The sequence below is a fragment of the Musca domestica genome, unplaced genomic scaffold (genome assembly GCF_030504385.1).
Source record: "Musca domestica strain aabys unplaced genomic scaffold, Musca_domestica.polishedcontigs.V.1.1 872, whole genome shotgun sequence".
Taxonomy (NCBI): Eukaryota; Metazoa; Arthropoda; class Insecta; order Diptera; family Muscidae; genus Musca; species Musca domestica.
In genome coordinates, this window is record NW_026712425.1 from 2,382 (window position 1) to 74,470 (window position 72,089).

Below are 72,089 nucleotides of genomic sequence, written 5' to 3' on the forward strand. Positions count from 1 at the left end.
CGTCTATTATTATAGGCGTGGATTTTTTAAAAAGTATTTTTTCGTCTATTATTATAGGCGTGGATTTTTTAAAATATTTTTTCGTCTATTATTATAGGCGTGGATTTTTTAAAAAATATTTTTTCGTCTATTCTTATAGGCGTGGATTTTTAAAAAAATATTTTTTGTCTATTATTATTGGCGTGGATTTTTTAAAAATATTTTTTTCGTCTATTATTATAGGCGTGGATTTTTTAAAAAATATTTTTTCATATATTATTATAGGCGTGGATTTTTTAAAAAATATTTTTTTCGTCTATTATTATAGGCGTGGATTTTTTAAAAATATTTTTTTAAAGAATTATTATAGGCGTGGATTTTTTAAAAAATATTTTTTCGTCTATTATTATAGGCGTGGATTTTTTAAAAAATATTTTTTCGTCTATTATTATAGGCGTGGATTTTTTAAAAATATTTTTTCGTCTATTATTATAGGCTTGGATTTTTTAAAAAATATTTTTTCGTCTATTATTATAGGCGTGGATTTTTTAAAAAATATTTTTTCGTCTATTATTATAGGCGTGGATTTTTTAAAAATATTTTTTTATTATTATAGGCGTGGATTTTTTAAAAATATTTTTTTAAAGAATTATTATAGGCGTGGATTTTTTAAAAATATTTTTTTAAAGAATTATTATAGGCGTGGATTTTTTAAAAATATTTTTTTAAAGAATTATTATAGGCGTGGATTTTTTAAAAAGTATTTTTTCGTCTATTATTATAGGCGTGGATTTTTTAAAAAATATTTTTTCGTCTATTATTATAGGCGTGGATTTTTTAAAAAGTATTTTTTCGTCTATTATTGTAGGCGTGGATTTTTTAAAAAATATTTTTTCGTCTATTATTGTAGGCGTGGATTTTTTAAAAAATATTTTTTCGTCTATTATTATAGGCGTGGATTTTTAAAAAAATATTTTTTCGTCTATTATTATAGGCAAGGATTTTTTAAAAATATTTTTCCATCTATTATTATAGGCGTGGATTTTTTAAAAAATATTTTTCCATCTATTATTATAGGCGTGGATTTTTTAAAAAATATTTTCCCATCTATTATTATAGGCGTGGATTTTTTATAAAATATTTTTTTTAAAATGTGACTTAGGTAATTTTCCTTGGGAACCACTTGCAACATGTTATCCTTAAACGAGTTATGTAAAGAAGGAGGTAAGAAAGTATACTCACTGTAAAGTTTTATGGTCCCATCCATTTCACCACGAGGATTTTTGGCTACACACTTGTAGCTGCCATAATCACTTTTCTGTACATTCGTTATGTGTAAACGCATTGTTGCCTTGTATGACGGATTACCGGGTATGGTTTCGGTTCTGCATGGAAATTCCCAAAATTGGCAGGCAAGATGGGAAAAACAAATAAGAAATAAGAAAAATTTTATTAATATTAAAAAAAAAATTAATTGGAATTTTTTGGTCATGAAAATGGATCTTAATTGGAAAATAAAATTATTTCAAAAAATTTTTTTTTTTTTTAATTTTTGTTAATGTTTATTAAATTTCCGTTGATGAAATCTAGGGCCATCACAGAGGTCTCCAATTTCCTGAATTATTTTCAATTATTTATTTTTTTATTATTTACACCTTTTTTGTTAATATTTTCCTCCTCAAGTTCCTTCATTCAAAAGTCATTAGACTCATAAATAAAAAAATGAAAAATGTAAAAAATATTTTTTTTATTTCTTTTTGCCTTATTCTGATAAGCAAGATCATGAAAATTATGCAAATTTTCTTGACATTTGTTATTACATTTAATTTGCTTTTCATTTACATTGAAATGGGAAAAGAAAGCAATGATGGAAAGACCAAGAGAGAAACAACGACATAAATATTGGATTAGACATTAGGGTGGGACGGAAAATAAAAATTTCCAAAGTTACAGAAATACCTTCCCAGGGACATTTATAGAGGAAAATAGTTCGGAGAGTCCACTATCGAAAAAAGGACTTCGAAGGAGCGTCCTTCAATTGAAAGTCTACAAAAAGTCCTTTATTGAGCCCCCTTCTAGCCGTACTAACCTATGGGAGCCTTTTATAGATTTTCATTTGTTTAAATCCTATCCATGTGGCCTCTATCAGCTGAAATTTTTCTTAGGTCCTTTATAACCCGAATTCCTCCTCATTTGACCTCCCACCCCAATATCCTTGTAATAAAAAATATGAAAATAAAAAAAACGCATTTTTGCAATGAATATTTCCTTTAAATGTCAATGGACAACAATGGGACAATAGAGTTACACGTAATCCAATGATGATAATGATGAAGAAGAAGAAACCGACTGACAGCCGGCCGTTCAGTTGATTGTGATATAAAAAATACAATCTCAAAAAAAAAAAAACTGAAAAAAATGCAGTAGATGGGAATTGGTGACGCCAGCCATATTTATGAAGTGGATTATGACCTTGGCAATGTATAAAGAGAAATATTTAATCTTGGAGCTAGACAGGCGGTAATTTTTGAGAAGGCATTTAGAATTATTTTTTGGAAGAAGAAATTTTAAAAGAATATACTTTGAAAAATCCTTGATAAAAAATTTCTCAAAAATAATTCCTTGATTATTGATCCATTGAAAAAGCACCAATAATTATTTTTGAGAATATTTTTTTTTCAAGGATTTCTCAAAGAAACCACCAACAAAAGTTGACTTCTAAGGAAATCTATTTTTCAAGAACCAATTTAATTTTTATAACATAATTTTTTTCAAGGATTATCTTAGGAATGTTTTTTTCCAAGGACCTACAGGCTTTAATTTTTGTGAAATATATTTTCAAAGACAAACCAAAATTGACTTCTGAGGAGATATCTTTTTAAGGATCGATATACGTAACTTTTTTCAAAAGACGCGGATTTTTTAAAAGGTCGTAATTTTTTCAAAAGATGTGGATTTATTAAAAGTACGTGGAGTTTTTCAAAGGACGTGCATGTTTTCAAAGAATTTTTTTCTCGATTTTTTCAAATATTGTGTTCAAAGTATGTGGATTTATGCAAAGGACGTGTTTTTTCTAAGGAGGATTTTCTCAAAATTTGTGTGTGTGATTTTGTTTAAAGGACGATTTTTTCGAATAGGATGTGATTTTTTTCAAAGGACGTGATTTTTTCCAACGTCGTGATTTTTTTCAAGGATGTGGATTTGTATAAAAATCGAGGATTTTTTTAAAATACGTGTTTTTTTTTTAAAAGACTTATTTTTTTTCAAAGAACGTTAATTTGTTCAAAAGGCGTGATTTTTCAATTGTCGTGGATTTTTTCAAAGACCTGGTTTTTGAAAGGACCCGGTTTTATTCAAAGGGCGTAGATTTTTTCAAAGGTACCAGTTTTCTTCAAAGTACGTGGATTTTTGCAATGGACGTGGATTTCAAAAGAACATGGATTTTTCCAGAAGACGTGGATTTTTTCAAAGATGCCAGTTTTCTTCAAAGGATGTGGATTTTTGCAAAGGACGTGGATTTTTGGAAAGATTGGGCTTTTTCAAAGTTCCCGATTTTCCTCAAAGGAGATGGATTTCTCAAAAGAACATGGATTTTCCCAAAAGACTTGGATTTTTTCAAATGACGTGAATTTTTTTCAAAAGTTGAGGATATGTCTAAAGGACGTGGATTTTTTCAAAGGTCGTGGAATTTTTCAAAGGTCGAGTATTTTTTCAAAGGATGTGAATTTTTTTAAAGTCGTGAATTTTATAAAGGACCTGATATTTTTAAGCTATGTAATTAGTTTTCAAAATTTTTTTTTGTTTTTCAAAGGACGTGGTTTTCTCAAAGGACACGATTTTCATTTCAAAGGACATGAATTTTTTCAAAGGACGCAGTTTTTTTAATTGCTTGGATTTGTTCAAAGGTTGGATTTTTTTAAAGACACATTTTTATTCAAAGCCATGGATTTGTTCATAAGTCCTGGATTTTTTCAAAGGATGTATTTTTTCAAAGATCGTCCTTAGAAAAAAATATTCTTTGATTTTTTTCAAAAAATCTGGATTTTTCAAAGGACCTGTTTTTTCTAAAGACCTGATTTTTTTAAAGGGCGTGGATTTTTTTCAATTTTTTTATTTCAAAGGACATGGATTTTTCAATTTTTTATTTCAAAAAAACGTGGATTTTTCCAATATGTTTATTTCAAAGGACATGGATTTTAAAAAATTTTTTTTTTAAAGGACGTGGATTTTTTCCATTTTTTTATTTCAACGGACGTTAAATTTTTCAAACGACGTGACTTTTTTGAAAGTACTTGGATTTTTTCAAAGGAAAAGAGTGGATTGTTTCAAAGGACGTGGATTTGTTCAAAGGAAAAGAGTGGATTTTTTCAAAGGACGTGGATTTTTTAAGGGTTGTGATTTTTTTGAAAGGACGTGGATTTTTTCAAGGGACCAGATTTTTTTGAAAGGACGTGGATTTTTTCAAGGGACCTGATTTTTTTTACAAAACCTGACTTTTTCCAAAGGATTTTTTTCGAGGGAGGGCATATTTTCAATTTTCGAGGAATTTTCTCCAGGACGTGGATTTGTTTCTGAAGGACGCGCACATTTGATCAAAGGACGTTTTTTTTTTTAAAAACATGATTTTTTCAAAAACCTTTCAGTGACTCAAATTTTTTGAAAATACTTTTTTATAGTCCTTCATTCACCTGCATTTTTTTTAAATCCGATCTTCAATTAAGTTTTTAGATTAAAAAACAAATTTAACAGTCCTTCAGTGACGTGGGTTTTTTAAGAATATTTTCCTCAAGGGTTTCCATATTTAAAAATAATACAGTTTTAAACGGCTCTCATTGACGAGGCGTAGCTTTTTCAAAGCATTTTTTCCGAGCCATGTAAGGTTTGTGGACTTGTTAAAAATAATTTTTTAGAGATCTTCCGGAGACGTAAATGTATAAAGAATATGTTTTAAAGCCTTGAAAGCAGAGGATTTTTTAGAATATTTTTTTTTTGGTTTTACTCAGAAGTTTTTTAAGTCTGTTGGACTTTTGGAATTGGAAAAAGTCCATATAGGTTTAAGGATTTTGGTAGTTTCAGTCACAATTAATTGAATTTACTGAAAATTGTAAATTTATAAATGTGACTTAAAAAAATATTTAAAAAAAAAATCCAAGTTTATTGATGCCCCTTAAAAAATATTTTTGAAAATTCCACCCTTAAAAATTACTTTTTAAAATGCACGTTAGGCCTTGAAAAAATATTTTTAAAAAATCCAGGTTTATTGTTAGGCCTTGAAAAAATATTTTTAAAAAATCCAGGTTTATTGTTAGGCCTTGAAAAAATATTTTTAAAAAATCCACGTTTATTGTTAGGCGTTGAAAAATATTTTTGAAAAATCTACGTTTGTTGTTAGGCCTTGAAAAAATATTTTTAAAAAATCCTCGTTTATGGAGAGTCCTTGAAAACATATTTTTAAAAAATCCACGTCTATATTTGAGGCTTGAAAAAATATTTTTAAAAAATCGGCATTTATATTTGAGGCTTGAAAAAATATTTTTAAAAAATCCACGTCCATATTTGAGCCTTGAAAAAATATTTTTAAAAAATCCACGTCTATATTGAGCCTTGAAAAAAGATTTTTTAAGAAATTCACGTTTATTTGTGGTTCTTGAAAAAACATTTTTAAAAAATCCAAGTTTATGGATAAGCCTTGAAAAAATATTTTTAAAAAATTCACGTTTTTTTGTGGTTCTTGGAAAAATATTTTTAAAAAAACCACGTTTATTCTTAGGCCTTGAAAAAATATTTTTAAAAAATCCACGTTTATTGTTAGGCCTTAAAAATATATTTTTAAAAAATCTACGTTTATTGTTAGGCCTTGAAAAAATATTTTTAAAAAATCCACGTTTATTTGTGGTTCTTGAAAAAATATTTTTAAAAAATCCACGTTTATGGATAGACCTTGAAAAAATATTTTTAAAAAATCCACGTTTATTTGTGGTTCTTGAAAAAATATTTTTAAAAAATCCACGTTTATGGATAGACCTTGAAAAAATATTTTTAAAAAATCCACGTTTATGGATAGACCTTAAAAAAATATTTTTAAAAAATCCACGTTTATGGATAGACCTTGAAAAAATATTTTTAAAAAATCCACGTTTATTGTTAGGCCTTGAAAAAATATTTTTAAAAAATCCACGTTTATTGATGGCCATTGAAAAAATATTTTTAAAAAATCCACGTTTATATATGGGCCTTAAAAAATATTTTTAAAAAATCCTCGTTTGTTATTAGGCCTTAAAAAAATATTTTTAAAAAATTAACGATTATTGAAAGCCCCTGAAAAAATATTTTTAAAAAATCAACGTTTATATATAGGCCTTGAAAAAATATTTTTAAAAAATCCAGGTTTATATTTGAATCTTGAAAAAATATTTTTTAAAAATCAATGTTTATATATAGGCCTTGAAAAAATATTTTTTAAAAATCCAGGTTTATATTTGAATCTTGAAAAAATATTTTTAAAAAATCCACGTTTATAAGTGGGTCTTGAAAAAATATTTTTAAAAAATCCACGTTTATAAATGGACCATAAAAATATATTTTTAATTTTTTTTTTTAATTTTCGCCAAACTAATATTACATTTTCTATTTTGTAGGGTACCCAAACTGATAAGATTTCCAATTTTTTTTTTTTTTTTTTTTTTTTTTTTTTTTTTTTTTTGAAAAGAAATTAAAAATTTAAATAACAAAACAAAATTGAAATCTATTCATAGACCAAAATGTTAATGAAAACGGCGGAATGCAAAGCAAGAGAGAAAATAGATGTGGGGAAGACATATTTATTTTTTAATGCGAATATAGACCCCATTTGGCCTATGATGCCAGACAAAATGATGATGATGATGAGCAGCTGACAAAGACTCAAATCAGACAATAAGAACATCTAATAGAAGAAGACGAACGAAGTAGATTCAAATGAGATTTTTGAGACGCATTTTGAAAAAATCTAAACAACATTCAGTTGAGGCCAACAAGTTTCCGAAGCTGGAAGCGGTTTAGAGGAACTTTTTGTTGTGATATAAAAAATTTAAGACTGGACCAAAAAATTCGCCGGTTAAAAAAGAAGAAAAAATTCGCCAAAGAAAAAAAAATCCAAAAAAAAAGAAAAAAAAAAAAACCGAAATTGGGCCAGCCTGTCTGAACTCAAACCAAGAGCAGCGAAAAAGAAAAATCTCAGAATTTTTTCTTTGTTTACGTTTGCTTTCAAGGCAAAGTAGAAAAATAAATCCTTGTCCGCCATGTTAAAGCTGAGCATTGTCTTTGGCCTGCTGGCGTCCATAATCTGGCGCACCACCCCGACAAATTGTCGCCAGACACAAAATCAAACCCAGAACATCAATCAATTGGCGGCCATCAACATTGAGCGCTACATGGATGGGGAGCAGCAGCGGCCCTGCGACAACTTCTACCAGTATGCCTGTGGCAAGTGGTATCAACAGCACATCGATGAAATGGATTATGGCGATGTGTTGGGTCTGATGGACCATGAGTTGAATAAGAAATTGGAACATTTGCTAAGGAAGTCTCCCAGCGGCAGTGCGGGGGGTAGTGATGAGGCTCATCCAAGTACCACAGAGGCGGCGGGCCACCAGCCACTGGGATCCAGCATGGAAATGTCAACATTGTATAATAAAATCCGCACCTACTACAAGTCCTGCAAAAAGGTCAAGCCCTACAATTTGAAGAAATATTTACAGCTGATCCAGCCAGGTCCTGGCCTGCACTGGTATGTGTTGGCCAAACAGGGTGGCCGTAAATGGAATGCCGATAAATTCGATTGGCTGGAGGCCATTGCAAAGTTGAGGCTCTATGGCCTCAATGGGGTATTGCTAAAGGAACAGGTCCTGCCGCGCTGGGATGAATCGACGGCCATGAGTATATATTTGGATAAACCAGATTTGGCCGAAACCCTGGCCATGGGTGAGGGGGTGATCATTGAGCTGCTCATGGACATTGGCCAAACCAAACGGCTGGCCAATGAAATTGCCCGGGAGGTAAATCGTTTCGAATTCCAGCTGCACAAGCTACAGGAACTGGAGGACGAAGAGGGTCCCAAGGAAATGCAGTTGGGTTATTTGCAGGAATATATGCCACAAATCGATTGGTTGGCCTATCTGAAGGAGTTAAAGGGTCCCGATACCGATCTCAGCACCACGGTGATCATTCAAAACATCCCTTACATGCGGAGCCTGGTTAAGCTACTGAACACCGTGGAACCCTCAACGTTGTGTAATTATATTATGATCAAATTCCTGCTCTATCTCAAGACCCAGGGACCGGCAGAGATATCGAGGCAGGAGTGTATTGCCAGCCTGAGGCGGGCCATGCCACTGGCCATGAGCTATGTGGTGGGTCAACATTTCTACAAGGATGCCACCAAGACGGACATCCAGGTCCAGAAGCTGTTCGACCATCTCAAGGAGACCTTCTATGCCATTCTGTCCGACAATCGCCTTCAGCTACCCGAACCCATTGTCCAGACCCAGTTGGCAAAGATTCAGGCCATGCAGCTACGCATTGGCTTTGCTCCGCGCAATGTCACCGGCGACTATTTCAATCTCTACTACGAAAAGGTCACCCTGGATGCCAATAACTTCTATGCCAATCAGCTAAGTCTGCTAAGGCTAATGGTGGAACGCAGCCATGAGTCCTTGGATCCCATTAGCCACCAGGACATGTTAAACGATGAGGCTGTTATCTCCGCCGAATGGGTGGGCTCCTCATCTTCGCCGCTGTATTTGAAGTCCCGTAACACGGTTGTCATACCCTATGGCTTCCTCAACATGCCCATTTATCATCGGAATCTTAGGGATATATTTAAATATTCCGTCCTAGGCTTTGCCCTGGCCCATGAAATGTTACATGGTTTTGACTCGTCCGGCATAGATTATGATGCCAGCGGTAATATCATGGGTCCCAGTGAGGAAATCTCCGCCAATCAGAGGTTCATGCAGGGTTTGCGGTGCATGCAAAATGAACTGGCCACCGGTTCGAGGAGTCTCAATGAAAAACTGGCCGATTATGAAGGGATACGTCTCGCCTTCAATGCCTACTTCTCGCCAACGCGCAGCAATGAAACCACATCGACGACGACAAAACATTTGCGTTCCCGCTACCTCTCCCAGTTTACCCCACAACAGGTCTTCTTCATTAATTTTGCCCAGTTCTTTTGCGGCAAGGTCCATCCGAAATTGACCCACTCGGCCTATTTGGATCATGCCATGGATGAGCTGAGGGTCCTACAGACTTTGGCCAATTTCGAGGAGTTTTCCAAGGCATTTGGCTGTGAGAAGAGAGATAAAATGCAATCTCGACATCGCTGTAAATTGTGGTGAGAAGGGATAGCAGAGAGAGAGGAGACGATGGGAGAGTGTATATATAGCAATAGGATGTGAATATATAGCCTTTTTTTATGTAAAAATATATACGAAAATTGTGATAGAGAAAAATTAAAGAAAAATAAATAAAAGAAAAAAAAAAATAATAATTTTTAATCCTTGAAAAAATATTCTTAAAAAAATCCACGCCTTGGTGGATGGTCCTTGAAAAAATATTCTTAAAAAAATCCACGCCTTGGTGGATGGTCCTTGAAAAAATATTCTTAAAAAAATCCACGCCTTGGTGGATGGTCCTTGAAAAAATATTTTTTAAAAAATCCACGCCTTGGTGGATGGTCCTTGAAAAAATATTTTTTAAAAAATCCACGCCTTGGTGGATGGTCCTTGAAAAAATATTTTTTAAAAAATCCACGCCTTGGTGGATGGTCCTTGAAAAAATATTCTTTAAAAAATCCACGCCTTGGTGGATGGTCCTTGAAAAAATATTTTAAAAAAAAAATCCACGTCTCTGTTGGTCCTTGAAAAAATATTCTTTAAAAAATCCACGCCTTGGTGGATGGTCCTTGAAAAAATATTCTTTAAAAAAACACGTCTCTGTTGGTCCTTGAAAAAATATTCTTTAAAAAATCAACGTCTCTGTTGGTCCTTGAAAAATAAATTAAAAAGAAAAATAATTTTATTTGCCTCGACATTCCAAAAAAAGAAAATCGGATTTATAGTCCCCTATGAGGTCCTCACAATTCCCAAAAAAAAATCCCCAGAAAATATATTTTTGAACCCCCTACAAACCTCCTACAAATTTCCCCCAAATAGTTCAAATTAGAACTTCGACAAAAGTCCCTCTAATTTTCTCTGTAAAAATTTCCCGAAAAAATCAAATTTAAATCCAATCAAGATTTCCATAAAATTCCACAAAATGTAATTTTAAAATCCCACAGGAGAACTCTATAATTCCTCCAAAAAATCAACTGAAGAGTCCCTTATATCGATAATTGTGATAGACAAAAATGTAAAAAAAAATAAATAAATAAATTTCTTTGCCTCGACATTCCAAAAAAAAAACGAATTTATAGACCCCTATGAGGCCCTCATAATTCCTCAAAAAAAAATCCCCAGAAAATATATTTTTGAACTCCCTATAAACCTCCTGCAAATTTCCCCAAAAAGTTCTAACTCTACAAAAGTCCCTCAAATTTTCTCTTTAAAAATTTTCCGAAAAAATCAAATTTAAATCCAATCAAGATTTCCATAAAATTTCCCAAAATACAATTTTAAAATCCTAAAACAAAAAAAATAAATAAATAAATAAAAATAAAAATTTAAAAAAAAATGAAGAAGTAAAAATATAAATAAAAAAATGTATAAGTCCCCCAAAATATTTTTTAATATTCCCATATGAGGACCCCCCCAAAATTCCTAAAAATACCAAATTTTGAGAGCTCGGAAATGTCCTTTAAAATCCAATCATAAAAACTCTAAAATTGCCTGTAAAAATTTCCCGAGAAAATCAAAATTAAATTCAATCAAGATTTCCATAAAATTCCCCAAAATACAATTTTTAAATCCTACAGGAGAAATTAAGAGGCTCTAAAAATTCCTCCGAAAATTTAACTTATATTGAAAATTGTGATAGACAAAAATAAAAGAAAAATAAATAAAAAAATACTTTGCCTCGACATTCCTAAAAAAAGGAATTTAAAATCCCCCAGGAGACCCTCATGATTCCTCCAAAAAATCCGTGTCCGAAATTTCCTTCAACATCCAATTAAACAGCCCTACAATAGAATCTATAAATTTTTCAAAAAAAAAAAAAAAAACAAATGAATTTAAATCATATTAAGATTCCCTTAAAAAAATTACTTTGCCTTGAAATTACCAAAAAGTAGATTGTGAGACCTCCACAATTTCTCCAACTTTTAAGACCCCCAAAATTCCTTCAAATATCCAATTATTTAGCCCTACAATTGCCTGATGGCGAAAATTAGGATACACCAAAAAGAAAGAAAAATAAAAAAAAGACTAAAAAAATAATTTACTTACCCTCCACATTCCTAAAAAATCGAAAGTCAGATACGATGGCCCACAATCCCTAAAAAAATCAAACCGTCTTTCAAAAATCCCATTTTAAAGCCTAACAAGATTTTCCTGAAATTTTCCAAAAAAAAAAAAAATAAAATAAAAAATTTCGAACCCCATCAAGAGTCCCGTAAAATTCCCCAAAATTCAGCATTATAGAAACACTTAAAATTCCTCCAAAATTCCAAATTAAAATCGCGACAAAAATCCTCCACAAAACTCCAACTAAAATCTCATAAAAAATATCCATAAATTTCCTCCAAAAACTAGACAAAAATCCTTCTAAAAGCACCACAAAATTCCTTCAAAAATCGATCTTAAAACGTCTTCAGGTGTCGTTTTAAATTCAATAACCACAATTCCTTAAATATTACTCTGAAAACACAACCTAAAACCTTGGAGGAGTATCTAGAAAATTTCTTAAAAAAATACAAAAGAAATTCAATACAGAGTCCTCTGAATTTTCTTTAAAAAAATCCAAAAAAAAAAAAAAAAAAACGCCTACAAAGGTTTCTTCCAAAATCTACTAAGTCAAATCCAAAAAAAAAAAAACCTAAAAAAGTCCTCTAAATTTTCTTAAAATAATCCAAATAGAAACGCCTACAAAAGTTTTCTCCAAAAATAAGATATAAAACTCTTATAAGAATACGCCGAAAGTCACTACAGAGCCCTCTGAATTTTCTTAAAAAAAAAACCTGCAAAAATTTTTTTTCAAAATCTAGACTCTTAAAAATAAATCGAAAATTCCTCAAAAAAAATCCAATTTTAAAGCGCTACAAGATTTTCCTGAAATTTTCCAAAAAAAAAAAAAAAAAAAAAAAAAAAAAAAAAAAATGTATATATTCTCAAATTTCCTCCAAAAACTAGACAAAAATCCTTTTAAAAGCACCCCAAAATTCCTTCAAGAATCGATCTTAAAATGTCTACAGGTGTAGCTTTAAATTCAATAACTACAATTCCTTAAATATTACTCTAAAAACACGATCTAGAACCTTAGAAGAGTATCTAGAAAATCTCTTAAAAAATACAAAAGAAATTCACTACAGAGTCCTGTGCATTTTCTTTAAAAAAAATCCAAAAAAAAAGCCTACGAAACTTTCTTCCAAAATCTAGACCCTTAAAAACAAACCGAAAGTTCCTCAAAAAAAAAAAAAAAAAAAAAAAAAAAAAATCTTAAACCTCTTAAAATTTTGTTCGAAAAGTTCTACTGAAACTAAGTCAAATCCAAAAAAAAAAAAACCTAAAAAAGTCCTCTAAATTTTCTTAAAATAATCCAAATAGAAACGCCTACAAAAGTTTTCTCCAAAAATAAGATACAAAACTCCTATAAGAATACGCCGAAAGTCACTACAGAGCCCTCTGAATTTTCTTTTAAAAAAACCTGCAAAAATTTTCTTCAAAATCTAGACCCTTAAAAATAAAACGAAAATTCCTCAAAAAAATCCAATTTTCAAAAATCCAATTTTAAAGCGCTACAAGATTTTCCTGAAATTTTCCAAAAAAAAAAAAAAAAATTATTCTCAAATTTCCTCCAAAAACTAGACAAAAATCCTTTTAAAAGCACCCCAAAATTCCTTCAAGAATCGATCTTAAAACGTCTTCAGGTGTCGTTAAATTCAATAACTACAATTCCTTAAATATTACTCTGAAAACACAACCTAAAACCTTGGAAGAGTATCTAGAAAATCTCTTAAAAAATGCAAAAGAAATTCACTACAGAGTCCTCTGAATTTTCTTTAAAAAATCAAAAAAGCCTACAAAAGTTTCTTCCAAAATCTAGACTTAAAAAAAACGAAAATTCCTCCAAAAAAAAAAAAAAAAAAAAAAAAAATAATCCACTTAAAAATTTGTTCGACAAGTTCAACTGAAACCCCCTAATAAGTCAAATCAAAAAAAATATATTAAAAAAGTCCAAAAGTTTCCTTCAAAAATTGGATATAAAACTCCTAGAAATCTAGACCCTTAAAAACAAAGCGAAAATTCCTAAAAAAAAAGCACTTAAAAATTCATTCGAAACGTTCAACAGAAACCCCCTACTAAGTCAAATCAACCGAAATTCCTACAAGAATCAACCTTAAGGAGTGCGGCTAAAAAGTCCCTTAATACTACTTCTGGAAAATCAACATTATTTTCTTAAAAAAAAAATACTCCAAAGACATAGCCTAAAACCCGAGTCTCTATAAAATCCCTCAAAAATTCCCTACAAAAGTCCTTTTACATTTCTGCAATAAATCAAATTTTAATTCTTACTACATTCCAACCTAGTCTCCCTTTAAAAAAATCCACTTTAAAATATCAAAAAGAGGTCTCTAAATTTTGTCCAAAATTTAACTTAGAGGCCTTGCCAAATTTCCTCAAAACTCCACTTGAAAACCTCTTCATTAGTCCATTAGAATTTCTCGAAACAGACAACTGTAAACCTGTACCAGAGTCACCTAGAATTCCTGGGGAAAATAAATCTCAAAACCCATACAATGGCTATTTAAAATTTCCCAAAAAAAAAAAAAAAAAACATCCAAGTTAGAACTATTAACCTAATAGACCCCGAAAATACAACCGAAGTTCCTCTGGAATATTCCTTAAAAAACTTATGCTAGTTCGAAGAAATGCTTTCAAAAATAAAAAAATAAATAAATAAATAAAAAAAATAAATAAATAAATAAAATAAATTTAAAGCAACAATTTTTGAACCCCCTACAAAATTTGTAAACATTTCCCTAAGAGTTCAACTTAGAACCTGCTAATTTTCTCAAAAAAAAGTCCAACATAAAAGACCTTCAAAAGTTTTTCCCATAAAAATAATCCGAAAATCTTACTCTAAATCTCTGTAAGATTTCCTTTTATTGTCTTTCTAAGATTCAACCTAAATTCCAAAAAAAAAAATCAACTCAAAAATCTCCAAAAATATTTTAAAACTCCTAAACTCTCCTAAAATATTTTAAAAACAAAAGTTTTTTTTTTCAAAAGAAAATAATAATAATTTAATAAATAAATAAAATGAATAAAAGCAATATAGAAATTCTCTTACATAAAATCCATACCTTAAGTCTTACATAAGCTTCCGAAAAAATCTTCAAAAATCCACATTAAAAGCTCTAGATGAGTCTTAAAAATATCCACCTTCAGAGGGCGTTACGGGTCCTCAAACTTCCGTTTTGAAATCAGTGCTTAAAGGACGATATGAGTCTCTCAATATTCCTTTTAGAAGGTAACATAAGTCCCTCAACAAATACTTTCCACGGCCACGATTAAAGAGCCTGTATTTGTTTCCCAAAATTCCCTTTAAAACCCCATACCTAGAGGGTGACACAAGTCTCTTAGAATTCCTTTTAAAAATCCACGACTGGTCCCTCAAAGTCAGTCTACACAATCTCCAAAAAACCACATTGAAAGCTTATATGAGTCTTAAAAAAATCACCTTCAGAGGGCGTTACAGGTCCTTCAAAATTCCGTTTTTGAAAACTATGCTTAAAAGACGATATGAGTCTCTCAAAATTTGTTTTACAAGGCGAAAAAATTCACTCGAAATGCCTTTTAAACATCAACTTTTAAAGTCCTGCATTTTTCCCTAAAAAATTCCATTTAAAAAGTCATATCTAGAGGGCCACATAAGTTCCTCAAAATTAATTACAAAAATCCACGCTTAAAAGGCCTCTATTTGTTCCCCAAAATTCCCTATAAAAATCCAAATCTAGAGGATCAAAAAATTACCTTAAACTTCCTTGTAAAAATTCGTATGTAGAGGGCGAAATCGTTTTTCAAAATCCACGATTGGTTACTTAAAAATCTCTCTACACAACCTTCACACACCACATTTAAAGCTCTATATGAGTCTTAAAAAATCCACCGTCAGATGACGTTACAGGTCCCTCAAAAAACCTTCTTGAAATCTACGTTTATGTTTGCGGTATGAGTCTCTCAATTTTATAAGAATGCGACATGACTCCCTCAAAATTCATTTCAAGTATTCTTGTTTAAAGGGCAGTATTTAATAACCAAAATTCCCTTTAAAACTAGAGGGCGAAAAGGTACTTCTGAGTTCATTTTTAGAATCCATATCTAGAGGGCGACACAAGTCCCTAAGAAATCCATTTAAAAAACCGCGATAAGTTGATTCAAAATATGAATCTCTCAAAATTTATTTAAGAGCACAAAACAGGTTCTTCAAAAAAAAAAAAAAAAAACAAGTTTAAGAGCCCCTCTCCTAACTTCCCTTTAAAATACATAGCTAGAGACCGACATAAGAATTGAGGGTCTCATACCGCCATCTAAACGTAAATTTCAAAATGGTAGTTTGAAATCTGAAAATCCACGAAATCAGAAATTATTTTAAAATCCACGATTAGAGGACGTTATAAGCAAAGTAAAATTCTTTTGGAAAATCCACGAAAAGAGAGGCCGAAATTCTTTTTAAAATCCACATCTAGAGGACGTTATGTGTTCCTCGGAATTCTTTTGAAAAATTCACGTTTAGAGGCCATTATAAGTACCTCAGAATTATTTTCTAAGTCCCTAAAAGCCTTTAAGAACTCCTTTTTAAAATCCACGCGATAAAAATGCACATCTAGAGGGCGTCACAGGTACCTCCAAATTCATTTTAAAACCTACAACTAGAGGACGTCGACAACTAGAGGCGACATAAACCCCTGCAATTTCTTTTTAAATTCCACAGGAAGTTGTGAGTCACTCGGAATTCCTTTGAAAAATTCACGTTTAGATGGTGTTATGAGTACTTCAGCATTCCTTTTAAAAGTCCATATCTAGAGGGCTTCTAAGTCTGTAAAAAATACCTTTTAAAATCAGCGAATTAGTGGCGATAAAAATACACATATAGAGGGCGTTATAAATACCTCAGAATTTATTTAAAAATCCACAACTAGTGGACGTTGTAAGCACCGTAAAATTCCGTTGAAAAATTCACGTAAAGAAAGTAACATAGATCACCGAACATGCTTTTTAAAATTCGCACCTGAAGGACTGTATAAATACCTCTAAATTCCTTTCAAAAATTCACATCTACTGGGCGCTATGAGTACTTCAGAACTTCTTTTAAAAATCCACATCAAGAGGGCGACACAAGTCCCTAAGAATTCCTTTTTAAAATCCACAATTATGGGGTTATAAAGCACACATATAGAGAGCGTTATAAGTACCTCAGAATTAATTCTAAAATCCACGTCTAGAGGGCAGCATCAGTCCATCGAAATTTCTTTTAAAAATCCACATAAAGAGAGCTACATAAATCACTGTATTTTTTTAAAAATCCACGTTTAGAGGACGGACCCTCGAAATTCCTTCAAAAAATCCAAGTAAAGAGAACAACAGAAGTCCTTGAACATTCTTTTCTATAGACAACTTTGAGACCTCCAACTTCTTCGTAGGCAAACTTTTGTGTAGACAAGTTTCAGCCCTCAAACTTTTCTGTAGATAAGTTTGAATCCTCAAACTTCTCTGTGGACAAGTCTGAAACATCAAACTTCTCTGCAGACAAGTTTGAGCCCTCAAACTTTTCTAGAAACAAGTTTGAGCCAACAAACCTATCTGTAGCCAAGTTTGATACCTCAAACTTTTCTGCAAATAAGTTTCAGTCCTTAAACTTTTCTCTGGGCAACTTTTCTACAGACAATTTTGAGCCTTCAACCTTTCCGTAGACAAGTGTCAAACCTCAAACTTCTCTGTGGACAAGTTTGAGTCTTCCATCTTTTCTGTGGAAAAAATTGAGCCCTCAAACTTTTCTGGGGACAAGCTAGAGACCTCAAAACTTTCTGTAGACAAGTTTGAGATCTCAAACATTTGAGATCTCAAACATTTAAGATCTCAAACCTTTCAACAGAATAGTTTGAGATTTTATACTATTCGATAGATAAGTTTGGGACATCAAACTTTTCTGAAGACAAGTTAGAGACCCCAAAGATTGAGATTTTAAATTTTTTCTATAGAAAAATCTAAGACTTTCGACTTTCCCGAAAAATAGGTGACCTCAATATTTTTTGTAGACAAGTTTTGGATCTCAAACTTTTCTCCCAAAAAGTTTGAGTCCTCAAACTTTTCTGTGGACAAGATTGAGCCTTCAAACTTTTCGGTGGACAAGTTTGGGCCCTCAAACTTTCTGTAGATCAGTTTGAACCCTCAAACTTTTCTCCAAATAAGTTTGAGTCCTCAATCTTTTCTGTATTCAAATCTGAGTCCTTAAACTTTTCTGTAGACATATTTGAGTATCCAACGTTTTCTATAAACATGTTTGAAACCTCAAAATTTTCTGTACACAATTTCGAGCCCTCAAACACATCTGCATTTCTTTTAGTTCATTTTTAAAATCTACATTTGCAGAGTTATATGATTCGCTCAAAATTTGTTTTTGAAACTCACATTTGGAGGACGTTACAGCCTCTCAAAATTATTTTTTAGAATTCAAGATATGATGAGGTTTAGGTCCCTTAAAAAAAATCAATCTAAAAATTCAGTTCTAGATGGCGAAAGGACTTCTCAAAATCCCTTTCAAATATCCACATTAAGAGGGCGCTTAGTGTCCCCCAACAAATTCGCTCAAATATCAAACCTCTCATAAAAATAAAATCCAAACAAAAATTACACACACTTTTCAAATACTCACTTATATTTATACGAATCTGTGATCATTTGATCATTCTCTCTGGTCCAGTAGTTCAGCGATGTGGGATTCGCTTCAATAAAACACTCCAGCGTCGTATTGAAATACATTGGCACACCGACTAATTGATGGGGTATCGACACCATGGGAGAGACTAAAGAAAGAGACAAAGAAGAAGGAAAGAAAATTGGTCAACAAACACACAACTGGCAATCATCGAAATGCAGAATGAAATCGAAATAAGAGAGAACTAAACGGAGAATACGTGCTTGCACAACAATTAATTTACAACGCGAACAACAACAGCAACAACGAAACATGTCTCAGAGGTAATTATCGGTTTTGTGTGGCTGAGAAATGCCTCTGGGATGGAGGTGGAAAATTGATTATAGGTGGGTTTTTTTGGACAAGGGATTTTAAAATATTTCTGTTAAAGAAGTTGTCCAGAGCCGTCAAACTTTTCTAGAGGCAAGATTGAGACTTCAAACTTTTCTGGAGACAAGATTGAGACTTCAAACTTTTCTGGAGATAAGTTTGAGACCTCAAACTTTTCTGGAGACAAGTTTGAGACCTCAAACTTTTCTAGAGACAAGTTTGAGAGCTCAAACTTTTTGGGAGACAATTTTGAGACCTCAGACTTTTCTAGAGACAAGTTAGACACCTCAGACTTTTCTAGAGACAAGTTTGAGAGCTCAAACTTTTCGGGAGACAAGTTTGAGACCTCAGACTTTTCTAGAGACAAGTTAGACACCTCAGACTTTTCTAGAGACATGTTTGAGACGTCAAACTTTTCTAGAGATAAGTTTGAGACCTCAAACTTTTCTAGAGACAAGTTTGAGACCTCAAACTTTCCTAGAGACAAGTATGAGACCTCAAACTTTCCTCAAGATAAGTTTGAGTTCTTAAACTTTCCTGGAGACGATTTTGAAACCTCAAACTTTTCTATAGACAAGTTTGCGACGTCAAACTTTTCTGGAGACATGTTTGCGACGTCAAACTTTTCTAGAGACAAGTTTGAGACCTCAAACTTTCCTGGAGCCAAGCTTGAGAACTCAAACTTTTCTGGAGACAAATTTGAGACCTCAAACTTTTCTAGAGACAAGTTTGAGACCTCAAACTTTTCTAGAGACAAGTTTGAGACCTCAATTTTTTCTAGAGTCAAGTTTGAGACCTCAAACTTTTATAGAGACTAGTTTGAGAACTCAAACTTTTTTGTAGATAAGTTTTAGACCTCAAACTTTTCTAGAGACAAGTTTCAGACCTCAAACTTTTCTAGAGACAAGTTTCAGACCTCAAACTTTTCTAGAGACAAGTTTGAGATATCAAACTTGTTTAGAGACAAGTTTGAGAGCTCAATTTTTTTTTGTAGATAAGTTTGAGACCTCAAAATTTTCTGGAGACAAGTTTGAGAGCTCAAACTTTTCTAGAGACAAGTTTGAGACCTCAAACTTTTCTGGAGACAAGTTTGAGACCTCAAACTTTTCTGGAGACCAGTTTGAGATCTCAAAATTTTCTGGAGACAAGTTTGAGACCTCAAACTTTTCTGGAGACAAGATTGAGACCTCAAACTTTTCTGGAGACAAGTTTGAGACCTCAAAATTTTCTGGAGACAAGTTTGAGACCTCAAACTTTTCTGGAGACAAGTTTGAGACCTCAAACTTTTCTGGAGACAAGTTTGAGACCTCAAAATTTTCTGGAGACAAGTTTGCGACGTCAAACTTTTCTGGAGACATGTTTGCGACGTCAAACTTTTCTAGAGACAAGTATGAGACCTCAAACTTTCCTCAAGATAAGTTTGAGTTCTTAAACTTTCCTGGAGACGATTTTGAAACCTCAAACTTTTCTATAGACAAGTTTGCGACGTCAAACTTTTCTGGAGACATGTTTGCGACGTCAAACTTTTCTAGAGACAAGTTTGAGAGCTCAAACTTTTCTGGAGACAAGATTGAGACCTCAAACTTTTCTGGAGACAAGTTTGAGACCTCAAAATTTTCTGGAGACAAGTTTGAGACCTCAAACTTTTCTGGAGACAAGTTTGAGACCTCAAACTTTTCTAGAGACAAGTTTGAGACCTCAAACTTTTCTAGAGACAAGTTTGAGGCCTCAAATTTTTCTGTGGACAGGTTTGAGACTTCAAACATATTTGTAGACAAGTTTGAGACCTCCAACTTTTTTGTGGACATGGTTGAGCCCTCAAACTTTTCTGTAGAAGAGTTTACGACCTCAAACTCTTCCACACCTAACAAATTTCTGCAGTTGGAGCTTGAGTTCGCACGAAACCACACCTATTGTCAACAAATGTGACAAGCTGATTGGCACGTCTTCTCAAAAAACAAACTGGCACACACACACAAACATTGTTTCCGCATTACAACAACTTACAGTCAACGCTAACTTTAATACGTTTCGATACACTGGGTGGCACACCGTTTGTGGCTATGCACAAATAAGCTCCCATGTGGAGACGTGAGATACGTTCCAATTCCAGAGTTTCACCTTCAACTTCGCTAACTACAAAAGGAAGTAGGAAGAAGTTCAAGAAAAAAGGAAAACCGAGAAAAAGGTTAGAAAAATAACATAATCGGAAAAAAGGTAAAGGGGATTTACTCTCCTTACCTTCATTGCTTTTGTTGAGGACAATTTTCAAACCATCATCACGTTTCCATCGTATGGCAGGTTCGGGACTACCTTTCGCCTTGCAGCGCAAGGTGACGTTGTCACCTTCCCTCACGATTACATCACTGGAGGTCAATGCATCGTCAATGTTGGGCGGAACTGTAAAGAAAAATAAAATCAACAACGATTTGTTAATTAGTTACGCATGATTAATGTTGAGATAAGACGATAACCCCTTCCCGCCCCTCCCTTCACCAATGAGATAAAATGACCCGTTTAAAAAAGAAAGATGTTTAATTTGGCTGAGCCTCTGAAATTAGATTCAGTGGAGAGCCAGAGTGGAGAAAACAGGTTTTCAATTCATAACTCGATGATTGTTGCTTGCGTAATTCGGCCACGAACAATGCTAAGCCATGAGACAAGCACCTGCTTTCTTTGTATCTGTGAGATTCCCACATATTTCTCTGAGCTCTGATTTAATTCCGGAAGCTTTTGCATATAAATTGCCTCATCAAATTTGTTAATTAAAATATTTAGTGGGTTAAATACGGTCAAACTCCAAATATGTGTGTCAATTACATTATTTGGCGTCACGGATTCGATTTATAATTTTAATTGGGTTATTTTGGCTTTTGGGGTAACGGTGACAAGTTAAAATTGGCTGGATTAAAATTGGATTAAGTTAAAAAAATTTTAAATGTTGGATTTAAATAATCGACATTATCAAAAGCTCTTGATAAAAGATATTAAAAAATAAATTCTTTGTCGGGTAGGACTTGAAAAAATTTTTTTAAAAAATCCACGTTCATTAATAGCCCTTGAAAAAATATTTTTAAAAAACCCACGTTCATTAATAGCCCTTGAAAAAATATTTTTAAAAAACCCACGTTCATTAATAGCCCTTGAAAAAATATTTTTAAAAAATCCACGTTCATTAATAGCCCTTGAAAAAATATTTTTAAAAAATCCACGTTCATTAATAGCCCTTGAAAAAATATTTTTAAAAAATCCACGTTTATTGTTAGGCCTTGAAAAAATATTTTTAAAAAATCCACGTTCATTAATAGCCCTTGAAAAAATATTTTTAAAAAATCCACGTTCATTAATAGCCCTTGAAAAAATATTTTGAAAAAATCCACGTTCATTAATAGCCCTTGAAAAAATATTTTTAAAAAATCCACGTTCATTAATAGCCCTTGAAAAAATATTTTTAAAAAACCCACGTTCATTAATAGCCCTTGAAAAAATATTTTTAAAAAACCCACGTTCATTAATAGCCCTTGAAAAAATATTTTTAAAAAATCCACGTTCATTAATAGCCCTTGAAAAAATATTTTTAAAAAATCCACGTTCATTAATAGCCCTTGAAAAAATATTTTTAAAAAATCCACGTTTATTGTTAGGCCTTGAAAAAATATTTTTAAAAAATCCACGTTCATTAATAGCCCTTGAAAAAATATTTTTAAAAAATCCACGTTCATTAATAGCCCTTGAAAAAATATTTTTAAAAAATCCACGTTCATTAATAGCCCTTGAAAAAATATTTTTAAAAAATCCACGTTCATTAATAGCCCTTGAAAAAATATTTTTAAAAAACCCACGTTCATTAATAGCCCTTGAAAAAATATTTTTAAAAAATCCACGTTCATTAATAGCCCTTGAAAAAATATTTTTAAAAAATCCACGTTTATTAATAGCCCTTGAAAAAATATTTTTAAAAAATCCACGTTCATTAATAGCCCTTGAAAAAATATTTTTAAAAAATCCACGTTCATTAATAGCCCTTGAAAAAATATTTTTAAAAAATCCACGTTTATTGTTAGGCCTTGAAAAAATATTTTTAAAAAATCCACTTTTGTGGATGGTGCTTGAAAAAATATTTTTAAAAAATCCACGTTTATGGATGGTGCTTGAAAAAATATTTTTAAAAAATCCACGTTTATGGATGGTGCTTGAAAAAATATTTTTAAAAAATCCACGTTTATGGATGAGCCTTGAAAAAATATTTTTAAAAAATCCACGTTTATGGATGGTGCTTGAAAAAATATTTTTAAAAAATCCACGTTTATGGATGAGCCTTGAAAAAATATTTTTAAAAAATCCACGTTTATGGATGGTGCTTGAAAAAATATTTTTAAAAAATCCACGTTTATGGATGAGCCTTGAAAAAATATTTTTAAAAAATCCACGTTTATGTAAGACCTTCTAAAAATATTTTTAAAAAATCCACGTCTATGTAAGACCTTCTAAAAATATTTTTAAAAAATCCACCTTTATGGATGAGCCTTGAAAAAATATTTTTAAAAAATCCACGTTTATGGATGGTGCTTGAAAAAATATTTTTAAAAAATCCACGTTTATGGATGAGCCTTGAAAAAATATTTTTAAAAAATCCACGTTTATGGATGGTGCTTGAAAAAATATTTTTAAAAAATCCACGTTTATGGATGAGCCTTGAAAAAATATTTTTAAAAAATCCACGTTTATGGATGGTGCTTGAAAAAATATTTTTAAAAAATCCACGTTTATGGATGGTGCTTGAAAAAATATTTTTAAAAAATCCACGTTTATTAATAACCCTTGAAAAAATATTTTTAAAAAATCCACGTCTATATTTGAGGCTTGAAAAAATATTTTTAAAAAATTAATGTTTATAAATGGGCCTTGAAAAAATATTTTTAAAAAATTAATGTTTATAAATGGGCCTTGAAAAAATATTTTTAAAAAATCTACGTTAATTGGTGACCCATGAAAAAATATTTTTAAAAAATCCACGTTTATGGATAGTCCTTGAAAAAATATTTTTAAAAAATCCACGTTCATTAATAGCCCTCATTAATAGCCCTTGAAAAAATATTTTTAAAAAATCCACGTTCATTAATAGCCCTTGAAAAAATATTTTTAAAAAATTCACGTTCATTAATAGCCCTTGAAAAAATATTTTTAAAAAATCCACGTTCATTAAAAGCCCTTGAAAAAATATTTTTAAAAAATTCACGTTCATTAATAGCCCATGAAAAAATATATTTAAAAAATCCACGTTCATTAATAGCCCTTGAAAAAATATTTAAAAAAAAAAACACGTTTATGGATGAGCCTTGACACAATATTTAAAAAAAAAATATGTTTAAAAAATCCACGTTCATTAAAAGCCCTTGAAAAAATATTTTTAAAAAATTCACGTTCATTAATAGCCCATGAAAAAATATATTTAAGAAATCCAAGTTCATTAATAGCCCTTGAAAAAATATTTAAAAAAAAAAACACGTTTATGGATGAGCCTTGACACAATATTTAAAAAAAAAATATGTTTAAAAAATCCACGTTTATGGATGCGCCTTGAAAAAATATGTTTAAAAAATCCACGTTTATGGATGAGCCTTGAAAAAATATTTTTAAAAAATCCACGTTTATGGATGAGCCTTGAAAAATTTTTTTTAAAAAATTTACGTTTATGGATGAGCCTTGAAAAATTATTTTTAAAAAATCCACGTTTATTGTTAGGCCTTTAAAAAATATTTTTAAAAAATCCACGTTTATTGTTAGGCCTTGAAAAAATATATTTAAAAAATCCACGTTTATTATTAGGCCTTGAAAAAATATATTTAAAAAATCCACGTTTATTGTTAGGCCTTGAAAAAATATTTTTAAAAAATCCACGTTTATTGTTAGGCCTTGAAAAAATATTTTTAAAAAATCCACGTTTATTGTTAGGCCTTGAAAATATATTTTTAAAACATCCACGTTTATGGGTGAGCCTTGAAAATATATTTTTAAAAAATCCACGTTTATGGATGAGTCTTGAAAAAATATTTTTAAAAAATCCACGTTTATGGATGAGCCTTGAAAAAATATTTTTAAAAAATCCACGTTTATGGATGAGCCTTGAAAAAATATTTTTAAAAAATCCACGTTTATGGATGAGGCTTGAAAAAATATTTTTAAAAAATCCACGTTTATGGATGAGGCTTGAAAAAATATTTTTAAAAAATCCACGTTTATATATGGGCCTTGAAAAAATATTTTTAAAAAATCCACGTTTATATATGGGCCTTGAAAAAATATTTTTAAAAAATCCACGTTTATATATGGGCCTTGAAAAGATATTTTTAAAAAATCCACGTTAATTAATAGCCCTTGAAAAAATATTTTTAAAAAGTCCACGTTTATTGATAGTGCTTGAGAAAATATTTTTAAAAAATCCACGTTTATCAATAACCCTTGAAAAAATATTTTTGAAAAATCCACGTTTATCAATAACCCTTGAAAAAATATTTTTAAAAAATCCACGTTTATGGATGAGCCTTGAAAAAATATTTTTAAAAATCCACGTTTATGGATGAGCCTTGAAAAAATATTTTTAAAAAATCCACGTTTATGGATGAGCCTTGAAAAAATATTTTTAAAAAATCCACGTTTATCTATAACCCTTGAAAAAATATTTTTAAAAAATCCACGTTTATCAATAACCCTTGAAAAAATATTTTTTAAAAAATCCACGTTTATGGATGAGCCTTGAAAAAATATTTTTAAAAAATCCACGTTTATGGATGAGCCTTGAAAAAATATTTTTAAAAAATCCACGTTTATGGATGGTGCTTGAAAAAATATTTTTAAAAAATCCACGTTTATTAATAACCCTTGAAAAAATATTTTTAAAAAATCCACGTCTATATTTGAGGCTTGAAAAAATATTTTTAAAAAATTAATGTTTATAAATGGGCCTTGAAAAAATATTTTTAAAAAATCCACGTTTATGGATGAGCCTTGAAAAAATATTTTTAAAAAATCCACGTTTATGGATGGTGCTTGAAAAAATATTTTTAAAAAATCCACGTTTATGGATGAGCCTTGAGAAAATATTTTTAAAAAATCCACGTTTATGGATGGTGCTTGAAAAAATATTTTTAAAAAATCCACGTTAATCAATAACCCTTGAAAAAATATTTTTAAAAAATCCACGTTTATGGATGAGCCTTGAAAAAATATTTTTAAAAAATCCACGTTTATCAATAACCCTTGAAAAACTATTTTTTAAAAATCCACGTTTATGGATGGTGCTTGAAAAAATATTTTTAAAAAATCCACGTTTATTAATAACCCTTGAAAAAATATTTTTAAAAAATCCACGTCTATATTTGAGGCTTGAAAAAATATTTTTAAAAAATTAATGTTTATAAATGGGCCTTGAAAAAATATTTTTAAAAAATCCACGTTTATGGATGAGCCTTGAAAAAATATTTTTAAAAAATCCACGTTTATGGATGGTGCTTGAAAAAATATTTTTAAAAAATCCACGTTTATGGATGAGCCTTGAAAAAATATTTTTAAAAAATCCACGTTTATGGATGGTGCTTGAAAAAATATTTTTAAAAAATCCACGTTTATTAATAACCCTTGAAAAAATATTTTTAAAAAATCCACGTCTATATTTGAGGCTTGAAAAAATATTTTTAAAAAATTAATGTTTATAAATGGGCCTTGAAAAAATATTTTTAAAAAATCCACGTTTATTGATGAGCCTTGAAAAAATATTTTTAAAAAATCCACGTTTATGGATGGTGCTTGAAAAAATATTTTTAAAAAATCCACGTTTATGGATGAGCCTTGAAAACATATTTTTAAAAAATCCACGTTTATGGATGGTGCTTGAAAAAATATTTTTAAAAAATCCACGTTAATCAATAACCCTTGAAAAAATATTTTTAAAAAATCCACGTTTATGGATGAGCCTTGAAAAAATATTTTTAAAAAATCCACGTTTATGGATGAGCCTTGAAAAAATATTTTTAAAAAATCCACGTTGAAAAAATATTTTTTTTTGCTTGAAAAAATATTTTTAAAAAATCCACGTTTATGGATGAGCCTTGAAAAAATATTTTTAAAAAATCCACGTTTATGGATGGTGCTTGAAAAAATATTTTTAAAAAATCCACGTTTATGGATGAGCCTTGAAAAAATATTTTTAAAAAATCCACGTTTATGGATGGTGCTTGAAAAAATATTTTTAAAAAATCCACGTTTATGGATGAGCCTTGAAAAAATATTTTTAAAAAATCCACGTTTATGGATGGTGCTTGAAAAAATATTTTTAAAAAATCCACGTTTATTAATAACCCTTGAAAAAATATTTTTAAAAAATCCACGTCTATATTTGAGGCTTGAAAAAATATTTTAAAAAAATTAATGTTTATAAATGGGCCTTGAAAAAATATTTTTAAAAAATCCACGTTTATGGATGAGCCTTGAAAAATATTTTTAAAAAATCCACGTTTATGGATGGTGCTTGAAAAAATATTTTTAAAAAATCCACGTTTATGGATGAGCCTTGAAAAAATATTTTTAAAAAATCCACGTTTATGGATGGTGCTTGAAAAAATATTTTTAAAAAATCCACGTTAATCAATAACCCTTGAAAAAATATTTTTAAAAAATCCACGTTTATGGATGAGCCTTGAAAAAATATTTTTAAAAAATCCACGTTTATGGATGGTGCTTGAAAAAATATTTTTAAAAAATCCACGTTAATCAATAACCCTTGAAAAAATATTTTTAAAAAATCCACGTTTATGGATGAGCCTTGAAAAAATATTTTTAAAAAATCCACGTTTATGGATGAGCCTTGAAAAAATATTTTTAAAAAATCCACGTTTATGGATGAGCCTTGAAAAAATATTTTTAAAAAATCCACGTTTATGGATGAGCCTTGAAAAAATATTTTTAAAAAAATCCACGTTTATTGTTAGGCCTTGCAAAAATATTTTTAAAAAATCCACGTTTATTGTTCGACCTTGAAAAATATTTTTAAAAAGTCCACGTTTATGGATGAGGTTTGAAAAATTATTTTTAAAAAATCCACGTTTGTGGATGAGCCTTGAAAAAATATTCTTGAAAAATCCACGTTTATAGATGAGACTTGAAAAAAATATTTTAAAAATAATCCACGTTTATGGATGAGCCTTGAAAAAATATTTTTAAAAAATCCACGTTTATGGATGAGCTTTGAAAAAATATTTTTAAAAAATCCACGTTTATGGATGATCCTTGAAAACATATTTTTAAAAAATCCACGTTTGTGGATGAGCCTTGAAAAAAATATTTTTAAAAAATCCAAGTTTATGGATGAGCCTTGAATTTTTTTTTTAAATCCACGTTTAGGGATGAGCTTTGGAAAAATATTTTTAAAAAATCCACGTATATTAATATCCCTTTGAAAATATTTTTAAAAAATCCACGTTTATTAATAGAACTTTGAAAAATATTTTTAAAAACTCACGTTTATTGTTCGACCTTGAAAGATATTTTTAAAAAATCCACGATAATTGTTAGGCATTGGAAACATATTTTTAAAAAATTTATTGAGACAATCCAGTTTTATTTTATTTCATAAATATTATAATTATTTTGTAAATTATACTTTTAGATATTTCCTTTTTTAATAAAATCTACATTTCTCTCTAGGATTCATTTTACTGCCCAACGGACATTGAAACGTCTCCGAAAACTCCTTCAGATTTGAGACAATTTGATTTAAGCGCATGGGTGGTGTGTCATGTTCATCATCAAAATCCTGCCGCTTAACACAAAAGAATTGCGAAAGATTTAGGAAAAATAATTTCTTCCAGGACACATCAGAAAATTTCACAATTGTCCCACTGTACTCTGAACTGTAGGCCCGCCACGCCACTCGGGTGCCCAAAAAATCGGCAATACGTTCATCAATGGAGGTTGTGGGATGTTGTGTCTGCATACATGTTAGGGATTGGGAAACTTCCGATTTTTGCTGGAAGTGGGGAAAAGTGTCCTCCCATTCCTCCAACGATGTGGGATCAATGGCGTGGGTCAGCTCATGGCCCAAAATGGTGCCGAATGCGGAATATAAAAGCAAGGGATGTAAGTGTATGTCATAGAGAGGTGGTTTGAGGGTCCCAAAGGGTATGGTGATCATATTCTGCGACCGGTCATAGTAGGGTATGTGATCGGGATCCTCACGACAGCTGAGAAAGGCAGGACACTTCAGCTGATCCATAACCGAGTGCTGCTTGACAGCCAAGTGGTTGCGGTAGTAATCGTTCACATCCATCTCTGGAATATCTTGATAGAAATCCTCCAGAATATTGGAGTGTAAGTTCCGGGGGAGATTTCCCACATTTATGGAGACATTGGCCAATTTTTCCTGAATCCTTTGCAGTTGTCTGCGATTGAAATTCAAAGGATTTTCATTGAGAATTTCCACGAAATATTTATAGATTTTCTTGGTCATGCCTGAGATATGGCTGTTCAAATCCATCGCCTGAGGTTGGTAGCGATACTTGTGGTATAGGCTATGAAAGACAAAGGGCATGTGGTTCAGGACATTTATCCTGCAGCCAAAGCTGTGTTCCCTCTTCAGTACCATCATGAATTTGGTGAGGAGATAATTACAAAATTTCCTCACATCCTGGCTGGGCCATTTCAGGGATAACAGATATTTGTAATAATTCTCGTTGGCAAAGGCCAACAGGGGTTTCTCCTGGCGTAGCTTTAGGGGCAGGGCCTTGGTGAGGAATTTATAAAATTTGGGATATAACAAACGAAATTCGAGCAGGGTAAAACCCTCATCATCTTCCTCCTCTTTTTTCCCCTCTTCATCCTCCTCATCCTGGGATTTTGTAAAATTCTGATAAATCATTTGCCAATGGTTTTGGGTTTCAAAAATTTCCTCGGCAAATTTTTCTCCAGCTTCTTTGGCAAAGCCAAGTTTTTCCAACACCTTCCTGATGTGGTCCATTTCCATGTATTGCACATCTGGAACGCTAAAGAGCACAACCAATTGGCCATTGTCCAAATACAGCGGAATTACTTTTACCAATTCATTGTTGAGGCCGAGACCATGCAACTTCCCCAATAAACCAAAAAATTCCAACTGTCTTAAACGGAATTTTCGGGAATTTCCAGGAGCATGCAGCTCCTCTATTAGGGGCCAGGACAAATTTGTAGAGGGTTTAAGGATCTCCAGAAATTTCCTGAAATCCAAAGTGTTATTAACACCATCGCAGGAGTAGTAAAAATTCAAGGCCTTTTCCAATGCCCCTCCCCTAGCCAAATTCTGCAAAGTGCTTCTGGGATAGTGCTTTTCAATAATATCCTCCATATCCTCGGCATATTTACCCTGCATCATATTGGCAATGCCATAATTTTCTTGTTCGTGATGTTGCGGCCAATTTCCACAGGCATAGGCATAGAAGTCCTCACAGGGATCCACAGACAAATTCAGCGAAGCCATAATCTGTTCATATTGCTGCAATGTCTCCGATGAGGTCTGGACAGAGGCTGCCACAGGGGATACTTTAATGGGAATACCAGGGAAATAAATAAAATCTTGAAACTGAATTTCATATTTTTTTCAATTATTTTTTATTTTAATTTTTTTTTTATTTTTTTTTTTTTTTTTTGTTATGTTTCACTTTCTCCAAAACCGTTCCGAAACTGTGTCACGCATTATTTTGGTTTCAATATTTTGAGCCGCCACCACCCAATCATTGTTTACTGATAATTGTCAAAAATTGAGATTTTAATTTTTGAAAAAAAAATTTGTTCTCTTGGAGCTGATAAGAAAAGAACTGAGGGAGAGAGAGAGAACAGCACACAATGATGGAGGTACTTACACCGAATTTCATGAACACTTCTATTTCGATTTTTTAAACGAATTCGACGGCGATAGTTTTTAATTTTTTTTTTAGAAATTTTTTAACCTTAATTGACCTTTCGAATTATAATTAACCAGAGTTTCTACAAATAATGTAAAAAAATATTTTTTTTCAAGTATTTTTAATATATTTATTTTCTTTAATGTTTTTCAAATGTAGAATTTAAAAATATTTTCTCAAGGCTCATACATAAACGTGGATTTTTCAAAAATATTTTTTCAAGACCTAACCATAAACGTGGATTTTTTAAAAATATTTTTTCAAGACCTAACTATTAACGTGGATTTTATAAATATATTTTTTCAAGGGTTATTGACAAACGTGGATTTTTTAAAAATATTTTTTCAAGGGTTATTGACAAACGTGGATTTTTTAAAAATATTTTTTCAAGACCTAACCATAAACGTGGATTTTATAAAAATATTTTTTCAAGACCTAACCATAAACGTGGATTTTATAAAAATATTTTTTCAAGGGTTATTGATAAACGTGGATTTTTTAAAAATATTTTTTCAAGACCTAACCATAAACGTGGATTTTTTAAAAATATTTTTTCAAGACCTAACCATAAACATGGATTTTTTAAAAATATTGTTTCAAGGCCTAGAAATAAACGTGGATTTTTTAAAAATACTTTTTCAAGGCTCATACGTAAACGTGGATTTTTTAAAAATATTTTTTCAAGGCTCATCCATAAACGTGGATTTTTTAAAAATACTTTTTCAAGGCTCATCCATATACGTGTATTTTTTAAAAATATTTTTTCAAGGGTTATTAATAAACGTGGATTTTTTAAAAATATTTTTTCTAAACTCATCCATAAACGTGCATTTTTCTAAAAATATTTTTTCAAGGCTCATCTATAAACGTGCATTTTTCTAAAAATATTTTTAAGGTTTTTTAATAAATGTGGTTATTTTAATAATATTTCTTAAGGCTTACAAATAAACGTGTATTTTTTTTTAATATTTTTTCAATGCTTATACATAAACGTGGAGTTTTAAAAAATATTTTTTCTAAACTCATCCATAGACGTGGAGTTTTTTAAATATTTTTTAAGGGTTATTAGTAAACGTGGAGTTTTAATAAACGGAGATTTTTAAAAATATTTTTTCAAGGATTATTAATAAACGTGAATTTTCTTTATAAATATTTTTCAAGGGTTTATAATAAACGTGGATTTTTTAAAAAAATATTTTTTCAATGCTTATACATAAAAGTGGATTTTTAAAAAATATTTTTTCTAAACTCATCCATAAACGTGCATTTTTCTAAAAATATTTTTAAGTCTTTTTAATAAATGTGGGTTTTTTAATAATATTTTTTAAGGCTTACTAATAACGTGGATTTTTTAAAAATATTTTTTCATGGACCATAAATAAACGTGGATTTTTTAAAAATATTTTTTCAAGGCTTAACAATAAACGTGGATTTTTTAAAAATATTTTTTTATGGACCATAAATAAACGTGGATTTTTTAGAAATATTTTTTCAGTGACCATCAATAAACGTGGATTTTTTAAAAATACTTTTTCAATGACCACCAATAAACGTGGATTTTTTAAAAATACTTTTCAAGGCCTAACAATAAACGTGGATTTTTTAAAAATAGTTTTTCAAGGCCTAACAATAAACGTGGATTTTTTAAAAATAGTTTTTCAAGGCCTAACAATAAACGTGGATTTCTTAAAAATATTTTTTCAAGGCCTAACAATAAACGTGGATTTTTTAAAAATAGTTTTTCAAGGCCTAACAATAAACGTGGATTTCTTAAAAATATTTTTTCAAGGCCTAACAATAAACGTGGATTTTTTAAAAATATTTTTACAAGGGTTGTTAATAAACGTGGATTTTTTAAAAATATTTTTTCAAGGCTTATACATAAATGTAGATATTTTGAAAATATTTTTTCAAGGCTTATACATAAACGTGGGTATTTTAAAAATATTTGTTCAATGACCATCAATAAACGTGGATTTTTTAAAAGAATTTTTTTTAAGTCTAAACCAAACATGGATTAAAATAAAGATTTTTCCAAGTGTGGCCCAATTCTGGATTTTTTAAAGAATATTTATTTCAAGTCTGAGCCATATATTATTTTATATAAATATGTTTTCAAGTCTGAACCAAACGTGGATTTAAAAAAAAAATGTTTTTTCAACCTTGAACCGAACATTGATTTTTTCAGAAATATTATTTCATGTGTGAACCAAACTTGGATTAAAAAAAAATTCAAGTGTAAACCAAACTTGGATTGTTTAAAAAATATTTTTCCAAGTCTTAAACAAACGTGGAGTTAAAAAAAAATATATTTTTCCAAATCTGAAACAAGCGAGGATTTTTTCAAAAATATTTTTTTAAAGTTCTCTTAAAAACGCGGATTTTTTAAAAATATTATTTAAGCCACATACATAAACGTGGATTTAAAAAAAATATTTTTTCGACTCCAAAACAAACGTGGATTTTTTAAAAAAAATATTTTTTCGAATCCGAAACAAAAGTGGATTTTTAAAAAAATATTTTTTCCAAGTCTTGACCAAACGTGGATTTTTAAAAAACTGTTTTTCCAAGTCTTAACCGAACGTGGATTTTTAAAAAAAATATTTTTCCAAGTCTTAACCAAATGTGGATTTAAAAAAATATATATTTTTCCAAGTCTTAACCAAACGTGGATTTAAAAATATATATATATTTTTCCAAGCCTTAACCGAACGTGGGTTTAAAAAATTTTTTTTTTCACCTCCAAAACAAACATGGATTTTTTAAAAAAATATTTTTTCACCTCCAAAACAAACATGGATTTTTAAAAAAAAAAATATTTTTTCACCTCCAAAACAAGCATGGATTTTTTAAAAAAATGTTTTTCCAAGTCTTAACCGAACGTGGATTTTTAAAAAATTGTTTTTCCAAGTCTTAGCCGAACGTGGATTTTTAAAAAATTGTTTTTCCAAGTCTTAACCGAACGTGGATTTTTAAAAAAATATTTTTTCACCTCCAAAACAAACATGGATTTTTTTAAAAAATATTTTTGCACCTCCAAAACAAACTTGGATTTTTTAAAAAAAAATTTTCACCTCCAAAACAAACATGGATTTTTAAAAAAAATATTTTTTCACCTCTAAAACTAACGTGGATTTTTCACGTCTGAGCCGAATGTGGATTTTTTCAAAGAATTTTTTTTTGTGCAAATTATGTTTCCATGTCTGAGCAAAGAGCGGATTTTTTTAAATATTTTTTCAAGGTGTTTTTATTTACATTTCTTTATTTTAAATAACAAATTTATTTATTTTAAAATAATAATTATTATTCAATTCTAATTTCCTAAAGATATCTACACTTCCTTGCCGGATTCATTTCACTGCCCATGGGACACTGGAAGGCCTCACCGAAAACTTCCAAATTCATGGCAATTTGATTGAGTCGCACCATGGCACTGTCACTCTCCTGCCCAGCCACATCCTCGGGAGTCTTGGAACAAAAAGTTTGGGCCAAATTCAGGAAAAACAATTGCTTCCAGGGCAAGGAGGTGAATTGCGGTTGTAAATTATATTTATATTCCTGGGCATAGGTCTGATAGGCTATGCGGGCGCCCATCAAATCGGCAATGCGTTCATTTATAAAATCCGTGGGTTCCTGTTGCACCATACATTTTATGTGGGGATGTTGGGGGAGATTGGCAAAGTCGGCACCTTGTTCTTGGAGGGCTCGTAGATTTATGGCTTTGGCATAACTTTGGGCCAATAGGAAACCAAAGGTGGAGAGGGAGAGTAAGGGGTCCAAATCCAAATGATAGATGGGTAGTTGTAGGGAGGCAAAGGGTATAACAACATTATTGGTGGTTAGATCATAGGTGGGCAGGACAGGAAATTGGGGTTGACAAATCACTTTGTTCGGGCAGTTAAATCTCAGCCAGGTTTGATGTTGCAGGGCCCTCAAATCATTGCCATAGAAATTTTCCGGATCCATGGCAGGTAGAGTGGTGTAGATTTTCTCTAAGAGTTCTAAGTTTATGTTTTCCGGCAGATTGCCAATATTTGAGGTCACATTGAGTAGCTGCCGCCGTAGACCCTTCATTTGTTCGGGAGTTAAATCCAAACGATTTTCCTTTACCAAGGAGAAGAGGTTGCGATAGATTTTCGTGCTCAATAGACTAAGATGGCTGTTGTACTCTCCAGCCTGAGGCTGATAGAAATATTTCGAAAACAGATAATCGAACGGCAGGTGGAGGCGATTTTTAATGGCATAGAAACAATTGCTGGGTTGCTCATATTTCAAATAGATCAGGAAATTCAGCATTAGGTAGTTGCAGAGTTTTTGAATTCGGTGGGGATTTCGAAATTCCGCCAACAGCTTGGAGAAGTAGTCTACATCCGATATCAGGGCCACGCTGTGCGCCTGATGGCGATTGGGTGGCTCAATTTGGCTGATAAAGCCATACAAATGTTGCAGATCATGTTTGAGGCCTCTATAGGGTATTTCATATTCCGTACGATCCGCCTCATCACTGGAAATGTAGTTGGCATAGAACGTCTCCAATTGTTGATGTATCCGCACCATGTCCAAATAGTATTTCCGAACAATTTGTTTGGGTAGCTGTATTTCCCTCAGAATTTTTCTCAACAAATTCCGTTTAAGTTCCGGCACCTCAGGTAAGCTAATTTTTATAACCCGCTCCCCTTTCACCCCCTGAGAGGTCCATTCGTATGCTATGAGGCCACTCTCGAAACCATAGCTGCTCAACTTACCCAATAAATTAAATAACTGCAACTTCCCCACTGGCCACACGTTGGGCGCCACATAGGGTTGGCGTTTACGTTGACGTGCCACCACCTCCAGCAAAGGCCATTCCAACCCTGGTCCTGGTTTAATTTCCTCCAAATAACGTAAAACATCATAGCTCTCATATTCCGCAATACAGCTGTAGAAATATGCCAGCGATTTGTCCACGAAGCTCTGGCGATAATCCTCATCGGTGTGTTCCTCCAACGGATATTCCTCCACAATAAATTCCACATAATTTAAGACATGCCTCTGCCTCAGCTGCGATTCCACATCGTACTCCATATCATCCGGATGGGCGGCGGACCAATTGCCACAGGCATATTCATAGAAATTCACACAGGGATTGGCATTGCGATTTAGGGCATATTGTATCTGACGGATTTGCTGCAAGTCCTCCGAGTGATTTTGTGCCAAGGACAGATGGAGACAACCCAAGATCGCCACAATTTGGAAAATTCCCGTACTTCTTCTTTTCATATTTCACTTTTTTTGCGTGTCAAGGAGAATCACATGCCATAACGCCAATTTTTTTTGGGGGGTTATCTATGTTATGTTGCCGAAATGAATTCTTCTTAAAAACTAGTTGCGAAAAAGTAGAATTTTGAAATATATTTTTAGGTTTTGCTCTCTCTCGTATGTGTTTTGCCAGGGTAGCTGATAAGCCGCCCCAAGCATTTCAGACAAATTCATGTTCAAGGTCAGGTGTTGAATGCACTGGAATTTTGCGTGGAGACACAGACAGTGGTGTGAGAGTATAAAAAAATTTCAAAACTGAAAAAAAAAATTATAAAAAAAAAATCGGAAAAATAAAAAAGGTTTGTTTTTTAATTAACAAATAATGAAAAATTATTTAAAAAAATCTATGGTATTCATGGGAAATTTGTTCTAAGAAAGTACAATTTGAGAATCCACATTGAAATCTTAAAAAAAACCTTCAAAAAATATGTTTTGAAAAAAAAAAAACAAGTAAAAAAAGCTGTAACTTCGGCCGGTCCGAACTTTGAATACCCTCCACCATTTGGTACAAATTTAACAATTTTCAAAAAAATAAAATACCTCAAAAATTCTTTTAAAATCTTGAAAATACCTAATGTAGCCGTATATTAGGGTCTATACGACGACGTGGGCCTGCATAGGCAACTTTTGTCACAAGCTATTACAATATTCAAATGCGAAACTTGAAAAAAAATTGTTTATAATGTAGCTAAAATCATCAAAATACCGAATATTGGGAGGTACCATGGGGGTTATAAAACGTGGACCAGCACACAGACAATTTTGTGGCATAGGCTGTAGTATTCATTACGACCTTCAAATATCAAATTTGAAATAGTTCCGGTAAATAATGTCACTAAAATCATCAAAATACCGAATATAGAGAGGTACCTTGGGGGTTATAAAACATGGATCTGGATCTTCACGAACTTCAAATGTGACATTTGAAACAATTCCGCTAAATAATGTTGCTAAAATCATCATAATACCGAATATCGGGGGGTACCGTTACATGGGGGCTATACAAAGGCGTGGAAATGCGCAGACAATTTTCTGTCATAGGCTGTAGTATTCATTACGAACTTCAAATACCAAATTTAAAATAATTCCGGTAAATAATGTCGCTAAAGTCATCAATATACCGAATATCGGGGGGTACCGCTATATGGGGGCTATACGAAGACGTGGACCTACATGGTGCATTTTCAATACTAAAAGTCCTGCAGACATAGTACACATTTGAGTAAAATTTTATCAACCTACTTAATTTCGTTGGGAAGCTAGAGTGATTTACACAGAGGGACAGACGTATAGACGGATAGGCGGATCGACATAGAATTTTATGCTGATCAAGAATATATATACTTTGTGGGGTCTAAAATGTATATTTCGAGGTGTGACAAACTTAATACACCCTCCATACTATGGTGGAGGGCATAAAAATAGATGGTCTTTAAAAATACTCTTTTATATTCCAGCATGAGAGCCTACAGAATGATTGAGTGTCTTAGAAAAAAATATATGAAATTTTTTTTAAAATTTAAAGAAAAATTTTGAAAATTTATTTAAAAAAAGTCTATGGTATTTATGGAACATTTTTTGTAAAAAATACAATTTTAGAACTTCAAAGAAGCTAGAAAAAATATATGAAGTAATCCACAAAAATTTTTTTCAGATCCTTTGAAAAAATATTATTTTGAATATTCAAATATAGTTTCTATGGTAAGGGTATTATTTTTTTTAATACAATATGAGAATTTAAAGATGCTACAAAGAAAAAATCTAAAAAAACCGGATTGAAATCTTTGAAAGTCTTTTGAAATTTTTGGAATATTAAAAAAATATTAAAAAAAAAAAATGTATAACGTCTTTATTATCCAGTATGAGAGAATTCAGAATGGTTTCTTAAAGAGCTTTAAAAATATTTAAAAAAAAATTCATGTTGAAGAGTCCCAGAAAAAATGCACTTTTGAATATTTCCTTGCATTCTCAAAAAAAAAAAAAAAAAAAAAATATTCAAAACTTAAAATGAAATTATGGAAGGTCCTTTGAAAAATATTTTTCGAATATACAAAAAATGTTTTTAACAAATTAATGAGGGCTTTAAACAGGGTCTCTTAATAATCCAGCATGAGATCTTTCTGAATGGTTTCTGTGGTAAAGGTAATCATGACAATTTTTCTCTAAAAAAAATATAATTTGAGAATATTAAAGAAGCTACGTAAAAATATCTAAGAAAATCCATATTGAAATCTTAGAAGGGCCTTTGGAACTCTGGTTTTCGAATTTTCAAGAGAAATACTTCTTAAAATAATTTTTGAGAGTATTTAAAATATTCTGTCTAATTCACAAGGGTTTCTATGGTCAAGGTTTGCATTGAACATTTTTTTCTAGAAAAATACAATTTGAAGTTTATTTAAAGCGATTTAAAGAAATAAATTTCAGTAAAAGCATTAATAGAAGCTTTTTAGGTTACTGAAATCAAATATCCAAAAAAAAAAAAATGAAAAGACGAGCCTAGTTTTGAATACTTTCCACTATTTGGAAGGAATTTGAAAAATTAAAAAAAAAAAAAAAATAATATCAGTTATATTGGGGTCCATACGAAGGCGTGGACACCATTCAAATACGAAACTTGAAAAAATCGGTGAATAATAAAGCTAAAATAGTTATAATATTCAAAACTCGGGGTAAAGACATTGAAATTCCAAAAAGTGCAAGAACTTACACCGCAACCAAAAGAAAATAGACTCCAAGTAGCTATAAAGTTGCTTCGCTTGGCCGAGTGGTGAACTGCCGAATTTGGTTTTCTCTATTATTAATAAAAAAATATTCCCAAATTTTCATCAATTATTGTTCATCCACGATTATGATCTTTCAATTGATAAAGTCTTTGGTCCATGGAAAAAATCTAATTTGAGTCCTTGCGAAAATATTTCTTTTTTTTTTAAATCCATTTTATTACCTTGGAAAAAAAATATTCCTAAAAAATCCACACCTTCCATGGGGAAAAATTATTTTTTTCACAAATCCCCATCCATGGCTCCTTAAAACATAAAATATTCCCATAAATATCCTTGACATAAATGACATATGGACCACTAATTAATACACCACCCTCCTTATCCCATATTAGTTGCATTGAAATATGTCAATGCTTCCGTTGTTGTTGTTGCTGCTAAATAAGCGTTGAACTGTAAAGATTGCTGCTGTCGCTTGGCCATAATATATTTGCCCATGGTCAAGTGTCGTCTGTCCTGCTTGTTTAATATCACATTTCTTTTATAGTTCGGTCCATATGTCTTCTTTAACTTCTTCTACTTCTTCATAAATGTAGTTGTGGTGGTGTGCCGGACCATCAACGTCATGACGGCGGCCATGTAAGTTTGCCATTTCGAAGACGACAATATCTCCAAGATATTGTCAACTGTCAGTTATGGCTAGGCAAGTAAATCTTCCCACGCCGGAACGGTGTTAGCAATGGAGGTGTGTGGGTGTGTAGGTGTGTGTGGGTGAGTGTTACTTTGACTTATTACAACAAAGTTTTTTTTTCTCGCCACAGATGAGGGATCCCTTGCCAGGCTAAGACGACGATGGAGAACCAAAAAACAATATGTCATTGATATTCCACAGATGTCGACAAATGATTTAAGCTGCTGCTAAGCTTTAGGCTTAGAAATTGAGATTTTTTCCTTTCCTCAGCATGGCTCTCTACGATTCTGGCAACTATTCCTGCCTCCCACCTTCCTCCTGAGTTCCAAGGACAACATTGGTGACGTTGCCAATGCTGCCAATACTGAAGGATGCTGAAACTTTTTATATAGTTTTTCTTCTTCTTCTTTTCCTCATCTCTCCCCCTCCCCCCAGATTCCACTTTTAGCTCGTCAGCTGGGGAAAAGTTTTTGACATACAATTTAATTAAGGAAAATCACTTGCTCCCGAAAAGCGACAACGTCACTCAATAGCGAACGGAGACAGACAGCCACCAACCCGGGCAGGCCAAGGGTGATTATTGGCATAGTTGGGGTGGATGCACAGGATAACTTCTACTATGTGGTTAGTCCTGGTGGAAGGATAAGATTAAGTAATGTCAAAGATTTTGGATGCGACCCAAGTCGGAGGGGGAAAAAAGTTTGGAAAATGGGGGGGATTTGCGGTGCTTATTGGCATTGTTGTGGGACCAAAAAACAAGGAGGAATACTCCAATTAAATTTGGTTAACAGTTAAAGAAATTATAATTGGGAAAATGAAAACTTATGAAAAAAATTCTGGAATAATGGACAGCAAAGGAAAAAGAAAATTCTAAAAAAATCAATTTTTAAAATAAAATAATCAATTAACGTGGATTTTTTAAAAATATTTTTTCAAGGCCTAACAATAAACGTGGATTTTTTAAAAATATTTTTTCAAGGCCTAACAATAAACGTGGATTTTTTAAAAATATTTTTTCAAGGCCTAACAATAAACGTGGATTTTTTAAAAATATTTTTTCAAGGCCTAACAATAAACGTGGATTTTTTAAAAATATTTTTTCAAGGCCTAACAATAAACGTGGATTTTTTAAAAATATTTTTTCAAGGCCTAACAATAAACGTGGATTTTTTAAAAATATTTTTTCAAGGCCTAACAATAAACGTGGATTTTTTAAAAATATTTTTTCAAGGCCTAACAATAAACGTGGATTTTTTAAAAATATTTTTTCAAGGCCTAACAATAAACGTGGATTTTTTAAAAATATTTTTTCAAGGCCTAACAATAAACGTGGATTTTTTAAAAATATTTTTTCAAGGCCTAACAATAAACGTAGATTTTTTAAAAATATTTTTTCAAGGCCTAACAATAAACGTGGATTTTTTAAAAATATTTTTTCAAGGCCTAACAATAAACGTGGATTTTTTAAAAATATTTTTTCAAGGCCTAACAATAAACGTGGATTTTTTAAAAATATTTTTTCAAGGCCTAACAATAAACGTGGATTTTTTAAAAATATTTTTTCAAGGCCTAACAATAAACGTGGATTTTTAAAACTATTTTTTCAAGGCCTAACAATAAACGTGGATTTTTTAAAAAATATTTTTCAAGGGTTATTAATAAACGTGGATTTTTTAAAAATATTTTTTCAGGGTTATTAATATACGTGGATTTTTTAAAAATATTTTTTCAAGGGTTATTAATAAACGTGGATTTTTTAAAAATATTTTTTCAAGGGTTATTAATAAACGTGGATTTTTTAAAAATATTTTTTCAAGGCCTAACAATAAACGTGGATTTTTTAAAAATATTTTTTCAAGGCCTAACAATAAACGTGGATTTTTTAAAAATACATTTTCAAGGCCTAACAATAAACGTGGATTTTTTAAAAATATTTTTTCAAGGCCTAACAATAAACGTGGATTTTTAAAAATATTTTTTCAAGGCTTAACAATAAACATGGATTTTTTAAAAATATTTTTTCAAGGCTCATCCATAAACGTGGATTTTTTAAAAATATTTTTTCAAGGCCTAACAATAAACGTGGATTTTTTAAAAATTATTTTTTCAAGGCCTAACAATAAACGTGGATTTTTTAAAAATATTTTTTCAAGGCCTAACAATAAACGTGGATTTTTTAAAAATATTTTTTCAAGGCCTAACAATAAACGTGGATTTTTTAAAAATTATTTTTTCAAAGCCTAACAATAAACGTGGATTTTTTAAAAATATTTTTAGAAGGCCTTACATAAACGTGGATTTTTTAAAAATATTTTTAGAGGGCCTTACATAAACGTGGATGTTTTAAAAAATATTTTTAGAGGGCCTTACATAAACGTGGATTTTTTAAAAATATTTTTAGAGGGCCTTACATAAACGTGGATTTTTTAAAAATATTTTTAGAGGGCCTTACATAAACGTGGATTTTTTAAAAATATTTTTAGAGGGCCTTACATAAACGTGGATTTTTTAAAAATATTTTTAGAGGGCCTTACATAAACGTGGATTTTTTAAAAATATTTTTAGAGGGCCTTACATAAACGTGGATTTTTTAAAAATATTTTTAGAGGGCCTTACATAAACGTGGATTTTTTAAAAATATTTTTAGAGGGCCTTACATAAACGTGGATTTTTTAAAAATATTTTTAGAGGGCCTTACATAAACGTGGATTTTTTAAAAATATTTTTAGAGGGCCTTACATAAACGTGGATTTTTTAAAAATATTTTTAGAGGGCCTTACATAAACGTGGATTTTTTAAAAATATTTTTAGAGGGCCTTACATAAACGTGGATTTTTTAAAAATATTTTTAGAGGGCCTTACATAAACGTGGATTTTTTAAAATATTTTTAGAGGGCCTTACATAAACGTGGATTTTTTAAAAATATTTTTAGAGGGCCTTACATAAACGTGGATTTTTTAAAAATATTTTTAGAGGCCTTACATAAACGTGGATTTTTTAAAAATATTTTTAGAGGGCCTTACATAAACGTGGATTTTTTAAAAATATTTTTAGAGGGCCTTACATAAACGTGGATTTTTTAAAAATATTTTTAGAGGGCCTTACATAAACGTGGATTTTTTAAAAATATTTTTAGAGGGCCTTACATAAACGTGGATTTTTTAAAAATATTTTTAGAGGGCCTTACATAAACGTGGATTTTTTAAAAATATTTTTAGAGGGCCTTACATAACGTGGATTTTTTAAAATATTTTTAGAGGGCCTTACATAACGTGGATTTTTTAAAAATATTTTTAGAGGGCCTTACATAAACGTGGATTTTTTAAAAATATTTTTAGAGGGCCTTACATAAACGTGGATTTTTTAAAATATTTTTAGAGGGCCTTACATAAACGTGGATTTTTTAAAAATATTTTTAGAGGGCCTTACATAAACGTGGATTTTTTAAAAATATTTTTAGAGGGCCTTACATAAACGTGGATTTTTTAAAATATTTTTAGAAGGCCTTACATAAACGTGGATTTTTTAAAAATATTTTTAGAGGGCCTTACATAAACGTGGATTTTTTAAAAATATTTTTAGAGGGCCTTACATAAACGTGGATTTTTTAAAAATATTTTAGAAGGCCTTACATAAACGTGGATTTTTTAAAAATATTTTTAGAGGGCCTTACATAAACGTGGATTTTTTAAAAATATTTTTCAAGGGTTATTAATAAACGTGAATTTTTTAAAAATTATTTTTCAAGCCCTAATTATAAACGTGGATTTTTTAAAAATTATTGTTCTACGCCTCTGCTGTGTAAATACAATATTTTATTTACAAACAATTCATTGCCTATCTACCCTGACCCATGACCTCGAGATTCAAAACAAACTGCTGAGTATTTGAGTTGTTGTTTTGTTCTCAAGAGAGCTCCCCTAAGCCACCACACGCTTATCACTGGGAAATCTTCTAAATTCAATATTCAGTTGTAATTCGATTTCAAAACTGTAAACAAATCATCGATTTCAGCACGGAAGAAAAATGAAAATCAAACATTGGAGCCCATTGCTGGCCATTGGAATTTTTATAAATTTTGTGGCCTTAGCAACCTGTCTGGATGGAGATCTGCAACAATTAAAGCTGATAGAGGCCTCGATGGATGCCGGAATGGATCCTTGTGAAGATTTCCATGCCTATGCCTGTGGCCGTTGGTCCCAAGTCAATAAGGGGTTCCATGTGGATTTGGAGGAATTGTTGAAATATAATTTCACCATACGCCTGATGGAGCTGATGATGGGGAGATATCCCAAGAGCGTGTTGGAGGGGAGGGAGGAGAAGCAGACAGCCATGGAAAAGGCTGCCGTGTTTTTACATTCCTGTTTGAAGGTCAAAACTGTGGAGGTTACCAAATACTTGGAGGAAATTAAACCTGGTAAGGGTTTGGAATGGCCATTGATGGCTGAGAGTTCGGCAGGAAATTGGTCGGATTTTAATGCCTTCGAGTTGCTGGGCCAATTGCAGAGTTATGGCTATGCCTCGGATATTTTGGAACAAACCACGGTGCGCAGAAATGGTAGTATTTTGACGGTCTTGACAATACCCGATGTGGCCGATTTCGATGAGGAGGGTATTGGGAAAATATTGAGAGACTTGAGACTACCAGCCGATGCTGTGAGCCAACAATTGCAGGAGTTACGTGGCACCCATGACTACTGGCAGGCTGCCTATCGGGACTATGGCGATTTTGGGGAAAGTGAAAATCTTTTCTCCCACAACGATATACGACAATCCAATCCCAAATTGGAGGGATTTTTGAATCATGTCCTGCCGCCCAAATTAAGGGAGCCCGACTCCTTGGTGGTAATCCCTTTTTGGGATTATCTGGAATTTTTACTCTCCCAAAATTGGCAGTCGTCGGAGGAGAATCAAAAATTTGCCAATTATTTAATGGTGAAATTTTTACTGCATCTGAAGAAGTCCACCAATCCGATTTGTTTGGAGACCACTTTGGAGAGAATGCATTTGGCCTATGATTATGTATTCTACGAGAACTTCTATGTCCCCCAAGGAAGGGCAATTAACAGGGACCTCTCCCAGCTGAATAAAATTATTTCGAAAAGTTTCCATTGGACTCTCCATGAAAATCGCCTCAACATAAGCTCCCAGCAAATTGAGGCCATCAGGCAAATGTTGTCGAAAATTACTCTCAACATTGGCAATTTACCGGAGAACCTTAGCCCCACAACTCTAGAGAAATTCTATGCCCTCCTGCCAGATTTGGATATCAACAACTTTTATGCCAATGACTTGAAATTAATGCAACATCGGACCCTGGAGCCCATAATATGCCCAGCCACCTTGGATTGTAACCCGAAATTGGCCACAGCTCCCAAATATCTACCCGAACAAGATTTACTCATCATACCCTTTGCCTCGCTACACCAGCCCGTCTATCAGGCCAATATGGATCCCCTTTTCCAACATTCCTCCCTGGGTTTTCTGCTGGCCCATGAGTTCACCCACAACATAGATCCCAACGGGCTCATTACCGATGACATGTATGGCCATTTATTTGTCAGCATTATGGACCACCCTAATATCAAGGCATCGATAAAATGTCTAAAAGCCCAGCAGCCCAGCAGCAACGAAGTCAGTGAAACCATTGCTGATTTAGTGGCCGCCCGTCTGACCTACCGCTCATATCTAAGGGATTATAATCGGCAACCCAATTTCTCCGCTCTGCCTTGGAGGCAATTATTCTTCCTGAATCTGGGGCAAATGTTATGCTCGAAGCCTTTGTCGAACAATGGAAAGCGCTTAAATCACATTGCCATGAACATGGCGGCATTCTCGAGAGCTTTTCAGTGTCCGCTGGGCAGTAAAATGAATCCGGAAATTAAATGTCGTTTTTATTGAAATAAAAAAATTAATAAAAAACAAAAATAAAATATTTTTAAAAAATCCACGCCAAAAAATATTTTTAAAAAATCCACGCCAGTGTTTGGCCTTTGGAAAAATATTCTTAAAAATCCACGCCAGTGTTTGGCCTTTGAAAAAATATTTTTAAAAAATCCACGCATGTTAAAAGTCATTGAAAAAATATTTTTAAAAAATCCACGTCTATTAAAAGTCCTTGAAAAAATATTTTTAAAAAATCCACGCCTGTTAAAAGTCCTTGGAAAAATATTTTTAAAAAATCCACGCCTGTTAAAAGTCCTTGAAAAAATATTTTTAAAAAATCCACGCCTATTAAAAGGTTCTTTCAGAAATATTTTTAAAAAATCCACGCCTTTGATAGAGTCCTTAAAAAAATATTTTTAAAAAATCCACGCCTATTAAAAGGTTCTTTCAGAAATATTTTTAAAAAATCCACGCCTTTGATAGAGTCCTTAAAAAAATATTTTTAAAAAATCCACGCCTTTGATAGGGTCCTTGAAAAATATTTTTAAAAAATCCACACCTGTGTTTGGTCCTTGAAAAAATATTTTTAAAAAATCCACGCCTGTTAAAAGTCCTTGAAAAAATATTTTTAAAAAATCCACGCCTGTTAAAAGTCCTTGAAAAAATATTTTTAAAAAATCCACGCCTGTTAAAAGTCCTTGAAAAAATATTTTTAAAAAATTCACGCCTGTTAAAAGTCCTTGAAAAAATATTTTTAAAAAATCCACGCCTGTTAAAAGTCCTTGGAAAAATATTTTTAAAAAATCCACGCCTGTTAAAAGTCCTTGAAAAAATATTTTTAAAAAATCCACGCCTGTTAAAAGTCCTTGAAAAAATATTTTTAAAAAATCCACGCCTGTTAAAAGTCCTTGAAAAATATTTTTAAAAAATCCACGCCTGTTAAAAGTCCTTGAAAAAATATTTTTAAAAAATTCACGCCTGTTAAAAGTCCTTGAAAAAATATTTTTAAAAAATCCACGCCTGTTAAAAGTCCTTGAAAAAATATTTTTAAAAAATTCACGCCTGTTAAAAGTCCTTGAAAAAATATTTTTAAAACATCCACGCCTGTTAAAAGTCCTTGAAAAAATATTTTTAAAAAATCCACGCCTGTTAAAAGTCCTTGAAAAAATATTTTTAAAAAATCCACGCCTGTTAAAAGTCCTTGAAAAAATATTTTTAAAAAATCCACGCCTGTTAAAAGTCCTTGAAAAAATATTTTTAAAAAATCCACGCCTGTTAAAAGTCCTTGAAAAAATATTTTTAAAAAATCCACGCCTGTTAAAAGTCCTTGAAAAAATATTTTTTAAAAATCCACGCCTGTTAAGGTCCTTGAAAAAATATTTTTAAAAAATCCACGCCTGTAAAAGTCCTTGAAAAAATATTTTTAAAAAATCCACGCCTGTTAAAAGTCCTTGAAAAAATATTTTTAAAAAATCCACGCCTGTTAAAAGTCCTTGAAAAAATATTTTTAAAAAATCCACGCCTGTTAAAAGTCCTTGAAAAAATATTTTTAAAAAATCCACGCCTGTTTGAAGGTTCTTAAAAAAAATGTTTTAAAAAATCCACGCCTATGATAAGGTCCTTGAACAAATATTTTTAAAAAATCCACACCTGTATTTGGTCCTTGAAAAAATATTTTTAAAAAATCCACACCTGTATTTGGTCCTTGAAAAAATATTCTTAATTTTTTTTGAAAATATAATTTTTAAAAATCCACGCCTATTTTTAGGTCCTTGAAAAAATATTTTTAAAAAATCCACGCCTTTGATAGGGTCCTTGAAAGTATAATTTTAAAAAATCCACGTCTATTTTTAGGTCCTTGAAAAAAAATTTTTAAAAAATCCACGCCTTTGATAGGGTCCTTGAAAAAAAATTTTTAAAAAATCCACGCCTTTGATAGGGTCCTTGAAAAAATATTTTTAAAAAATCCACGCCTATTATAAGGTGCTTGAAAAAATATTTTTAAAAAATCCACGCCTATTATAAGGTGCTTGAAAAAATATTTTTAAAAAATCCACGCCTTTGATAGGGTCCTTGAAAAAATATTTTTAAAAAATCCACGAGTGTTAAAAGTCCTTGACAAAATATTTTTAAAAAATCCACGCCTTTGATAGGGTCCTTGAAAAAATATTTTTAAAAAATCCACGAGTGTTAAAAGTCCTTGAAAAAATATTTTTAAAAAATCCACGCCTTTGATCGGGTCGTTGAAAAAATATTTTTAAAAAATCCACGCCTTTGATCGGGTCGTTGAAAAAATATTTTTAAAAAATCCACGCCTTTGATAGGGTCGTTGAAAAAATATTTTTAAAAAATCCACGCCTTTGATAGGGTCGTTGAAAAAATATTTTTAAAAAATCCACGCTTTTGATAGGGTTCTTGAAAAAATATTTTTAAAAAATCCACGCCTTTGATAGGGTCGTTGAAAAAATATTTTTAAAAAATCCACGCCTTTGATAGGGTCGTTGAAAAAATATTTTTAAAAAATCCACGCCTTTGATAGGGTCGTTGAAAAAATATTTTTAAAAAATCCACGCCTTTGATAGGGTCCTTGAAAATATATTTTTAAAAAATCCACGCCTTTGATAGGGTCCTTGAAAAAATATTTTTAAAAAATCCACGCCTTTGATAGGGTCCTTGAAAAAGTATTTTTAAAAAATCTAAGCCTGTTTGAAGGTCCTTAAAAAATATTTTTAAAAAATTTACGTCTGTTAAAAGTCCTTGAAAAAAAATATTTTTAAAAAATCCACGCCTTTGATATGGTCCTTGAAAAAATATTTTTAAAAAATCTAAGCCTGTTTGAAGGTCCTTAAAAATATTTTTAAAAAATCCACGCCTATGATTAGATCCTAGAAAAAATCCACGTTTATGGTTAGGTCCTTGAAAAAATATTTTTAAAAATCCACGTCTATAATTAGGTCCTTAAAAAATTGAAAAAATTGACGCCTGTTTTAAGGTCCTTAAAAATATTTTTAAAAACTCCACGCCTGTTTTAAGGTCCTTAAAAAATATTTTAAAAAAAATCCAAACCTATAATAATCCACGCATATAATAAGGTCCTTGAAAATATGTTTTTAAAAAATCCTTTAAAGTATATTTTCCAAAACTCCACACCTATTTTTGGTTCTATTTTTTTTTAAATATCCTTTTTGGCATCTCAATTTATTTTTAATTTTTTTAATATCAGATTAGATTGGAATTTGGCCATAACTACATTCTATTTGACCACACCTCAATGTATTCAAATAATTGTTATGAATATTTTCTCCCTCCCAAAATTGACAATTTCAAAAATTTTATTATTGTGGACAAAATGATTACACTTTTTTGTTGTTGTTTCTGTTGTTATTACATTTTCCAAAAATGTCAACAATTTAATAATTTTTTGGCCACAAAAATAGATATTAGGAAATATTTCTATTTTAAATTGAATGCTGCATACCGCAAGCTAAGGATTGTTAAAATTGTGACAATATTTTGATTATGTTTGTATTTCGATGCGTGTATGTGTGTGTGTGCACGTATGTGTGAGTGGAATTTTCATAAAAATTGCTAACCAATGAATATTATTATAAATGAATAATTTTAATATTAGCTAAATTTTTAATTTGACGTTATGAACATTTTGATATTAGATTTTTTCAGGATGTTTACAATGGAACGCACACACACACACATACATGCATGTTCACGTACAGAGAGACAGTTTTACACATGTATGCGTTTATGCGTTCGTGTTCACTGAAGTTGTAGCTGCATACGAATTTCAAATTAAATTTAAATATTTTTTGTAGACAAATATTTTAACAGTTGTAATAACAAAAACACCATGGACCACCAAAACACACACACTCAGCGCACTCACACATATACACATACATGCAAACATTTAATATATGCATAAAAATAATGATAATAATAATATTGCTACCGAAAAACTACTTGAAAAACAAAATTTGTGGTGACATTTAAATGGCGCGGTACATAAGCGGGGTGTGGTATGAAAAGGAGGGTCAAAGAGGCTCACTATAGGAGGGGATTTTTTAAAAATATTTTTTCAAGGACCTTATCATAAGCGTGGATTTTTTAAAAAATATTTTTTCAAGGACCTTATAATAGGCATGGATTTTTTAAAAATATTTTTTAAAAACCTTATCATAAGCGTGGATTTTTTAAAAATATTTTTTAAAAACCTTATCATAAGCGTGGATTTTTTAAAAATATTTTTTAAGGACCTTATCATAAGCGTGGATTTTTTAAAATTTTTTTTTAAAAACCTTAAAACATTTTTGATTTTTTAAAAATATTTTTTAAAAACCTTAAAAAAATTTTGGTTTTTTAAAAATATTTTTTAAAAATATTTTTTAAAAACCTTAAAACATTTTTGATTTTTTAAAAATATTTTTTAAAAACCTTAAAACATTTTTGATTTTTTAAAAATATTTTTAAGGACCTTAAAACATTTTTGATTTTTTAAAAATATTTTTAAGGACCTTAAAACATTTTTAATTTTTTAAAAATATTTTTAAGGACCTTAAAACAGTTTTGATTTTTTAAAAATATTTTTAAGGACCTTAAAACATTTTTGATTTTTTTTAAAAATATTTTTATTTTTAAAAATATTTTTTGCGGACTTTTAAACAAGCGTAAATTTTTAAAAATATTTTTAAGATCCCGAAAACGCGCGTTGATTTTTTAAAAATATTTTTTCAAGGACCATAAAATAGACGTGGATTTTTTAAAAATATTTTTTCAAGGACCATAAAATAGGCGTGGATTTTTTAAAAATATTTTTTCAAGGACCATAAAATAGGCGTGGATTTTTTAAAAATATTTTTTCAAGGACCATAAAATAGGCGTGGATTTTTTAAAAATATTTTTTCAAGGACCATAAAATAGGCGTGGATTTTTTAAAAATATTTTTTCAAGGACCATAAAATAGGCGTGGATTTTATAAAAATATTTTTTCAAGGACCATAAAATAGGCGTGGATTTTTTAAAAATATTTTTTCAAGGACCTAATTATAAACGTGGATTTTTTAAGAATATTTTTTCAAGGACCATAAAATAGGCGTGGATTTTTAAAAATATTTTTTCAAGGACCATAAAATAGGCGTGGATTTTTTAAAAATATTTTTTCAAGGACCATAAAATAGGCGTGGATTTTTTAAAAATATTTTTTCAAGGACCTAATTATAAACGTGGATTTTTTAAAAATATTTTTTCAAGGACCTATCAATAGGCGTGGATTTTTTAAAAATATTTTTTCACGGACCTATCAATAGGCGTGGATTTTTTAAAAATATTTTTTCAAGGACCTATCAATAGGCGTGGATTTTTTAAAAATATTTTTTCGAGGACCTATCAATAGGCGTGGATTTTTTAAAAATATTTTTTCAAGGACCTATCAAAGGCGTGGATTTTTAAAAATATTTTTTCAAGGACCTATCAAAGGCGTGGATTTTTTAAAATATTTTTTCAAGGACCTATCAAAGGCGTGGATTTTTTAAAATATTTTTTCAAGGACCATATTTTAGGCGTGGATTTTTTAAAAATATTTTTTCAAGGACCTCATTATAAACGTGGATTTTTTAAAAATATTTTTTTAAGGACCTCATTATAAACGTGGATTTTTTAAAAATATTTTTTCAAGGACCTCATTATAAACGTGGATTTTTTTAAAATATTTTTTCAAGGACCATATTTTAGGCGTGGAATTTTTAAAAATATTTTTTCAAAGACCCTATCAAAGGCGTGGATTTTTTAAAAATATTTTTTTAAGGACGTTATCATAGGCGTGGATTTTTTAAAAATATTTTTAAGGACCTTAAAATAGGCGGGGATTTTTTAAAAATATTTTTAAGGACCTTAAAATAGGCGGGGATTTTTTAATAATATTGTTAAGGACCTTATAATAGGCGTGGATTTTTTAAAAAATATTTTTTAATGGCCTTATCATAGACGTGGATTTTTTAAAAAATATTTTTTAATGGCCTTATCATAGACGTGGATTTTTTAAAAAATATTTTTTAATGGCCTTATCATAGACGTGGATTTTTTAAAAAATATTTTTTAATGGCCTTATCATAGACGTGGATTTTTTAAAAAATATTTTTTAATGGCCTTATCATAGACGTGGATTTTTTAAAAAATATTTTTTAATGGCCTTATCATAGACGTGGATTTTTTAAAAAATATTTTTTAATGGCCTTATCATAGACGTGGATTTTTTAAAAAATATTTTTTAATGGCCTTATCATAGACGTGGATTTTTTAAAAAATATTTTTTAATGGCCTTATCATAGACGTGGATTTTTTAAAAAATATTTTTTAATGGCCTTATCATAGACGTGGATTTTTTAAAAAATATTTTTTCAAGGACCGTGGATTTTTTAAAAATATTTTTTCAAGGACCCTATCAAAGGCGTGGATTTTTTAAAAATATTTTTTCAAGAACCCTATCAAAGGCGTGGATTTTTTAAAAATATTTTTTCAAGGACCCTATCAAAGGCGTGGATTTTTTAAAAATATTTTTTCAAGGACCGTGGATTTTTTAAAAATATTTTTTCAAGGACCGTGGATTTTTTAAAAATATTTTTTCAAGAACCCTATCAAAGGCGTGGATTTTTTAAAAATATTTTTTCAAGGACCCTATCAAAGGCGTGGATTTTTTAAAAATATTTTTTCAAGGACCCTATCAAAGGCGTGGATTTTTTAAAAATATTTTTTCAAGAACCCTATCAAAGGCGTGGATTTTTTAAAAATATTTTTTCAAGAACCCTATCAAAGGCGTGGATTTTTTAAAAATATTTTTTTAAGAACCCTATCAAAGGCGTGGATTTTTTAAAAATATTTTTTCAAGGACCTTATAATACGTGTTTTTTTAAATATTGAAAATATTTTTTTAAAACAAATTCTATTTTTGCAACTCCCCCTCGTCGACTATAAATTCAGTCTTTAGTAAAATGACAACATTGAACAAACCATTCACAACTATTCTCATGCATGTGTGACCACCGTGTTTGTGTAATGGTCATGATTTTCTAGCTGGACCTTCACACTCACCCTCACCCCTACACACACCAACAACTATCCTCCAAAAAAGTCATCCCTATTTGCCAACACAAAACAATGAAATGCATTTTTACAAATGCGTTTACATTGTTGAGATGACATGAGGACCTGATTCGGTATCCTGCCTGGTGCCCAGGGATATATATGTGTGCGGGTGCTTTTTTCTGGTTATTAATGTCATCAAAATAATTGAATTTAATAAATTACCTCATTATGCTGAATTTAGCAGAAATGTTATAAAAACGCAAAACCGAAGAGAACAGAAGCTAACAACGCCCTGGTCAAAAAGTTATGACCAAATTAAAAATTATGGGAAAGTAAACGTACACACACGCACCCCTGAGGACCACAATGATGACAATAATGGTACAACACATGTACAGGCCATATAGAAGTAGTTTTGTCCTTTGAGGTACAATGCACAATGGCAGACATAAATATAAACACACCCACACATTCGCACATTGCAGAGCGAAAAATGCATGGTTTTCAAGTTTGGACCCACACACACACACCACCGCAACTATATCGCTGGACACCAAAAACGTTTATAATACCCACTTTACACGTTACTTAACAAACATCCACCACCAACACACTCTCAAAGTGGTCATTTTTCAAGCTTTTTTCCGCTTCTATTTCCGCAACCCTCCATGATGGTGAGAGAGATTTCAAATCCTAACAAAGGATCACATGGCAAACACAGTCGGAGACAAACATTCCGCTTTTGGTTTTTTTTTTTTTTTTCGAAGCGACAAACATCCATAAAAGTAACACGCAACAACAGAGACCCACACATGTTTAAAGTACATTTACGTTGTCAGCATTTAAATATTCATGGCACGAACAACCAAAAAGAGGATTAGGTCCTGGAGGCGAAATATGAAAATAACAAAAAAATCCACGCCTATTTTAAGGTTCTTGAAATAATATTTTTAAAAAATCCTCGCCTATTTTAAGGTTCTTGAAATAATATTTTTAAAAAATCCACGCCTATTTTAAGGTTCTTGAAATAATATTTTTAAAAAATCCACGCCTTTGATAAGGTCCTCAAAAAATATTTTTAAAAAATCCACGCCTTTGATAAGGTCCTCAAAAAATATTTTTAAAAAATCCACGCCTTTGATAAGGTCCTCAAAAAATATTTTTAAAAAATCCACGCCTTTGATGAGGTACTCAAAAAATATTTTTAAAAAATCCACGCCTTTGATAAGGTCCTCAAAAAATATTTTTAAAAAATCCACGCCTTTGATAAGGTCCTCAAAAAATATTTTTAAAAAATCCACGCCTTTGATGAGGTACTCAAAAAATATTTTTAAAAATCCACGCCTATTTTAAGGTTCTTGAAATAATATTTTTAAAAAATCCACGCCTTTGATGAGGTCCTCAACAAATATTTTTAAAAATCCACGCCTATTTTAAGGTTCTTGAAAAAATATTTTTAAAAAATCCACGCCTTTGATGAGGTCCTCAAAAAATATTTTTAAAAATCAACGCCTAATTTAAGGTTCTTGAAATAATATTTTTAAAAAATCCACGCCTTTGATGAGGTTCTTGAAATAATATTTTTAAAAAATCCACGCCTTTGATGAGGTCCTCAAAAAATATTTTTAAAAATCCACGCCTATTTTAAGGTTCTTGAAATAATATTTTTAAAAAATCCACGCCTTTGATGAGGTCCTCAAAAAATATTTTTAAAAATCCACGCCTATTTTAAGGTTCTTGAAATAATATTTTTAAAAAATCCACGCCTTTGATGAGGTCCTCAAAAAATATTTTAAAAATCCACGCCTATTTTAAGGTTCTTGAAATAATATTTTTAAAAAATCCACGCCTTTGATGAGGTCCTCAAAAAATATTTTTAAAAATCCACGCCTATTTTAAGGTTCTTGAAATAATATTTTTAAAAAATCCACGCCTATTTTAAGGTTCTTGAAATAATATTTTTAAAAAATCCACGCCTTTGATGAGGTCCTCAAAAAATATTTTTAAAAATCCACGCCTATTTTAAGGTTCTTGAAATAATATTTTTAAAAAATCCACGCCTTTGATGAGGTCCTCAAAAAATATTTTTAAAAATCCACGCCTAATTTAAGGTTCTTGAAATAATATTTTTAAAAAATCCACGCCTAATTTAAGGTTCTTGAAATAATATTTTTAAAAAATCCACGCCTTTGATGAGGTCCTCAAAAAATATTTTTAAAAATCCACGCCTAATTTAAGGTTCTTGAAATAATATTTTTAAAAAATCCACGCCTAATTTAAGGTTCTTGAAATAATATTTTTAAAAAATCCACGCCTTTGATGAGGTCCTCAAAAAATATTTTTAAAAAATCCACGCCTTTGATGAGGTCCTCAAAAAATATTTTTAAAAAATCCACGCCTTTGATGAGGTCCTCAAAAAATATTTTTAAAAAATCCACGCCTTTGATGAGGTTCCCAAAAAATATTTTTAAAAAATCCACGCCTTAAATTAGTTTCTTCAAAAAATATTTTTAAAAAATCCACGCCTCAAAAAATATTTTTAAAAAATCCACGCCTTAAATTAGTTTCTTCAAAAAATATTTTTAAAAAATCCACGCCTCAAAAAATATTTTTACAAAATCCACGCCTTAAATTAGTTTCTTCAAAAAATATTTTTAAAAAATCCACGCCTTGTTATAACTGGGGACAAAAAATATTTTTAAAAAATCCACGCCTTGTTATAACTGGGGACAAAAAATATTTTTAAAAAATCCACGCCTTAAATTAGTTTCTTCAAAAAATATTTTTAAAAAATCCACGCCTATTATAAGGACCTTGGAAAAATATTTTTAAAAAATCCACGCCTATTATAAGGACCTTGGAAAAATATTTTTAAAAAATCCACGCCTATTATAAGGACCTTGGAAAAATATTTTTAAAAAATCCACGCCTATTATAAGGACCTTGGAAAAATATTTTTAAAAAATCCACGCCTATTATAAGGACCTTGGAAAAATATTTTTAAAAAATCCACGCCTATTATAAGGACCTTGGAAAAATATTTTTAAAAAATCCACGCCTATTATAAGGACCTTGGAAAAATATTTTTAAAAAATCCACGCCTATTATAAGGACCTTGGAAAAATATTTTTAAAAAATCCACGCCTATTATAAGGACCTTGGAAAAATATTTTTAAAAATCCACGAAAATGATAAGGTCCTACAAAAAATATTTTTAAAAATCCACGCTAATGATAAGGTCATACAAAAAATATTTTTAAAAAATCCACGCCTATTAGAAAGTCCTACAAAAAATATTTTTAAAAATCCACGCCAATGATAAGGTCCTTGAAAAAATATTTTTAAAAAATCCACGCCTATTAAAAAGTCCTACAAAAAATATTTTTAAAAATCCACGCCAATGATAAGGTCCTTAAAAAAATACTTTTAAAAAATCCACGCCTATTAGAAAGTCCTTAAAAAAATACTTTTAAAAATCCACGCCAATGATAAGGTCCTTGAAAAAATATTTTTAAAAAATCCACGCCTATTAGAAAGTCCTTAAAAAAATACTTTTAAAAATCCACGCCAATGATAAGGTCCTAGAAAAATATTTTTAAAAAATCCACGCCTATGATAAGGTCCTAGAAAAAATATTTTTAAAAAATCCACGCCTATGATAAGGTCCTAGAAAAAATATTTTTAAAAAATCCACGCCTATGATAAGGTCCTAGAAAAAATATTTTTAAAATGGTCCTAGAAAAATATTTTTAAAAATCCACGCCAATGATAAGGTCTTACAAAAAATATTTTTAAAAAATCCACGCCTATTAGAAAGTCCTTAAAAAATATTCTTAAAAATCCACGCCTATTAAAAGATCATTGAAAAATCTTTTTAAAAAATCCACGCCTGTTTTAAGGTCCTTGAAAAATATTTTTAAAAAGTCCACGTCTACTATAAGGTCCTTGAAAAAATATTTTTAAAAAATCCACGCCTATTAAGAGGTCCTTGAAAAAATATTTTTAAAAAATCCACGCCTAGTTTAAGGTCCTTGAAACAATATTTTTAAAAAATCCACGGTCATTTTTTGTATTTTTTTTAATTTTTAAGTCATCTATCTCTCTGGCTGACTGTGTTTGAAAGGTCCTTTATCCGCACAAGGATGTCTGGCGTTTACCTCTGTGCAAATTTGCAAATTGTGTTTAACGAAAATGACCAAATGATAAATCTTTTCATTTTAAAGTTATTTAGAGCACAAATAAATCTCATGATATGGACACGGTATTGCCATGGCAGCCGGGCTGCCTGACTTCTCTCTTTCCCAGGCACTGCTCTCTCTGTCGTGCCATCCATTTCCTGTCTCATTAGAAATTATCATTTCAAATGGCCAGAGTTTATGCCACCACAAAAACAACAACATCGACCATTGAAATACAATCGCTTGTAAACGCTCATTTTAATCTGTAATATATGGTTTTGGAAATAAGCGTTTAATTTGTTGCCAGAGCAACAAAAAACAATACGAAATTCATTTAAAAGTTACAATGTTAATATTTAAAAAGTCACACAAATAGTTATTTTGTTGAGATAAATAGTGGAGTATAAAATAATTATTTTTAGATAATTTGTAAATAAAATTTTATCAAGGATCCAAGGACTCAGAAACATATTAATTTTCAGAACTTCTATTAGTCCGAATTTTTTTAAAAATATTTTAAAAAAATCCACGGATATATGTAGGCCCTTAAAAATAACTTTAAAAAATCCACGGCTATATTTGGGACCTTAAAAGTATTTTTAAAAAATCCACGGCTATATTTGGGCCCTTAAAAATATTTTTAAAAAATCCACGTCTATATGTAGGCCTTTAAAAATATTTTTAAAAAATCCACGCCGATATGTAGGCACTTAAAAATATTTTTAAAAAATCCACGCCCATATGTAGGCACTTAAAAATATTTTTTAAAAATCCACGCCCATATGTAGGCACTTAAAAATATTTTCAAAAAATCCACGCACATATGTAGGCCTGAAAAAATATTTTTAAAAAATCCACGCACATATGTAGGCACTTAAAAATATTTTTTTAAAAATCCACGCCCATATGTAGGCACTTAAAAATATTTTTAAAAAATCCACGCCTATATTTGGGCCCTTAAAAATATTTTTAAAAAATTCACGCTTATATTTGGGCCCTTAAAAATATTTTTAAAAAATCCACGCCTATATTTGGGCCCTTAAAAATATTTTTAAAAAATCCACGCTTATATTTGGGCCCTTAAAAATATTTTTAAAAAATCCACGCCTATATTTGGGCCCTTAAAAATATTTTTAAAAAATCCACGCTTATATTTGGGCCCTTAAAAATATTTTTAAAAAATCCACGCCTATATTTGGGCCCTTAAAAATATTTTTAAAAAATCCACGCCTATATGTAGTCCTTTAAAAATATTTTTAAAAAATCCACGCCTATATGTAGTCCTTTAAAAATATTTTTGAAAAATCCACGCCTATATTTGGGCCCTTAAAAATATTTTAAAAAAATCCACGCCTATATTTTGGGCCCTAAAATATTTTTAATAAATCCACGCCCATATTTGGGCCCTTAAAAATATTTTTAATAAATCCACGCCCATATTTGGGCCCTTAAAAATATTTTTAAAAAATCCACGCCCATATCTGGGCCCTAAAAATATTTTTAAAAATCCACGCCCATATCTGGGCCCTTAAAAATATTTTTAAAAAATCCACGCCTATATTTGGGCCCTTAAAAATATTTTTAAAAAATCCACGCTTATATTTGGGCCCTTAAAAATATTTTTAAAAAATCCACGCCTATATGTAGTCCTTTAAAAATATTTTTAAAAAATCCACGCCTATATGTAGTCCTTTAAAAATATTTTTAAAAAATCCACGTCTATATGTAGGCCTTTAAAAATATTTTTAAAAAATCCACGCCTATATTTGGGCCCTTAAAAATATTTTTAAAAAATCCACGCCTATATTTGGGCCCTTAAAAATATTTTTAAAAAATCCACGCCTATATGTAGTCCTTTAAAAATAATTTAAAAAACCACGCCTATATTTGGGCCCTTAAAAATATTTTTAAAAAATCCACGCCTATATTTGGGCCCTTAAATAAATTTTTAACAAAATCCACGCCTATATTTGGGCCCTTAAAAATTTTTTTTTAAAAAATTCACGCCTATATTTGGGCCCTTAAAAATATTTTTAAAAAATCCACGCCTATATTTGGGCACTTAAAAATATTTTTAAAAATTCCATGCCTATTATAAGGTCCTCAAAAAATATTTTTAAAAAATCCACGCCTATATTTGGGCACTTAAAAATATTTTTAAAAATTCCATGCCTATTATAAGGTCCTCAAAAAATATTTTTAAAAATTTCATGCCTATTGTAAGGTCCTCAAAAATTATTTTTAAAAAATCCACGCCTATATATGGGCCCTTAAAAATATTTAAAAAAAAAACCACGCCTATATTTGGGCCCTTAAAAATGTTTTTAAAAAATCCACGCCTATATGTAGTCCTTTAAAAATATTTTTGAAAAATCCACGCCTATATTTGGGCCCTTAAAAATATTTTAAAAAAATCCACGCCTATATTTTGGGCCCTAAAAATATTTTTAATAAATCCACGCCCATATTTGGGCCCTTAAAAATATTTTTAATAAATCCACGCCCATATTTGGGCCCTTAAAAATATTTTTAAAAAATCCACGCCCATATCTGGGCCCTAAAAATATTTTTAAAAATCCACGCCCATATCTGGGCCCTTAAAAATATTTTTAAAAAATCCACGCCTATATTTGGGCCCTTAAAAATATTTTTAAAAAATCCACGCTTATATTTGGGCCCTTAAAAATATTTTTAAAAAATCCACGCCTATATTTGGGCCCTTAAAAATATTTTTAAAAAATCCACGCCTATATGTAGTCCTTTAAAAATATTTTTAAAAAATCCACGCCTATATTTGGGCCCTTAAAAATATTTTTAAAAAATCCACGCTTATATTTGGGCCCTTAAAAATATTTTTAAAAAATCCACGCCTATATTTGGGCCCTTAAAAATATTTTTAAAAAATCCACGCCCATATGTAGGCCTTGAAAAATATTTTTTAAAAATCCACGCCCATATGTAGGCCTTGAAAAATATTTTTTAAAAATCCACGCCCATATGTAGGCCTTAAAAAATATTTTTTAAAAATCCACGTCCATATGTAGGCCTTTAAAAATATTTTTAAAAAATGTACGCCCAAATGTAGGCTTTTAAAAATATTTTTAAAAAATGTACGCCCAAATGTAGGCTTTTAAAAATATTTTAAAAAATCCACGCCCATATGTAGGCACTTAAAAATGTTTTTAAAAATTCCACGCCCATATGTAGGCAATCCACGCTTATATTTGGGCCCTTAAAAATATTTTTTAAAAATCCACGCCCATATGTAGGCCTTGAAAAATATTTTTTAAAAATCCACGCCCATATGTAGGCCTTGAAAAATATTTTTTAAAAATTTACGCCCAAATTTAGGCTTTTAAAAATATTTTTAAAAAATTTACGCCCAAATTTAGGCTTTTAAAAATATTTTTAAAAAATTTACGCCCAAATTTAGGCTTTTAAAAATATTTTTAAAAAATCCACGCCTATATTTGGGCCTTTAAAAATATTTTTAAAAAATCCACGCCTATATTTGGGCCCTTAAAAATATTTTTAAAAAATCCACGCCTATATTTGGGCCCTTAAAAATATTTTTAAAAAATTCACGCCCATATTTGGGACCTAAAAATATTTTTAAAAAATCCACGCCTATATTTGGGCCCTCAAAAATATTTTAAAAAAAACCACGTCTATATTTGGGTCCTTAAAAATATTTTTAAGAAATCCACGCCTATATTTGGGTCTTTAAAAATATTTTTAAAAAATCCACGCCTATATTTGGGTCTTTAAAAATATTTTTTTTAAAATCCACGCCTATATTTGGGCCCTTAAAAATATTTTTTTTAAAATCCACGCCTATATTTGGGCCTCAATAATATTTTTAAAAAATCCACGCCAATATTTAGGTGCTTAAAAATATTTTTAAAAAATCCACGCCAATATTTAGGTGCTTAAAAATATTTTTAAAAAATCCACGCCTATATTTGGGCACTTAAAAATATTTTTAAAAATTCCATGCCTATTATAAGGTCCTCAAAAAATATTTTTAAAAATTCCATGCCTATTATAAGGTCCTCAAAAAATATTTTTCAAAATTCCATGCCTATATTTGGGCACTTAAAAATATTTTTAAAAATTCCATGCCTATTATAAGGTCCTCAAAAAATATTTTTCAAAATTCCATGCCTATATTTGGGCACTTAAAAATATTTTTAAAAATTCCATGCCTATTATAAGGTCCTCAAAAAATATTTTTCAAAATTCCATGCCTATATTTGGGCACTTAAAAATATTTTTAAAAATTCCATGCCTATTATAAGGTCCTCAAAAAATATTTTTAAAAAATCCACGCCTATTATAAGGTCCTCAAGAAATATTTTTAAAAAATCCACGCCTATTATAAGGTCCTCAAAAAATATTTTTAAAAAATCCACGCCTATTATAAGGTCCTCAAAAAATATTTTTAAAAAATCCACGCCTATTTTAAGGTCGTCAAAAAATATTTTTAAAAAATACACGCCTAGGCACTTAATTTTTTTTTTTAAATATAGAGCTCATCCAAATGCTTTAAAGTAGGTTTACCTTGTATGGAGGTGTTTTAAATAATTTTTTCAGCTCTGAAGCCCTTGTGATTTTTATTTTTAAAGATTTTCTTTCTGCAGGACCTTCCGAGCCATCACCTTGTTTTCCATTTTTTTTTAATATTATTTTTCAACTTCTTTCTCCATAACAACATATTTTCGCTTCAGTAACGGAAAAATCTCCATGGCACCCGCAGACCAATAATATTTTCGAGATCAACATAAGGATTGCAATATGTTTCCCCTACTCGAAAGAAGAAGAAGAAAAAAAAACACACCAATACATATGTCCTGATATGCAAAAATATACGCACGAAAGGACCTGAAGATAGCAGTCATGTTTCCTTCACCAAAAAAAAAAAAAAAAAAAAAATGGCCACAGCTTCAGGTAACCAAATTGGGGGACAATAACTGTTTACTGGGTTCCCAGTGATAGGGGAGGAGATTCTCCCCTCAGTCGTTTATAAATTCGGTTGTTTGTTTATTTTTTCGGTGGTCCATTGTAAATAGCGCCAACCATTCCGTGGTTAACGTGTTCGAAGAGTCCATATGCTTTGTTGTTAGACATGTTATCTGTGCGGTGGCGGATGTGTGGTTGCTTGGATGAATGTTTCGACGACCACTGACACATCTATGTATGTGTCTGTGTGTTTGTGTGGTTGACAGGGACTTATACACAGATAACGTAAATGGAAAATGACAAAGTAATTAAGAGGGGTCGGCGGGAAGAAACCCCTCGTTAAAAATTGTAGTTGACTATTGTTGCATGTTGTAGCATATATTTAGGCGCTTGAAAAAAAATAATTCCAGTTTGAGCGACTAAAATGTAAATCTAAGAAATATATTTTCTTAACGGTCACTCAAAAAATTTGGTAATTTTTTTCTGGTGCTTCCAAGCTCTACCCACCAGCCATCCCTTCCATTTGTTTGAATAACATTGTGCAATGGCCTAAAAGCATACAAACTCAATTTAGATTTGTCACAGAAAATACAAAAACCGAAATGTTGATGGAGGTAACAGGCGATTTTGGAAGCCAAAACATAATAAACAATGCCGTCAGATGTCATTCAGGGTTAAGTGGTTGTCAACTCGGAGATTTGGTATAAAAATTTAATTTTTTCTGGACAAATATATCTCTTAAAAAACCCACTTAAAATACTTTAAAAAAATCCAAGCCAGTATTTGGGTCCTGAAAAATATCTTTTAAAAAATCCAAACCTAGATTTGGGCCCATAAAAATATTTTTAAAAAATCCACACCTATATTTGGGCCCATAAAAATATTCTTTTTAAAAGAATCCACGCCTTTTATAAGGCCCATAAAATATTTTTAAAATATCCACGCCTAAATGTGGGCCCTTAAAAATATTTTTAAAAAATCGACGCCTATATTTGGGCCCTTAAAATTATTTTTTAACAAATCGACGCCTATATTTGGGCCCATAAAAATATTTTTAAAAAATCCACGCCTATAAATTCGTCCATAAAAATATTTTTAAAAAATCCACGCCTATAAATTCGTCCATAAAAATATTTTTAAAAAATCCACGCCTATAAATTCGTCCATAAAAATATTTTTAAAAAATCCACGCCTATAAAAGGTTCCATAAAAATATTTTTAAAAAATCCACGCCTATAAATTCGTCCATAAAATATTTTTAAAAAATCCACGCCTATAAATTCGTCCATAAAAATATTTTTAAAAAATCCACGCCTATAAATTCGTCCATAAAAATATTTTTAAAAAATCCACGCCTATAAATTCGTCCATAAAAATATTTTTAAAAAATCCACGCCTATAAATTCGTCCATAAAAATATTTTTAAAAAATCCACGCCTATAAATTCGTCCATAAAAATATTTTTAAAAAATCCACGCCTATAAATTCGTCCATAAAAATATTTTTAAAAAATCCACGCCTATAAATTCGTCCATAAAAATATTTTTAAAAAATCCACGCCTATAAATTCGTCCATAAAAATATTTTTAAAAAATCCACGCCTATAAATTCGTCCATAAAAATATTTTTAAAAAATCCACGCCTATAAATTCGTCCATAAAAATATTTTTAAAAAATCCACGCCTATAAATTCGTCCATAAAAATATTTTTAAAAAATCCACGCCTATAAATTCGTCCATAAAAATATTTTTAAAAAATCCACGCCTATAAATTCGTCCATAAAAATATTTTTAAAATACGCACGCCTTTTAAAAGACCCATACAATTTTTTTTTTAAAAATGCACGTCTTTTAAAAGACCCATAAAAATATTTGTAAAAAATCCACGCCTACATTGAGACCCTTAAAATATTTTTAAAAAATCCACGCCTACATTGAGACCCTTAAAATATTTTTAAAAAATCCACGCCTATGTTGAGACCCTTAAAATATTTTTAAAAAATCCACGCCTATGTTGAGACCCTTAAAAATATTTTTAAAAAATCCACGCCTATGTTGAGACCCTTAAAAATATTTTTAAAAAATCCACGCCTATGTTGAGACCCTTAAAAATATTTTCACAACATCCACGCCTATATTGAGGCCCTTAAAATATTTTTTAAAAATCCGCGCCTATATTTGGGTCCTCAAAAATATTTTTAAAAAATCCCACCTATATTTGGGTCCTCAAAAATATTTTTAAAAAATCCCACCTATATTTGGGTCCTTAAAAATATTTTTGAAAAAAATCCACGCCTATAACTAGCTCCATAAAAATATTTTTGAAAAAATTCACGCCTATAAATAGGTCCTTAAAAATATTTTTGAAAAAATTCACGCCTATAAATAGGTCCTTAAAAATATTTTTGAAAAAATTCACGCCTATGAATAGGTCCTTAAAAATATTTTTGAAAAAATCCACGCCTATAAATAGGTCCTTAAAAATATTTTAAAAAAATCCACGCCTATAAATAGGTTCTGAAGAATATTTAAAAAAAAAATCCACGCCTATAAATAGGTCCTTAAAAATATTTTTAAGGACCTATTTATATTAAAAATATTTTTAATAAATCCACGCCTATAAATACGTCCATAAAAATATTTTTAATAAATCCACGCCTATAAATACGTCCATAAAAATATTTTTAATAAATTCACGCCTATAAATACGTCCATAAAAATATTTTTAATAAATCCACGCCTATAAATACGTCCATAAAAATATTTTTAATAAATTCACGCCTATAAATACGTCCATAAAAATATTTTTAATAAATCCACGCCTATAAATACGTCCATAAAAATATTTTTAAAATACGCACGCCTTTTAAAAGACCCATACAATTTTTTTTTAAAAATGCACGTCTTTTAAAAGACCCTTAAAATATTTTTAAAAAATCCACGCCTATGTTGAGACCCTTAAAAATATTTTTAAAAAATCCACGCCTATGTTGAGACCCTTAAAAATATTTTCACAACATCCACGCCTATATTTGGGTCCTTAAAAATATTTTCAAAAAATCCACGCCTATATTGGGTCCTTAAAAATATTTTTAAAAAATCCATGCCTATGTTGAGGACCTTAAACATATTTTTAAAAAATCAACGCCTATTATAAGGTCCTTAAAAAATATTTTTAAAAAATCCATGCCTATGTTGAGGACCTTAAACATATTTTTAAAAAATCCATGCCTATGTTGAGGACCTTAAACATATTTTTAAAAAATCCACGCCTATGTTGAGGGCCATAAAAATATTTTTAAAAAATCCACGCCTATGTTGAGGGCCATAAAAATATTTTTAAAAAATCCACGCCTATGTTGAGGGCCATAAAAATATTTTTAAACAATCCACGCCTATGTTGAGGGCCATAAAAATATTTTTAAAAAATCCACGTCTATGTTGAGGCCCTTAAAAATATTTTTAAAAAATCTACGCCTATGTTGAGGCCCTTGAAAATATTTTTAAAAAATCCACGCCTATGTTGAGGCTCTTAAAAATATTTTTAAAAAATCCACACCTATTTTTGGGCCCATAAAAATATTTTTAAAAAATCCACGTCTATATTTAGGCCTTTAAAAATATTTTTAAAACATCCACGCCTAGGTTGAGGCCCTTAAAATTTTTTTTAAAAAATATACACCTATATTTGGGTTCTTAAAAATATTTTTAAAAAATATACGCCTATATTTGGGTTCTTAAAAATATTTTTAAAAAATCCACGCCTATATTTAGGCCTTTAAAAATATTTTTAAAAAATCCACATGGGGTCCTTGAAAAAATATTCTTTTTAAAATCCCTCCTGCTTACAAAATAAATACTCTGCAAAAATCTGAACAATGTTTATGATATTTTTTGTAGCTACTTCAAAGGATTTGAAGTAGAAATAAAGGACACCCAAGAACTTGACAAATCAACTTGGCCATCTACAGCATTGGGAAAAAAACTAACAAAAACATACAATTTAAATTGAATCTCTGCACTGGAATCATAACAGCAGCAACCAGTATCAGGAGGAATAACAACAAAAAAGTGGAAAACAGACAACGATTCGAAACAAATTGCAAGTGGATACAGGAAGAAGACAAAAAACGAAACACTTTGGCTGAAGGGGGAACAGAAACCAAAACAAAAAATGGAAACATGGCTAAAAAAGAGTCTCTCACCACAGAAAGGAAAAAAACCAACGAACATTTACTAACCAAAGAACCAGTCATCGCGTAAAACACGAGAATGCCATACAACAGTAGTTACTCTTCTTTTCGACAGGATGTGTAGAGGATTGCTCTGGACATCCACTGGACAGGGGCTCAGTGGACCAGAAAAAATTGAGGCAAAGAAGGATAAAAAACGTAATGCAGGTCGTATCGAATTTCGGAAAACTCACATTTTCTGTTCTTTTTTTTTAAATGGATTTCTTTTAAAAATCAACTTTATTTTGGGGACCTTGGAAAATTATTTTTATAAAAATCTATATTCACTTCAAGACCTTAAAAATATTTTTAATTGTATACATATAGTCGTGGATTTTTTTTTTAATATTTTTAAGTGCCTACTTATAGGCGTGGAATTTCTAAAAATATTTTTATGGACCCTATTATAGGCGTAGATTTTTTTCAAAATATTTTTTAATGCCTGCATATAGGCGTGGATTTTTTAAAAATATTTTTTAATGCCTACATATAGGCGTGGATTTTTTAAAAATATTTTTTAATGCCTACATATAGGCGTGGATTTTTTGAAAATATTTTTTAATGCCTACATATAGTCGTGGATTTTTTAAAACTATTTTTTAATGCCTACATATAGGCGGGGATTTTTTAAAAATATTTTTTAATGCCTACATATAGGCGTGGATTTTTTAAAAATATTTTTTAATGCCTACATATAGGCGTGAATTTTTTAAAAATATTTTTTAATGCCTACATATAGGCGTGGATTTTTTAAAAATATTTTTATGGACATACTTATAGGCGTGGATATTTTAAAAATATTTTTTAATGCCTACATATAGGCGTGGATTTTTTAAAAATATTTTTTAATGCCTACATATAGGCGTGGATATTTTAAAAATATTTTTATGGACCTACTTATAGGCGTGGATATTTTAAAAATATTTTTATGGACCTACTTATAGGCGTGGATATTTTAAAAATATTTTTATGGACCTACTTATAGGCGTGGATATTTTAAAAATATTTTTATGGACCTACTTATAGGCGTGGATATTTTAAAAATATTTTTTAATGCCTACATATAGGCGTGGATTTTTTAAAAATATTTTTTAATGCCTACATATAGGCGTGGATTTTTTAAAAATATTTTTTAATGCCTACATACAGGCGTGGATTTTTTAAAAATATTTTTTAATGACTACATATAGGCGCGGATTTTTTAAAAATATTTTTAATGCCTACATATAGGCGCGGATTTTTTAAAAATATTTTTAATGCTTACATATAGTCGTGGATTTTTTAAAAATATTTTTTAATGCCTACATATAGGCGTGGATATTTTAAAAATATTTTTTAATGCCTACTTAGAGGCGTGGATATTTTAAAAATATTTTTATGGACCTACTTATAGGCGTGGATATTTTAAAAATATTTTTGTGGACCTACTTATTGGCGTGGATATTTTAAAAATATTTTTTAATGCCTACATATAGGCGTGGATTTTTTAAAAATATTTTTTAATGCCTACATATAGGCGTGGATTTTTTAAAAATATTTTTTAATGCCTACATACAGGCGTGGATTTTTTAAAAATATTTTTTAATGACTACATATAGGCGCGGATTTTTTAAAAATATTTTTAATGCCTACATATAGGCGCGGATTTTTTAAAAATATTTTTAATGCTTACATATAGTCGTGGATTTTTTAAAAATATTTTTTAATGCCTACATATAGGCGTGGATATTTTAAAAATATTTTTTAATGCCTACTTAGAGGCGTGGATATTTTAAAAATATTTTTATGGACCTACTTATAGGCGTGGATATTTTAAAAATATTTTTGTGGACCTACTTATTGGCGTGGATATTTTAAAAATATTTTTGTGGTCCTACTTATTGGCGTGGATATTTTAAAAATATTTTTGTGGACCTACTTATTGGCGTGGATATTTTAAAAATATTTTTGTGGTCCTACTTATTGGCGTGGATATTTTAAAAATATTTTTGTGGACCTACTTATTGGCGTGGATATTTTAAAAATATTCTTATGGGCGCTTTTATAGGCGGGGATTTTTTAAAAATATTTTTATGGACCTACTTATAGGCGTGGATATTTTAAAAATATTTTTATGGACCCTATTATAGGCGGGAAATTTTTAAAAATATATTTATGGACCCCATTATAAACGTGGATTTTTTAAAAATATTTTTATGGACGCTACTATTGGCTTAAATTTTGTTAAAATTTTTTTAGGACCCAAATAAGGGCGTGGAATTTTTTAAAATATTTTTGGGACCCAAATAAAGGCGTAGATTTTTTTTTTTTTGGAATTTTTTAAAATATTTTGAAGGACCCAAATGTTTCATGGACTTTAAAAAATAATTTATACAAATTTAGGTTAATTTCTGAAAAAAAAATCCATCCTCATTTCTAGTTCTTTAGGAATATATTTATTACAAAATTCAAATAAATTTAGGGACCTTAAAATAAAATTTTCTTCAATTTTTTTATTTGTATTCACTCCAAGAAAATCTGTTTCCAATCCCAATATACAAAACACCCAGTCATGTTTATACTCTTCAGCACTGCTACACTTCACTAAGAACTTGTCTAACACACACGCACACATATCCACACACACACAATGACATTCATAATAGCAAGTATGTTTTTCCTTGATTTCACCCGAAGGAATGCAAAAACAAATCTCTCTCATGCTGCTCTAAAATGACTAAGAACTGAAAAAAAAAAAAAAAACAATTCCAAGAAAGCGGGCAAAAACCAAAGCTGGGAAAAAGAGGACAATAGATTTTCCTCTGCAGGATCTCTAGTCATAGTGGTGTGATAAGTCCAGCAAAGCTCTTAGGATCAGGGTGAAAGATTCAATAATGGATTTTAGACAGAAATTGATGTGAATTTTTTAAAAACATATTTTCAAGGACCATCAATAAACGCGGATTTTTTAAAAATATTTTCTCAAGGCCCATCAATAAACGTGGAATTTTTTAAAAATATTTTTTCGAGGACCATCAATAAACGTAGATGTTTTAAAAATATTTTTCGAGAACCATCAATAAACGTGGATTTTTTAAAAATATTTTTTCGAGGACCACCAATAAACGTGGATTTTTTAAAAATTTTTATTCGAGGCCCATCAAAAAATTTGGATTTTTAAAAAATATTTTTTCGAGGACCATCAATAAACGTGGATTTTTAAAAATATTTTTTCGAGGACCACCAATAAACGTGGATTTTTTAAAAATTTTTATTCGAGGCCCATCAAAAAATTTTGATTTTTTAAAAATATTTTTTCGAAGACCATCAATAAACGTGGATTTTTAAAATTATTTGTTTGAGGACCATCAAAAAAAAAGTGGATTTTTTAAAAATATTTTCTCAAGGCCTATCAATAAACGTGGATTTTTTAAAAATATTTTTTCGAGGACCATCAATAAACGTGGATTTTTTAGAAATATTTTTCGAGGACCATCAATAAACGTGGATTTTTTAAAAATTTTTATTCGAGGCCCATCAAAAAATTTGGATTTTTTAAAAATATTTTTTCGAGGACCATCAATAAACGTGGATTTTTAAAAATACTTTTTCGAGGACCACCAATAAATGTGGATTTTTTAAAAATTTTTATTCGAGGCCCATCAAAAAATTTGGATTTTTTAAAAATATTTTTTCGAGGACCATCAATAAACGTGGATTTTTAAAATTATTTGTTTGAGGACCATCAAAAAACGTAGATTTTTTAAAAATATTTTCTCAAGGACTATCAATAAACGTGGATTTTTTAAAAATAATTTCTCAAGGACTTTCAATAAACGTGGATTTTTTAAAAATAATTTCTCAAGGACTTTCAATAAACATGGATTTTTTAAAAATAATTTCTCAAGGACTTTCTTTTTTACTTTTTAAAAAATATTTTCTCAAGAGTTTTCCATAAACGCGGATTTTTTAAAAATATTTTCTCAAGAGTCTTCCATAAACGTGGATTTTTTAAAAATATTTTCTCAAGAGTTTTCCATAAACGTGGATTTTTTAAAAATATTTTCTCAGGGGTTTTACATAAACGTGGATTTTTTAAAAATATTTTCTCAAGAGTTTTCCATTAACGTGGATTTTTTTAAAAATATTTTTTCAAGTGTTATTGATAAACGTGGATTTTTTAAAAATATTTTCTCAAGGGTTTTCCATCAACGTGGATTTTTTAAAAATATTTTCTCAAGGGTTTTCCATAAACGTGGATTTTTTAAAAATATTTTCTCAAGGGTTTTCCATCAACGTGGATTTTTTAAAAATATTTTCTCAAGGGTTTTCCATAAACGTGGATTTTTTAAAAACATTTTCTCAAGGGTTTTCCATAAGCGTGGATTTTTTAAAAATATTTTCTCAAGGGATTTCCACAAACGTGGATTTTTTAAAAATATTTTCCCAAGAGTTTTCCATAGACGTGTATTTTTTAAAAATATTTTCCCAAGAGTTTTCCATAGACGTGTATTTTTTAAAAATATTTTCCCAAGAGTTTTCCATAGACGTGGATTTTTTAAAAATATTTTCCCAAGAGTTTTCCATAGACGTGGATTTTTTAAAAATATTTTTTCAAAGGACTTTTCATAAACCTGGATTTTTTAAAAATATTTTCTCAAGGGTTTTCCATAAATGTGGATTTTTTAAAAATATTTTTTCAAGGACTATCAATAAACGTGGATTTTTTAAAAATATTTTCTCAAGTGAAACTGGATTTTTTATGAAATATTTTTTAAAGGCCCTAATAAAAGTGGATTTTTTAAAAAAAATATTTTTTAAAGGCCCTAATAAAAGTGGATTTTTTAAAAAATATTTTTTAAAGGCCCTAATAAAAGTGGATTTTTTAAAAAATATTTTCTCAAGTGTTTTCCATAGACGTGGATTTTTTTTAATATTTTTTAAAAGCCCGGAATAAACGTGGATTTTTTGAAAATATTTTCTCAAGGGTTTTTTATAAACGTGGATTTTTTAAAAATATTTTCTCAAGGGTTTTCCATAAACGTGGATTTTTTAAAAATATTTGTTCAAAGGCCTTTCTATAAACGTGGATTAAAAAAATATTTTTCCAAGGGCTATCAATAAACGTGGATTTTTGAAAAATATTTTTTCGAGGACCATCAATAAACGTGCATTTTTTAAAAATATTTATTGAGGACCATCCATAAACATGGATTATAAAAAATATATTTTTTTTAAAGGCCCTTTTGTCTCCTCAATTTTCTATTCCGAAATGTTTTTTTTTTTTTTTTTTGGCAAATTTAAATCCAGTATTTTTCTTTTCTTAATTTTTCACACCACCACCATCATCCACTTAAAGGTTTAGTCCGACCCAAAAAAAAGAACATGGTCCATGCTTCGGCACAAACAAATGACAACAAGCTTAGCATAGAAAATACATGGACGAAAAAGAGCAAAACCGAAACCAAAAAAAAATCCTATCAACAAAAAGGCGAACAACAAAAACCCCTAGAAAGAGGGGGTTTTTAAAAAATGGCAAGCATGACATTATAAAACCGGAAGTCCACTATTTTATGCATGATGTTTTCTTTCGGTCTTAACCTGCTGGTTTCGTTGCAGAAAAAAAAAAAACTCTGTTCTAGGGAGCATTACACCAAAAAAAAGGACCTGCGATTTGTAGCAGCGAAGTGACCGGCTTAAAGGCGTCTTGTAAATAATGGCAGCCAGACATGGTGGGCGGTAATGTTTTGTTCAATTATTACACTTAACTCCGTGGTGGAGGTTGTTTCTGTTGCTGGTGGTAGTGTTTATGAAAACTGTTATTGTTTTCCTTTTGAGCGTCGAGGGTATACTGAGTTGTTGAAGGCGTTTGTGGGTAGGTCAAAAAATAAAAAAATGACTAAAAATCCATCACTAGGTCTTCATAACAGTTCATTAAAAAATCCATCCCAGGATCCTCATAAAATTTATTAAAAATACCATCCCTGGATTTTAAAATAATTTTCCAGAAAAGCCAACCCTGGCTATTTAAAAAAAAATCATGAAAAATTCCTCCTCTGAATCTGAAAGATATGTAATTGAGAAATCCATCTCTGAATCAAAAAAAAAAAAAAATGTTTAAAAATCCATCGATGGATTTAAAAAAAAAAAAAAATTATTTAAAATTCAAGGGGATCTTTAAAAAAATCCATATCTGAGTCCTCAAGAATTAATTTGAAGCTTCCATGCCAAAAAAAAAGAAACAAAAAACAAGAATCCATCCCTGGAATCTCAAAGACTTTATTTAAAAAACCTTGAAAACTCAATTTAAAAATCTATCTATGGATCCTCATAAAATCATTTGTCAATATATTTACTCCCATCCCTGACCCCTTACAAAGTTCATATAAAAATCCACAAAAAATTCATTTTAAAATCCATCCCTGGATAATCTCAAAATTTATATTACCCTTAAACGTCTGACTACACTTTGAGGTCTCCCAAAAATTAATTTGAAAATCCATCTCTGCATTCTCAAAAAAATCCATCTCTGAACTCACAATACAAATTTTAAGAGCCCATTGAAGGGTCCCCTTTTTAAACTTTTAACCTCAAAATATTAATATAATGTCCATTCCCAGGCCCTCCAAAAATTTAACAAAAAATCCGAAAAAAATCTGAAACCTCAAGAATTAATTTTAAATATTCTGAATCTTAAACC

General features: G+C 30.3%; 5 protein-coding genes across 5 annotated transcripts; 2 read left to right on the forward strand and 3 right to left on the reverse strand.

Annotated features, from left to right (window-relative positions):
• Positions 1 to 1,221: 1,221 nt before the first annotated feature.
• LOC101887369 (lachesin) lies at positions 1,222 to 20,868 on the reverse strand (the record flags this gene model as incomplete). The annotated part of the gene is made up of 5 exons (XM_059131414.1): positions 20,865 to 20,868; positions 20,662 to 20,820; positions 20,428 to 20,556; positions 18,049 to 18,199; positions 1,222 to 1,364 (listed from the first exon to the last, which is right to left on the reverse strand). Coding segments are annotated over exons 1-5 (586 nt in total), but the record flags the coding sequence as incomplete, so codon positions are not given.
• Positions 6,978 to 9,484, forward strand: LOC101901333 (neprilysin-4). The gene has a single exon (XM_005191344.4). It carries the CDS (start codon positions 7,260 to 7,262, stop codon positions 9,354 to 9,356), a length of 2,097 nt encoding a protein of 698 aa, XP_005191401.1. The 5' UTR covers positions 6,978 to 7,259; the 3' UTR covers positions 9,357 to 9,484.
• A 7,228-nt stretch (positions 20,869 to 28,096) lies between the features above and the next one.
• Positions 28,097 to 29,926, reverse strand: LOC101901827 (endothelin-converting enzyme homolog). The gene has a single exon (XM_005191347.1). The coding sequence runs from the start codon at positions 29,924 to 29,926 to the stop codon at positions 28,097 to 28,099; it is 1,830 nt and encodes a 609-aa protein (XP_005191404.1).
• Positions 29,927 to 33,633: 3,707 nt separating this feature from the next.
• LOC101901162 (endothelin-converting enzyme 1-like) lies at positions 33,634 to 35,714 on the reverse strand. The gene has a single exon (XM_005191343.4). The coding sequence runs from the start codon at positions 35,607 to 35,609 to the stop codon at positions 33,672 to 33,674; it is 1,938 nt and encodes a 645-aa protein (XP_005191400.1). The 5' UTR covers positions 35,610 to 35,714; the 3' UTR covers positions 33,634 to 33,671.
• Positions 35,715 to 43,019: 7,305 nt separating this feature from the next.
• On the forward strand, positions 43,020 to 44,991 carry LOC101901660 (endothelin-converting enzyme-like 1). The gene has a single exon (XM_005191346.2). The coding sequence runs from the start codon at positions 43,087 to 43,089 to the stop codon at positions 44,959 to 44,961; it is 1,875 nt and encodes a 624-aa protein (XP_005191403.1). The 5' UTR covers positions 43,020 to 43,086; the 3' UTR covers positions 44,962 to 44,991.
• Positions 44,992 to 72,089: the final 27,098 nt, after the last annotated feature.

Bases quoted from the DNA above. Each gene is read 5' to 3' on its own strand.
- LOC101901827 (XM_005191347.1), bottom strand. From the start codon at position 29,926: ATGGCTTCGCTGAATTTGTCTGTGGATCCCTGTGAGGACTTCTATGCC.
- LOC101901660 (XM_005191346.2), top strand. From the start codon at position 43,087: ATGAAAATCAAACATTGGAGCCCATTGCTGGCCATTGGAATTTTTATA.
- LOC101901333 (XM_005191344.4), top strand. From the start codon at position 7,260: ATGTTAAAGCTGAGCATTGTCTTTGGCCTGCTGGCGTCCATAATCTGG.
- LOC101901162 (XM_005191343.4), bottom strand. From the start codon at position 35,609: ATGAAAAGAAGAAGTACGGGAATTTTCCAAATTGTGGCGATCTTGGGT.